At 38.4% G+C, this 72089-nt stretch overlaps 1 pseudogene; it reads left to right on the top strand.

Annotated features, from left to right (window-relative positions):
* Positions 1-7069: 7069 nt before the first annotated feature.
* Positions 7070-36686, top strand: LOC106144916 (sodium-dependent phosphate transporter 1 pseudogene; annotated as a pseudogene).
* The last annotated feature ends 35403 nt before the right edge of the window (positions 36687-72089 follow it).

Consider the following 72089-nt stretch of genomic DNA (forward strand, 5'->3'; position numbering starts at 1 on the left):
TTTTTAGTGTCACTTTCTGCTGTCACCACTACCAGGCTTGATCCCCTGCACCCAGGCCTTACTTATGTTTCCACACCTTAGCTCACTCGGGTCTCTTTTCTTAAATGTACCTCTCCTCTTCTATCATCCCAAACTGCTTTGAATTCTTACTCATCTGTAGTAGGAAGTTCAATATGCACCCACCCCCATCCCTACCTCCTGGTGTTTGTGACTTTGTATAACGCCCTGCCCTCAAATGCAGGCTAGAGTCTGGCTTCTAGTGAGCAGACTATGGCAAGAGTGACGGAGGAATGTCACTTTGGAGATGAGACTGTGACTTCAGTCTTACCTTCTCTCTTTACCTCCTATTGCTGGCTCACTCTGAGGAAGTAAGTCGCCATATTATGAGCTGCCCGAAGCAGAAGTCCAAGCAGCTGGAAACTGAGAGGAGCCTCCAGCCAACAGAAACAAGTAACTTAGGTCTCAAGTCCAACAGCCTGTGAGGAACTGAACCACAACCACCACGTGAGCGAGTCACAGCAGGTTCTACTCTAGTCAAGTAGTAAAGCTGAGGGTGTCCCCATGGGGACAGCAGTTTCCTGAAAAATTCTGAGCAAGAACCACCCAGCCATCCTACACCTGGACTCCTGACCTATAGAAACTATAATAAATGTTGTTCAAATGTTTTAAGGGTTATTTGTCTCCCATCAATTGAAAATTAACGTTATCATTTCTTGACATTCAAATCCTAGTATCTACCCTTCTAGAAAGAATTAACTCCTCTGTCCTTTACAACTAGCTGTGCCCTGTACCCTGCCTCTATCATAGAATTGTCATGCATTTGCATATTGTGATCTATCTGAAGCTCTTTAAAATTGGGAATATAATATTCATTTTATCCTGAGATCTTAGCACAAAGCTTGACATGGAAGGACTTGATAAATGTTTATGAACTGACAGATGGAAACAGAATCTAATTTCAGAACTGATTTTTAAAAGAAAAAAAAACAAGTAATTTTTGCTAGAAAATGTTCTAGGAATTATCAGAGTAGCACACAATGCTGTTAAAGGTCTCATATTCAAAGAGGACCTTTACAGATCATGTCATTATCCTGTGCAAGGGATGGTCAAGGTGACCCTTCCTGCAGATTCAGTTAAAAGCATCTAAACATTCTCAGAGATATAAATCACTTTGATCACTTAGATCACTTTGATCACTTTGATCTGCTTTGTCCCTTTGTATCTGCTCCAACTCCTTCTACAAGGAGGACATTGGGAGGATAGGGACTTTGCTGAGCCTTCCCCAGTACAACAGCATAGGTTAGGAGTCTAACAGAGCTTCTGGTTACTTTTCAAAAGGAAAAATATTTCACAAAACCTTTATTAGTGATTGTGTTTATTAAATACACTACCTTCTATTTTGGTTTCATATTTTAATTAAGGTTAAAATACATAAAATCAAAAAACCCTGGATTTATCTTCTATAAAACAAATACGGTAAGGATTGTGGGCCACTCTACTGTTTAAGGGTCTCCTAACTATAGACAGATTAAAAAGTTGGAAAGCAAGTTAATTTTCTAAAGCCAGTAGAAAGTAAATATAATCCACTTTATTTAACGACCTAGCTTATATCCCCTTTGTTACCACATCCATCCTATGCTCCAAAATTAATAATTATTTTTCATGTCATGGTTTTAGAATCTACAATCCAGGGGAGTTAGGAAATTTGTCCTAGGTATGCAGCTAGTAAGCCATGGGATATGAACTTAGGTCCAGTTCTCAAAGGCTTCGATCCCATATTCTTTCCTCTTAGACTGTGTAAAAGATGTCAGCCTAAACTTTAATTCACTCTTCCTTTATGTTAATAAGCACTTATTGAGCATCTTCTTTGTGCCAGGATGTTTGCCAAGGAAGGCACCAGAAGACCCGACACTGGGGTACCACAGTGGAAGATCCAGCACCCAGAATGAAATCCCTGCCAGTGGCAGCCCTTATATTTAAGAATTTTTTCTTTTGAGAATTTTTCTGATACAATCTAAATTTTTTTTCAGCTGTGTCCCTGTTACAGGAGCACAAATATTCTAGCACAAACAGGATTGATTTTTGTCAAGTATAGGAAAGGCAAGCTAATGGAGTGCTTCAGTTAATGATGTTTCCAACAATGAGGTCTATTTAGTGACTTACTTTATGGTACAAACTGTGCCCAAAGTAATAAAAATTTACTTCCCTCACATCTCTCTACTTAGAGCACAACACTTGGTAGCTTGGGATTTTAAAATATAAATAATTTCCATATGAAAATCTGAAAATTCAGTTAAACATAAAGTGGCTCCCAATTATATAGATGTTGAGTAGACACATGTCAGCCCCTCTCCAGACCCATTATACAACACAATGCTAAGCATTCAGAAATGGTGCTATATTTCATAACCTATCCCAATTAATTGCTTCCTCAACTCTGTGAAATAGATGTTACTATATCCAATCTGTAATTATCTAACATATATTTGGCAGTTATTTGGGCCAGGCACCGTGTTAAGCTAAATTTATTTTATATGTTAAGCTAAATATATTGTTTTCATTTGTTGTTTTTTTTTCCTTCAATAAGAAAGTCCTTCAATTTTTTAATCCCCTTTGGTGGCACACACCTGAATCCCAGCTACTCAGGAGGCTGAGGCAGGAAGGAGCCCAAGTTCAAGGACAGCTTGGGCAACTTGGTGAGAGCCTGTGTCAAAATAAAATTTAAAAGGGGGCTGGGGATGTACCTCAGTGGTAGAGAATCTTGGATTCAATCCTCAGTAACACAATGAAAAAAAAAAGGGAAAAAACCCCAATATTTTCTGAGAGTCTACTATAATCTAAGGATTAGGTTCACCACTAAGTGTATAGCAACCAACAAACTAATAGATAAAGCACTGTCTTCATGGAACTTGCTTTCCAGGTTACTGAAGACAGCAATAAATAAAAATAAATAACAAGACAATACAGATTATGTTAGTTCCAGGAAGGAGAATAATTAAGTGAAGAGATAAAACTGCCTGGTGGTGATCAGGGAAGTTTCTGTGGTAGAGAGATAATGTCCCACCTGAGATTATGAAAGAGATGGCCATCCCAAGACATGAAGGAAAAGGTCCAGGACAGAATAAGTGCAAAGGCCCTAATGGGGAAAATCATCTGGCTTGCCATTTGAGTAGAAAGGACAGCAGAGGTAGGATGGTAAAGGTGAATCTGAAAAGGTGGGTGAGAGTCAGAAGATCCAGGGCCTTATGGTTCATGAGGAATTTTGATTCCATTTTACTTATTCATGTATTTATTTATCTTTCTATTTATTTATTTTTCAGTACTGTAGATTGAACCTAGAGGTGCTCTACCACTGAGCTACATCCCCAGTCCTTTTTACTTGGTTCGATTTTGATGCAAGGTCTCGTTACATCACCCATACTGACCTGGAACTTGCGTCCCTCCTGCCTTAGCCTCATGAGTCACTGGGATGACAGGTGTACAGCACCACACCAATTTCTACTTTTGTGGTCTGAAATGTTTATTCAATTCCAAATTAACATTAAGTAAATAGTAATTCCTTTATGGTACTTCAGCCTGCTTTTTGGCTGTCGGGGAATTTTTTTTTTTATTTTAATCTCTACTTTTTAAAGTTGATTCTGGTTGCAGTGAAGGGAATGGACCTTAGATAAGCAAGAGTGGAAATGAGGAAACCAGCGGAAGGACGTTATTGCCAACCAGATGAGATGATGGAGAAAAGGAGGTAGCCATAGGTATGGAGAAAAGTGGATACCTATGAGGTATGTTGTAGTGGCCAAATCAGCAAATCCTGCCAACAAATTTCATGTGGGAAGCAACGTCATGGGATCAGCAAGATCACTGCCCGTTTATAAAGAAACTGACACTTAAGCCTGAGACCCTTAACCTCAAGTTTGTCCCACCTTTTACTCCTACTCCTTGGTCTCCTGGTTTGTAACCAGGACTGTTATGTACGACCATGCAAACTGTACCCTGCCCAACTAGAGGAGGGAGGGGACACAGACTACTGTGAAGATTTTAAAAATAGGTTTAAAAATCATTACTGCTTCAAAGTGCTTAATTCCCCTCCTTTTTGAGTATGTGATAGACTGTTCACTTGTGGTGAACAGAGTCCCTTAGAAGTAATAAAGTGTCACTCTTAAGATTAGGCTACATTGGCTTTTGTCCTGGGAGTTTCTTGGAGTTCTCTCTACCTGCCTCCCCACCCACCTACCCACCACTGACTCAACAGAAAGCCCTCCCTCCCACACCCTTTCATCACTGACTCAATAGAAAGCCAGCTGCTATGTCAAGAGAACACTCGGGCAGTCTGAGGCCAGGCCCAGACTGCATGGAACCAAGGCTATCAGTAACCATATTGGAGGCCTGCCCACAGTACCATAAATGTCCTCCAGGTGAACTTCAAAATGACTCCAGCACCAACCAACAACTTGAAGACAGCCACGTGAGAGACTTAGATGTCTCACTCATGGAAACTGTGAGATAATAAGTATGTGTTGTTTGGGTGATTTGTTACACAGCAGCGGAAGACTGATACAACTGGTGTTGGTTCCTGGAGTTATGCAGCATGGCACTCTTTCTTCTGTCGTTTTTACATCCCCATTACTAGAGCTGTTCCTCTACTCCAAAGACTAGTTTGGATATTTTTATTCCAGTTCAACTTTAAACACTCTCTCAGGTAAGATCTCCAGTCCATTTGCTGACTTCACATTCCTCACCCATGGGTAAGAAATGTTCCACATCCAGCCATCTTAGACACAACAGATGATTCTAGATAGACCTGTACCTTTTTTGCATATTTGACTGGATTAAATAAATACAGATAAAAGTTTTTAATTTCAATATTTCTGTTTCTTGCCAGTGTTAAGATACTGATTGTCAAACAGTGTTCCAGGGAATGACTATATCAAAATTTCTGGGGAGCTCAACACATATACAGATTTCTGGGCCTCAGCACTACAGAGACCAATTCAGTAGGTTCTAGGCAAAGCTAGGAGCTGTAGTTTTGTAACTGTCCCTGACTTGCTGTGGAAACAAAGTATATAGCTTGAACCAGAAACTGAATTTCCTGTGTCCTCTTTAATTGATCTCTCTCATATTTGTATGAACAAAATAAAGCTTATATTTTTTCTGTATGCATTTTCTTGAAGGCAACATTGGTTAAAAACTAAATTATTTTGCTGAAAATCTTCCAAGATGATTAGCAATAAGAATATATTGAATTTACACATAAGACCTTTGTATTTTTATGAAACTGGAATTCAGCTCGATGTAAGTCTGTACTCTGAGCATACAAATTCATTTTCTGTGATTTCATTTTTGCAGTGATGACTTTAATTGCCATTTTCTCCATCTCTGTGGATAATGTGAGGAGCACCTCAAAAAATTAATAAATGACAGCTTTAGGTTTATCAGCAATTGAGACTGCAAAACTAATAGCTCAAAAATATATAGCAAAGCAAAAATAGAGCCATTTATTCTGTTAAAAGTTAAATTCAGAAAAACAGGGCAGTCAGCAAAATTGCCAAATGGGAGTCAGATGCTACTGGAGAAGGTTTCTGGAAGGAATAAAGGAAGCTTCAGTTTTCTAATTAACAGTGCAACGAATACCAAAAATGACCTTAAAGTAGGGCTTAAAAGGTATTTTAATGAGTTTTCGGCAGAGACTGCTGATGAGCCCTTTTCATAAGTTAAGGGAAATGTCTTAAAATTAACCAAGGCTTATGATCATCACATTGGAATATTTCAGGGAAATAAAACCCTTTGCCAAAAGTTAAACAAAAAGCCCAGCAGGAATACTAATCAAGCTTATATCTTATTCTAATAACTCTAAGAAGCAGATTCCAAATGTAAAGACTGTGGCAGGGCTGGGGTTGTGGCTCAGTGGTACAGCACTTTCCCTGCACCCATGAGACACTGGGTTCGATTCTCAGCACCATATAAAAATAAATAAATAAGTAAAAGCACTGTGTCCATCGATAACTAAAAATATTAGAAAAAGAAAAAAGACTGTAGCATTGTCTCTTTTCACCTTCCAAGAAATTAATGTCACTAATTTGAAAAATACACACACACACACACACACACACACACACACCTACTTCTTACTCCACACTTACCTAATAATACCTCCCCGTCTACCTTTCTCATCCCTAGTTATTCTTCAGGTGCTTTCCCAATGCCAGTTGCATTAAAATGTAAAAATTTTCTGAAATGCTTTTTAATGCCTTTTCTTGCACTCAACTTCTAGTTTGGTTTGTTGTTGTTATTTTTGCTTTTGGGAGCAGGGGGAGAACCAGAAATTGAACCTGGGGGCACTTTACCCCTGAGCCACTTTCCCAGCCCTTTTTATATATTTTATTTTGAGACAGGGTCTCACTAAGTTGTTGAGGCTGACTTTGAATTTACGATTCTCCTACCTCAGCCTCCCAAGCCACGGGGATTACAGTCTGGGCTCAACTTCTAGTTTAACATAGTATCTGCCACCAACTCTCTACTAAGATACCTCTGAAGATGGAGGAAAGCAGCCTGCATTCTAGCTTGCAGTCCAGTGCCCAGAACAAATTGTTAGGTAGTGAGTCGGCCATTCACAGGTGAGAAGGATGACTAAAAACCACAGGAAACCCTATCAGACAGGCAAACGCCTGGAGGATGGGGCCTGGTATGTCTAAACCATTGCCAACCATCATTAGTTACATCCCTTTAAGAAAAACTGTTGTTTTAAGATCATGTCATACCCTTCCAGGTGGCCAGGACCTTCTCTTATCACCAAAACTATGTCACACGGCACTAACCATTCCTTATGACCAGGACATCCCAGACCCTCGCCAAAAAAGTTTGCTGAGAACTGTTCAAAGGATAATAAACAGATTAAGTTCGTATGGGAAAGTGAGACAAGAGGACCCAGAAATCCTTAAAACCTTCTGACTTGGCGAGAGTCATTGTCACTCTCCTGTCCAAAAGGATCCAATTCTCAGCCTGGAGGATGTCCCTGTCCCTTTCCTTTCTTCCTCTTCCCTTCCCTTATAATAAACTTTGCTGTTGTGTTACCATGTGTCCTGTCTTGCCTGGATCTCCTCAAGCAAGAACACAGGAGTGCAGGGTGCGGACCTCCAGGGATGCCTCGCTGGGTTCTGCAGGTGGGTCTCCTCTACAACACAAATCGTGCCCCAAAACACACCCCCCAATGGCAATTTCTGGTTTCCTGTAAAGAACTGATCTCACCACAGTCACCAGCCAACTGGGTCCACAAAACAAGGTGATAATCCACCTCCCACTCAGGCACCACTGAACGTAAGTGGAAGCACTCAGCCACAGCTGCAGGTTCCTTCCTTTGTGTGTAGCAAAGGATGCTCATATTAAAACTATAATATAGATTTTGGATTCCTCCAGGACCACTTAGTGACTGGTTGGGAAAAATCTGTATTAATGTTCAGTGTTGCCAAGGACAAAAGGAAATTCTTATGTCTCAATTAAGTTGGGGCAAAACTGGCCTTTGATCATCTGTAGTAAGTGCTCTGTCTTCAGGAAAACTTTAATATGGACAGCAAAAATGTGAGGAGGAACTTTTATTTTAGATTTAAAACTAAGTTGCATAAGTTATTTCAAATGAAAACAAGTGGTTTGCCATTAGGAAACTAGAGGTGTTTCTAGACAGTTTATTCACACCTATAAACCTAAGTACCTTGGGGGAAATCCCCTCGGTTCAATAACTTTGCCAAATAAAAGATAAAATATGATCTCTCTTGTAGAATTTCTTGAAGGGTTCCACCATCAGTATGGGGTCTCAATTCATTCCCTAAAGTAAAACAAAGATGTGAGAAAACATATATATGAGTCCCCAGGGTTGTCCCAATGCTACTGTCCAGCCGGAGGTCTTGGTTCATATAACTAGAAGTCCAGGTTTACATCAATTCTGAGCATAGCTGCTGGTCTATAGAATAAAAATTTTTCTATAACAATATTATAGAAAGCTACCCAGCATTTTGAAGATCTGTTTTTCTCATGTCTTAGCATAGGTTCCAGTTCCAGGTCTATCTCTTCTTCTCAGTTCTAAATCCACAGAAGGGAGAAGTCTTCTCTCACAGAATTTTTTTTAATTATGCAACTAAGCTAAATTGGCTCTGTTTGGTCTATTTTGGGTCACATTCTGATTATGAAACAATCTTATTGGACAGGTAGATATGACCCTTAAATTAAACAGACCTGACTTGCAAGCCTACTCTAGAAGCCAGAGTGAGACGGACCCTATTCCAAGTGCATGTATTAAAGTTATGGGAGGGAAAAATGGAGGAGCTGGTGGCAAAAGAAGGGGAGATTGATGATGAGGGGTGAAAACTGCAGCTGTTCCCACAGATACCTTTCTGCTGAAATCCACCACTGCTCTCCCCTGCACAGAGGTGTCCCCAACAGGAGCAACGGCAAGGCCATTCTTCAGAACAGAACCACAGCAGGGCAAGGAATTATAAAGCTTCCACCTCCAAAGTATTTTTGTTGTCATTTGAGGGGTGTCTATTACTCCATTTTGCTACCTACAATATAATAAATTTGAAATATATTTAAAACATGAGGATTCATAGCACTTCTCTTATTTTTTAGCATGACAAGTCTTGACCCAATAATCTGATGTAAGCCAATTTTCCCCATCATCCCAGATATGGAACACATATAAAAATTTAAATTCAACAGTATCATTTGGTTATATGATAATAATAAGAATAAAATTATATTATAGTATTTAAAATATGTTATAGTTAATGTTAATTAATATAACATATAAGCTCTAAATTACAATCTCCAATCTATTATTTATTAGCACATAATAGTTATACATAGTAGTTGTGTTCATTTTGACAAAAACCATGCATCTGTGGAATTTTATTTCAGTCCTGTTCCCCACCTTTTACCTCCCCTCCCCACCCCCCATTCTTCTTTATGTACTCCACTGATCTTCCTTTTGCTCATCTATTTTTGATTGGTACTTTCTAACTTAAAAAAAATGAAGTTCACACTACTGTCATGTATGAAAGAAATTTTTAAAAATGAAACTCCTTATGGTATATTTATATATGAACATAACATCATTTTGTCAAATTCATTCTGTATTTGCTCCCCTTTCTCCTCTTTCCTCCCTCTTTTGATCTCCTTCCTCTACTCCACTGATCTTCCCTATATTTTTATGATACCTGATCCTCCCCTCCTTCTTTCCCTTATTTTGTTCTAGTTTCTGTATATGAGAAATAATATTTGATCCTTGACTTTCTGAGTCTGGCTCATTTCACTTAGCATGATGTTCTCCAATTTCATCCATCTACCAGCAAATGCCATAATTTCATGCTTCTTTACAGCTGAGTACAATCCATTGTGTACAACACACACACACACACACATACCACATTTTCATCTTCTTCTTCTTTTTTTTTATTGGTACTGGGGATTGAACCCAGATGCACTTAACTACTGAGCTACATCCTCATTTTTATTTTTTATTTTGAGACACGGTCTCACTAAGTTGCTCAGGGCCTCACTAAATTGCTGAGGCTGGCTTTGAACTTGTGATCCTCCTGCTTCAACTTCCCTAGTTGCTGAGATTATAGGCATGCACCACCACACCTGGCTTGTACCACATTTTCTTGATCCATGCATCTATTAATGAGCATCTGGGATAATTCTATAATTTGACTATTGTGGATTGGGCTGCTTTAAACATTTAGGTGGCTGTGATTTTAGTTTTTTGGATAAATACCAAGGAGTCGGATAGCTGGGTCATCTGGGGATTCCATTCCTAGTTTTTCTCCAACCTATTTTAATATATCTGTGTCAATTTCATTGAAATGTTTGCAGAATTTAAAATTTTGGACTTAATGGGTTAAGAAATGTGAAAATCATGAGCCAGTGAAAATGCAAGAGAAATCTCTGATGGCAACTGAGCTCTGGGTGAGGCTAAGACATGGGTTGATTCTGTCCTTCTGAGCATCCAGTACAACCTCCTTTGAACTCCTAACATTGAAGGTTTCAGTCCTAGTCAAAGTTCCCAAAGATTTCTTAATGCCTCTGGTTAGGGTGACTCTGCCTCAAGGAAACACTGATCTTATGTCTCAAAAATCTGGATACCGAGCTGTGGGTCACATTTGGAGATGTTCAAGTTTGTTCTTTACTACTCAACTCTCAAGTGAACTATTCTGTACAAATCTACTTTAATTATGTATTAATTTCAATATTATTACATGCAGTACACAACTGCTGCTTATTAAAAATTAATCAGTATCCTATCAGTTTTATTTAGTATTCATTATAAGGCAATGTTCACTTTTTTTAAAAAAGGCCTCCAGATAAATGTGTTGCTCTACATAACCAAGCAGTGATTTGCCAGAAATAGAAATACCCTAATAAGAATTCTGTCTGCCTTTTCCCTTCCCTCCTCTCTTTAATGGCTCCATTCACGACTACCAATAATGAACTGGTGGAAGGGACTGACAGGGGCTGGCTGGGCACAATACATGAGGGCTGCCTGTTGTAGGCTGCTGTTGGATTTGGAAGGCCAAAATCCTATTCTCATTGGCAATTAAAATTATTCAGTGTCCTTGACTTCAACAGCCCCACTCTAGAGATTTTGCTGCAGCAATGTCTTTGTTTAGATGCTGATAAGAAGCCACAGAGTTTCATTTTTTCATTTCCATTACAGCACTTTCCCATGCAGATAAGTGGAGGGTAAAATAATAAGACTTAAACAGTTTGTAGAGAGAGTCACATGGGACTGCGAAAAAAAATAAAATCTTGAGCTATTTTCTCCTAATCTGAAAATAACGGTTAATATTTGTGGAGACTTTACTATGTGCCAAGTACTAAGTACATATCTTATTTAATCCCAATGTGTCTACTAAGTTATTCTCACTTACTGAATTCAGTGTTTTTTTTTCATTCCTTAGAAGACTTTATACACATATTCACAATTACTGAGCAATACCTTAATGCAGAAGAAACAAACCCTTAACCCTGCATTCACAATGCTAAACAATTTATAGTGAAAAGAAAAGGTACAAGTGTGGTCTCTGCTGATTATCAAACCCAAAGCAACATTTCAAACCCAAGTTTAGTAATGCATACTGGCCTGATATTACTTTTTAATATAGGAGGTATTGCAGCACATCAGGCTATTACTTTAACATATTGGCCTCAAACTAGAATTGACTCAAAAAGAAGTTTTAAAAAAGAATATTCATGGCTCCTTCTCAGTGAGCCACAACTCAGTGGGTTCCCACTCTACCTTTTCTTTGACTTTCTCTTTGGTTCTAGTTAACAAGTAAAAGAAGTTTGAAATGTGATCAGCCAATTTATTGTATGGGCTATTGAGTTGACAAAAACCAACCAAGTCAACATAAGTAAGCAGGGAAATAATGGGTATAGGGTGGGGGATATGATTTGGGGGCTCATGAGAAGTCAAAAGCAGGGAAGCACCCAGGCTTTAGGAAGTAATGGCAAGTGAGGAGGATAGTCAGGAATCTCATCTCCTTTTTCATCTGTGGTATTTTCTACTCTCTTCACAGACCAGTTTTTTTTTTGTTTCTTAACCAAATGATAACCACATGTTGGCCAAATAGGAAACACTGTTTTCTCCCTCTCATTCCCTATTTCCAATTCTCAGATGAAATACTTGCAGAAATGAAGTCATGCATTCACCTCTGGACTATTTAACTGTCAGTGACAAGTGACATGGGATCCATTAATACAGGTTGGGAAATAGTTGCCCAAGTAAAAGGCAATGACTAAGAACTGAATAGATGCCCTAAAAGAAATTGTGTTAGAGTTCTCCAGAAAAAATAGAACTAATAAGATACATAGAGAAAGACAGACAGAGACGGAGGAAAACAGAAAGAGAGGAAGAGAGATTGTAAAAAAATTAGATCACGCAATTATGGAAGCCAAGATGTCCCAAGACCTGCTGTCAGCAAGCTGGAGACCCAGAAGGAAAGCCTATTCTGTAGTTTCAAAATTATTTCAAAGGCCTGAGAATCAGAAGAGAGCCCATAGTGTCATTTCCAGGTAAAGACTGATGTTTAGCTCAAGCAGTCCAGCAGATGAAGTTTTCTTATTCTGTTCTTCAACTGACTAGATGAGGCCCACACACATTAGAAAGGATAATTGGCTTTACTCACTCTATTGATCCAAAGAGTAATTGCCTCCAGAAAGAATTTTACAGATTAGAATAGTTTGGTCAACTATCTGGGCACCCTATGTCCCAGTCAAGTTAACATATAAAATTAAACGTCATGGGTATCCTCCACCACAAATAACACAGTTTTTTTCTAGAATTTTAATGAATGGACTGAATTAAAATATTCATTCAGCAATATGTTAATCTCCTATAACAATGTAGATAATCATATAAAATATAAAATTTCGATAATAAAAAATTAACTGCTACATACTTGAAAGGAAAGTGGAATGCCAAACGGAAGCCTTGAGCCAAAAAGCATTTCTATAATCCAATTAATCACAAACTCTTCTTAGAAAAGGCACCAGGAACCCCATCTCACTTTCCTTACTAAAAACAATGAGGTAATAATGAAGTATTTATTTACTTTCAGATTTATTTGAAATTTTTATACTTATTACATCATTATATTCTTCTTTGCTTAAGGATGTATGCATACTCTGATTCATAAACCAAACCATAGGAATTAACACTTACCACAGTGGTGGATGTGATGACTTTTTGCATTATTAAGCAGAAGCAGAAGGTAATTAAAAACTTGATGTTTTAATCCACTAATGAAAGGATAACTGATTAGCCTGTGGTTTACATTATTAAGCAGGTTTGAAAGGTTAAGCATTCATGTTCTGAATTATAGAATAAAGGTTACTCTCATCCATTTCTTGCTGCAGAAAGGAAGTGTGTTAAGAAGACACTTCTTAAAACATAAACAATTTTGCAATATTTACTCTTTTAAGTTATTTATTACCATTTATTCACTGGATACTTGAATACCTACTATGGACCAGAACTGGACCTTTTTTTTCTTTCTTTTTTTTTTTTTTTTGAAGTGCTAGGTATTGAACCCAAGGTCTTGTGCATGCTAGGTAAGCACTCACCATTAAGCTATCCCACTCCTGTTGGCCTTAACTTTAAGGGATTCATATTCAAATGCAAAGAATGCTTTTTTTAATTTTTAAGCTAGTTGGCTCTATTAAATATGTCTGCTATTTAGAGTCCTGATATCAAAGAAAACCAATAGTATTAGTTTCAGTGTATGTCAATCTTTTAAATATTGATCATTTACATACATACCAGGAAGTACTTAGTCCTTTGGGTACTATCATTAGGGATTAGCTACAAACCCCCACACTACTTTTTAATCTTTTTTGATATCCATCATTAACTTCACAATTTGTAGTAAAGCAATAAGAATAAATACATATTTGATCCCAGACCAGGGGTTCCAACATACGAATAAGATTTAATGTCCTATCTGCTCCTTTATGTAAGGGTCAAACCATGTTGTTATGACATAAAAAAATTTTAAAAAAATTGTCATTTCCTGTACTCAAATGTCAAGGAAAAATTTCATTGGTGTTACATAACTGTTGCATGATTTGTCGAATCAGTGGTGGTGTGGTGTTGGAACAAAGGAATAGATCCAGAGTCATAAGACTGTTTGTCATATCTTCATTATCATATGTTTGTGGGATCTCCATTAAGTAACTTCACCTTTCTATGCAGTGGTTTTCTTCATTGAAAAATGGGTAACATGCAACCTGTATTCCCCACCCACAATGAATCCGGCTAACCCATGACTCACTTTAGCCACTAGCATGTGGCAGAAGTTATACAGAGTCAGTTCTAGCCCTAAACTTTAGGAAAACATGTACTTTTGGGGACCCCAAACTACCGTGTATGAAATCTAGCTATCCTGCTAGCCATGATTATATGAAGAGACCTTTGGAGATATAAGTCCAGCTGAGCCCAGTCTTCTAACTGCTCCCCCCAAAGTGCTAACCTAAGAGTCAAGACACCCTGAATAATAGAGTCTCAATCATTTGATTAATTGCAACTCTATGAAAGACCTCAAGCAAGACCATCAGCAAAACTTTCTAGCTAAGCCAGGCAACCCATAGAATATTTGAGAAATCTATTAACTCTTTATTATTATATCAATAGAAACTCACACAGCAGGTTACAGCATCTTAGCCACCATAGAAATTACTCCTCAAAGAGTATCAAAAGTTACATGTGACTGCACAGTGAAACAGAATCATCAGACTGGCTCAGTGGTTCTACCTCAGAATCCATCCCAGGCCCATTTCCTATGATTGGCCACACTTTTCCTTGTATGACTCCAGGAACCACCATTTATTTTTAAATCATCATAGCTTTATTTTATTTATTTATTTATTTTTGCAGTTCTGGTGATTAAATCCAGGGCCTCGCGCATGTGAAGAAAGTATTATACGGCTGAGCTTCATCTCCAGCCACGAATCATTATATATTTATATAATTATTAGGCAATAGCAAAGTTTATTGAGGTAGGGGTACCATATTCTAATTCTCAGAGTTCTCATTTGGATTTGGGAGAGAAAGCAGTGTAATTAATGGTAATATACGCTGAGGTTAGTTAAATAATTGAAAACCACTGATTTTAAGTGCCTCCGAAATTTTGAGACATAGGTCTATTGTGTTCTGTCATTTCTTCTTTTTCTTTCAAATACTTTGCCAACTTAAAAAAAAATCATCTTATGCAAAATGTCAGTGAAATACATTTAGTTCATTTCCAAGTAGTCCCTTCTTGACCTCTGGAATTTTTTCTTAGTTTTACTAGTTCTGGTTCTTTCCCCAACACCAGACTTAAATGCAATAGTGCCACCAGGGAATACATAACAAAAACTATTTAACCTAGTCAAGGAAGACCTCACAAAAGAGGCAACCTTTGATCTCTTTCTTACATAAAATTGGAATTTTGATTTGCTTTCCCACACTCTACAGGATTGATGAGATGGTATAATAAGATACTCACCCTTCCACTACAAAAGCCAAAGAAGACCTACAAAAAAAATTAAGCCTCCTTTTACCACCCTAAAGCCCATGTTCAAAATAAGGATGGAAGGAAGAAGACATATTATTTAAGTGTTGCAGTATGGGAAATTCCTAATATTTATTTAATCAAACATTTACTGAGCACCATGTATGAAATTCAATACTAGACTCTGGGTTATTGATAAACAACATCATCCATGACCTCATTACAATTACAATTTAGTAAACAATTCCAAGAATATGTTCCAGTTGCAAAAAAAAAAAAAGGAATATGTGGAGAGTTAAATCAAAGTACAGTAAAGGGAATGGACATTTCTACATAGAGACCTCAGAAAACATGTCAAGGTGTGTTGTGCACTGAGAAATGAGCAGTATGGGTGAAGGATGTTCCAGGCAGTAAAAGAAGATGTATTAGTCAGCTGTGCATCTCTGTGATGAAAAGACCTGAGAAGAACAACTAAGAAAAGGAAAGTTTATTTTGGCTATATGGTTTAAGAGGTTCAGTCCATGGTCAGCCAACTCCATTTCTCTGGGCCCAAGATGAGGCAGAACATCATGGCAGAAGGGCATGGTGGCAGAAATCTGCTCAGTTTACAACAGTCAGGAATCAGAGAATTCCATTTGCCAATGACAAAATATAAACCCAAAGGCACTACTGAAGTGACCTACTTCCTCAAGCCTTGCCCTACCTACTTATAGTTACTACCCATTAATCCATTCAAATTAGTAATCCATCAAATGGATTAATCCACTGACTAGGTTGCAGCTCTCATAATCTAATCATTTCTCCTCTAAACATTGCCTCACTCATGTGCTTTTAGAGGACACCTTATGTTTTAGTCAGGTTTTTTTTGTTTGTTTGTTTTTTGCCACTATGACCAAAATATCTGAAAAGAACAATTTTGAAGGAGAGAAAGGTTATTTCGGGCTCAAGATTTCAGAGGTATCAGTCCATAGACAGCCAACTCTGTTTTAGGGGCACAAGGTAAGGCAAAAAATTATGGCAGAGAGTGTGATGGAGAAAAGTAGCTCAAGACATGGACAAAAGAACAAAAAGCCCCTCACCAAAGACAACATATACCCCAAAGGCATGACCCAGCGACTCACCTCCTCCCTCCCTGCCTTACCTGCCCACAGTTACTACCCATTTAATCTCTCTAAGGGAATTAATATGCTGATTAGGTTAAAACTCTCATAATCATTTTACCTCTAATCCTTCTTTGTATTATCTCACACTTGAGCTTTTAGGGGACACTTTATATCTAAACCCTAACACCTTATATCCAAACCACAACATTTCTGCTCCTGGCCCCTCAAAAAACTCTTGCCAATCTCACAATGTGAAATACATTTAGTTCATTTCCAAGAGTTCCCATAATCTTAACAGTTCCAGCATCACCCAAAAGTCTAAGTCTAAAATCTTATATGAGACTCACGGAAAATTCTTGACTGTAAGCTCCCTACAGAAATCAAAAGCAAGTTGTATATATCCAACACATAATGGCACAATGTAAACATTTTTATTCCAAAGCGGAAAAATAGGGGCATAGAAAGAAGTGGTGGGACCAAAGCCAGACTAAAATTCAGCTGGACAAACAAGTCCTGTAGCTCCACATCCAGGATCTGGGGCACATTGACATTATGATGTTCTCTCTCCAAAAGGCTTGTGTAGCTCTTCCCCTATAGCCTCCTTGGTTACATCCTATATACCCTCTCTCTTGGCTTGTTTCTGCTTGATTTCTGCAGCTTTTTTTAGGCAGATATTCCAAATTTCTGGCATCTCTCCACCTTGGGGTCTCCCCTGCAGCTTCAGTTCTCTTCTCATGTCTTTACACATTGTCCTCTCAGGGACTGCCTGGAAGGATTCCAACCCTGCTACACTTTGCCTGGCATCCCAGGCCTTTCTTTGAAATCTTGGTGGAAGCCCCCACCAAGCCTCCACAACCTCCAAATTCAGTATCTTGCATTCCTGGAGAACCAGCACCACATGGACAATGCCAAGATCTGACACCAAGATCTGACACCATCTTGAGCAGTAGCCTGGTCTCCTGGGACCATGATTGCAGCCGCCTCTTGAGTGCCTGGGCAACTGAGCATAGGGAAACAACTTCCTTTGGCTCCCCTGTGCAAGCAAAGTGACTTCCTGGTCTCTTCTCAAAGAACTTTTACACCTGGAGCCTGTGATAGGTGTGGGGTCTTCACCAATTTCTGAGATGCCCTCAAGTACTTAGCATTCCTTTAGTGATTATAATCTCTTCAACAACCACACTTTTCCAGCTCCAGTTTCTTGTGCACTTTTCTGGCCAAACCACAAGTTTTTCAAATCTTTCTGCTCTGCTTCTCCTCCTTATCAGGGTAGTAAACTTGGCTAAAAGATGCCAGCAATATTCATGTCACTGCCTGAATACTGTGCAGCCTTCAAATTTCCTCTGTCAGACTAATTAGTTCATCTTTGAATTTAGCATTGCAGAAAGTCTCAGGACATAAGCAAAATGTAGACAACTTCTTTACCAGAAAATAACATGAATAGCCTCTAGTCAAATTTACCAGAGTCCCTCCTTCTACTCTGAAGCCATATGGGCCCAATTCTTACTGTTTGCAGTCCTATTAGAAATCTGGTTTTCTGAGCTCCCACCAAAATCACCCATTAAATGCCACTTACAACATTCTAACTCTTCTCCAGCCTGCATCTCCAACCTTTGACAAGCTCCTTCCGCAAACCAGTTCCAAATAATTTCAAATCATAAATTAGTCCCAAAGATGACCCCACTCATGGCATCAATTTCTGTGTTAGTTAGATTTGTGTCACTGTGACCAATATAGTTGATAAGAATAACTTAGAGGAGGAAAGTTTTATTTGGGGCTCACATTTTCAGAGGTTCAGTTCATGTCAGTCAATTTCATTTTTCTTGCCCAAGGTGATGTATAGTATCATTGCATAAAGGCATGGCAAAGGAAAGCTGCTCAATTCATGACAGCCAGGAATCAGATAAAGTTCCACTTGCCAGAGGCATGCCCCCCAAACCCTAGAGGCTTACTTCCTCTAGCTATGCCCTACATACCTACAATTACCACCTATTAATTCAGTCAAATTACTAATCCATCAAACGGATTAATCTACTAATTTGATTACGTAGTAGATTATAATAATCTCATCGTATCACCTCTGCATTGTTTCACACATGAGGTTTCAGGGAACATCTTATATCCAAATCATAACACAAGATTAACACAATGATGGAAATGTTGAACAGCAAAAGAAATTTTAGGATCTCAAATGACTCATCATGGCTGTAGCATGAGTGGGAAATGAGGACCACAGGAAAATGGTTTTTATCAAGGTCAATGATTTTTGGCAGATTGCTGCATGTTAGGGTACTTCCAATTACTTTTAAGTTCCTTGAAGTTTAAAAATAAAAGACAATCAAGAGATTTAGAATAGATTTTTGTTCCCAAGCTAAGAAGTTTCAACTAAATTGAGAAAACCCTAGGGAGCCCTTTCAATGTGGTAAGCAAGAATTGCATGATCAGATCTGCCCTTCGTAGATTAGAGATTGATTTGGAAGGTAAAACTGGAGTCAAGTAGGCCTAAAGTTGCTACATAGCCAACCCTACTATAATTGAAGAAATTTGCTGATAGCAGAATGTATTGCTTACTCCCTCTGTAGTTTAAACCAGAAAAAGGACATAATAATGACATATTTATTTACTATCCAACCTGTACAAAATGAGAAGACAGACATATAAGGGATAGGATAGAGAGAACCAAGGCCTGGACATTAAAACTAAGATCATCAATAGGGCACAAACTCAGTTTATATGAATATAAGTCAGGCTATCATCAGAGAGATGGAAGGTTTAATTAAATAACAGCAGTCACTTTCATTGAATTCAATTTTAAACTTTCCCTCCAAAGAAAAATGAATAAGAGGAAATGTTTACTAATATATAGCCATCGTCCCCTGGGAAACTCCAATTCATCTACAACTGTAGGCCAGGGGCCCAACTCTGGGTGCCCTGGTGCATCAGGTCTGGCCACTGACCCCAAAAACCAAATGGAAAAAGAATTAAGGAAAACCAGAAAAGGAATGTATTCAATATAGCTGTATTAGAAAGACAAGGGGCATCAAGAATCTCAGTCATGTTCTTTGAGAGATTGGCATGAACTTCAAGTTTAAATATGGAAGAAACAAAAGTGAGAGGCAAGAAGAGTGCCTGGTCAAGCAGTGGCAGTTAAACTGGGGTCTGGTTGATCATTGTCTCATAATTGGTCAGGGAGGGCCTTGTCCATGGTAGGAAAGATGCTTTCTGTTACCTAGGGGATACTTGTCACAAGATGTTTATCCCCCAGACCTATTGTTCCTGAAATCCAAATTGACTGCAGGAGAAAATGACTCTGACCAAAGAAAACAGATGCAAAATGGAGGCAGAGACGCCAGGGTTTTCCTGATTTTAGTTACCCATTGGGTACCAGCAGGTCCAAGTGAAGAATCAGTACTTCTAGCAAAAGCACCCTCTAAGTCCTTGTCATGCAACCTCAGAAAGACAAAGGGTCTCTGAAGCTGTGCATGGTCAGCTAGGTTTGACTTCATCTTTTCTTTGGGAGTGCTACTTCATCTCATGGGCTTAGGGGTAGGGGAAACAGTGAATCTATGACTAAGGAAGACATCAAGTAGAATAAAAAACACATTTAAACTTAATGCTACTTAAATAAAACAAAGTTGATGAACAAAATGGGGGGAAGGGTAATGATTTTTTAACCTTATCATGTAGAGGGTAGGAGGATTAATAGCTTGCTTTTATAAAGTGTTTTAAAGATAAATTTTGCTGTTAACTTGCCAAAATGCATTCTTATTATGATTATTTGCTGTTTCCTGCATAAATATTTAATGGTTACCCTGGGAAAGTAGCTCTTTTTTAATCTGTCATCCTTTTCTTATTAGTAGATAATATGAAACAGCCTAATTTTTTCCCGGAACATATTATTTAAAAAAAAAAAACCCACCTCCAAGACTGTTTCCTATCAACCAAGCAATAATGTACAAATAAATCATGATAGTTGTGGTCTTTCTGATTAATGAGAACCCCATGATATAGTATAAACTGTGTTAGAGATCCTTTAAGGTAAAAAGGAGTTAATTTTTCTCTGTGCCCCTATGGAGGCAACAAAACGTGTCATTGCCAAAGTAAGCTTTTTACTAAAGAAGCTTTTTACAGTTCTGACTTATTCAGCTCTTTCTCAGCATTACTAACCACAAAACATGCCTTATTTATAGAAACACGGGTTTCGCAAATTAAGAGAAAGTACTCCTGGTGTCACCCAAAGTGGTGATTTTTAGCCAGCATGCTTCATATCCCACTAATTAATCTATTTGCAAGAAGAAAGAAAATGAATATCAATGCCTCTTTTATCTGGACTTTTAACCCTTAAGTGAAATCAACACAGGCCCTGGGAACTGGCCAGGGTGCCCAGCCCTGCTGCATAGAGGATCCCTGGCTGACTTTTTTCTTCTTAATCTGCACATCCTGGACCTTTGCCTGTAACCCTGGAAAATGAGCATCTTGGCCTCCCACGGCAGCAAGCATGGTCCCACATGCATACACAACACCTGGCATGGAGGGCAAAAGGGCAGAAAGCCAGTGGACAGTTCCTGGCAAGTAAGATTGTCACAAAAAAATATCAGGAAATGAGCAATAGGATAATCATGAGGAGAAATAGCATGTACATGGTTACCCTTCACAGACCATAGGATTACAGTGTGTTTGTCACACTCACAGGTGAATACAGGTACAGAGAAGAAGCAAAGTCTGAATATGTTTTCAATTGTTGCCAGGAGAACCCTTTGTCCCCAGTACACTAATTCTAGGTCCAATTAGTTCTGAACCATTGACCCACAGAACATGCTATTAATTCTAAAACACTGGCTAATTTCTTTCCCACCTGAAGCCTTAATGAATTGGCTAGCTCTGCCTCCATCAATGGGAAGCCCTTATCTGGAAGATCAGTCCCCAAGAGATGACTTTTTTTTCCCCCACCACGTTTGATATTGCTCTACCTTCCCGTGCTGTGCCTTTCTGCAAAGCTGTGACCTTAGATTTGAGCTCATCCATAGACAAGCAAACTTCTTTGGGTAGAGGAAAGATCCAAGTATGAGTCCTTGAGTCAAATTCCCTCAAAAGAATGAGGTTAAGCCCTGTACCTCACCGAACAAGGGGAATTTGAATCTTCGCCCTTTTCACTTAAGAGCTGTGTGACCTTCAGCAAGTGAGCATTTCTGAGGCTCAGTTTGCTCATTTGCAAAATGAGGAAATGGCATTATAAGGATTAAATGCCAGCTATTACCATATTCTTCATCTAAAAATGCATTCAATCGTATTTCAATGTAGAAACAGTGAATTTAGTGTGAATGAAAAAAAAATTGCTAACCTTTAATAGTAATAATTATTCACAAATTTATACTTCACTCTATCCTTCAGTTGTATGACCAAAATGTAAATGAAATAGTTTTTAATTGAGAATCTAAAGAGTTTTTCACTCATTTGTGTCCATTGTCAGTTATGCATTTATCTTTTTCAAAACCAGCACTCATGATTCTGATTTTGTAGATGACTTTATGTTTGATATTCCTTAGTATTTGGGACTGCTACATATGGTTGTACAGGTTATGTACTCACAGCCTTAAAAAAAAAGTCATTTTCTGAGTATGTAACAGATGTGATTCTGCAATTTGTATTGGGGTAAAAATGGGAGTTCAAAACCCAATTGAGTCAAATGTATGAAAGATGATATATCATGAGCTCTGTAATGTTTTGAACAATCAATAAAAAATGAAAATTTTAAAAAAAGTCATTTTCATAGACCATAAGGATGTATCTAAAAATACCAGATTTCTTTAAATGAATGAGTTATGCAGAAACAAACCTCCTCTTCATAAAGCTCCCAGAACCTAGTGTAAGGCAACATTCAACACCTGCAGGGTCAACATCTGTAATCACGTGCAATTTGGTTATATTTACTCTCTTTGCTTTAAAGTTTTGATTTATAATATATGGCTTTTTAAAAACAAAGGATATAATGCTTACTGATATTTTAATGAAACAATTATTTATAACCAAAAATAAAATAATTTTACATAAGAGACAAAAGAGAAGAATCACGAACTTTACTATGATTTTCAAGAAACATTTTTGCTCTGTCAAACGTTCTATTGTTGACTAACAACAAATAGTCCAAGCAACTTTTAACTCATATCCTTGCTTTCTAAATTATACATATCATTTTCAAAGTTAATTCAGCCTGGAAGAATTATTTTCTACAAATTCATATTAGATCACTGTACTTAGAAAACTATTTTTAAATGTACCCCTTTAAGCAATCATAAAATATTACATACCCAACACAAAGAATTTTGAAGGAAAAAGTAATGTTTTAGTTAGTTTTTTGTTGCTGTGACCAAAACACCTAAAAAGAACAACTTAGAGGAGAAAAGGTTTATTTAGGGTTCCCAGTCTCAGATGTCTCAGTCCCAAGAAAGTCAACTCCATTGCTCTGGGCAGCATATCCTGGGGGGAAGATTCAGCAGAGGAAAGTTGTTCAGTTGATAGTAGGGGTCAGAAATCAGAGAAACAAAGGGGATAGGGGGCTGCCAGGAAGATACACCCTTCTAGGGCATATCCCCCAGTGACCCACCTCCCCCAGCCACCACTGCCAACAGTTACCACCCAGTCGGTCTGCTCAAAGTAGCATGGACTGATGAGATTACAGCTCTCACAATCCAATCATTTTAACTCTGAACACTCTTGCATTAACACAGGAATTCTGGCAGGGAGACCTCATATCCAAACCATAGCAAGTAAGCATAGAAAAAAAAAAAGACTATGAAAATCGCCCATACTATTAACACCCCCAGAGATGACCTCTTTAAATATTTTTCTGTATGTATTCCCAGCTTTTCTTAAATTATATACATGTACATATGTAATTTTTTCTACAAATTCAAAATTATCCAATTATTTACACATAGTAGTCTTCAGTGTCCATGGAGGATTGGTGCAATTTAATCCTGTGTAAATAGTTGCATTATTTACAAAATAGTGACAAGAAGTTCACACAAGTTCAGTTAGAGGCACAGTTTTGGTTTATATTTTTGATCTGCAGTTAGTTGAATCCACATATGTGAAATCCATGGATATGGAAAGCCAACTGTTTTTTTTTTATTTTAACAATATCATCAACATACTTTGAAATACCTTCAAAAATATTATTTTAATGACCCCATATTAGTACATTATTGAATATTTGATTGCTATTAATTTTTAACATTATACATTTTGTGAAAAATGTCTTTTGCTTGAGTTTTTGATCAAGTATCCAATGACTTTGTAGACAAGATCCCTAGAATTTTCAAAGCACATGTTAAGGACTTTCTCACATATTGTCAGTGTCCCTCTATAAAATTCGTTTCACTAGAATAGTAAAAAAAAAAAAAAAAAAAAAAAAAAAGAGGAGAGGGAGTATTTTTCTCATATTCTTATCAAGGCTAGATATTTTTTTTAGACTGCCATAATTCTTCTGATATTTACCATATGCCTAAAATGATCAGGTCCTGGAGTATGGCAACAATAAATGCAGCCTAGCAGAAGACACAAAATTATAAATGAGTGAAAGGATTCATAAGTATGTTAGAGTCTGTAAACAAGTCTGAATGGCACCTGGCATTTTGTCAGAGGGAGTGGTTTGAGAAGTAACACCAGCAAGCCATTAAGTGTGGAGATTCCTTATTGGTTGACTGCTGTATCTAGTTTATGTTAATTAGATAAGCTGTATGGAATGTATAAATACCCGTCCTGTCCTACAATAAACGGCTCCCACTCCTGCTGTATCAACGTACACAAGTTGCTTGTCACCCCCGGGTTATTTTGCTGCAGCCGGACTGCCGCATAAGTAAAGGAATAAACGCAATTTATGCTGTCAAAGATGGAAAGAGCTCTGCTTAACAAAAGGTGAGACAACTTCCTGAGTAAGAAAAAATATGAGCAGGTAGTTCCATTTGTGTGACTGGCTGGGAAGATCTTCTTCTTTAAAAATACCTTCTAGATTTTAAAATGCTTTTCTGCTAGACAGTATTTTAAATGTCATCTCACAGATGAAGAGCAGGCATACCACTTCCAAAAGTTGGCCAACCACTGAGAGGAAGCCAAAGAGAAGTTGAATCAACACTTTGGGGTCGCCAAGGAGGTGCAAACCCTGTGATGAGTGTGGGATGGCAAGTTCAAATATGACCCCAGTGAAGCTCCTTTTTGCAGAGACAGCCTTTAAAATAAATTTAGCAGTACAGAGTGTTACTGTTTTTGCAGGCCTTCTAAAATCAGGGAACACTTATTTAATGTAGAAATCATGCAGACATATTAATACTTAAAATTCCAAGACAGCATAGAAATTTAACAACAAAATTTTGGTGCTAGTCAAGAAAAGGCATGAAGCTAAAATCAACAAGCTTCTCAAGTCTAGAGTAGTGAATGTGGCCAAAAACATTCAAATAAAACAGAGAACAAAACTGAATTGAGTTAAAAGGAATCTAAAACACTGCCAACATGCAGAATTAAGCTCTCTTGTTCTCTAATTTTGCAGTTAATTTGCCCCATTATAACCCTTTGATCTGTTATTTGCCATCAGTTTTACCACCAGGATTTTAGTTGTTCTTTTAATATACTCTTGGTATGCACGTATGCATCTGCATGCATGTATGTATGAACTTCAGAGCACAAATGACACCTTGAGGGGACAGAAAAGAGCAAGGAAAGAAAAGAAATATTAAACCCCAAGTAATACAGGCCTGGCATACTCTGCAATTTCTTCTATAAAGAAATATTTCTTTATGAATAATCCTGCCTTGGGCTATTATTCAAGTATCAAAAGGCAAAATCTAGATGTTAAGGCATATTTAATGAGACTCTAAGAATAATTCTGTTTTAAGTTACAACACAAGTAGCTATACCAAGAAAGCAATAGAATGTATTTAAGGGCATGGAGATCTGTATTCAAATTCTGACTTGATTAAAATTTGTGTGACAAATCTTTTGCAAATCACTTAATTTTATAAGCCTTTAAAATGTGTATTTTTAAAATAATACTTAACATCTAGAGTTGTGAAAATTAAATGAGACAATGCAAGTAAAATATCTTAGCATGTAGTACAATGTTATTAGGAATAGTAGAAATTGTTTTTATAATTAAGGACTATACTTACAAAAAAATTTCTTTTCTTCTTGCATTTCACAATTTCCTGTTGAAATACAGGGAATCATAGTCACTCAGATCCTCCTTCACCCAAATCCAAAATCTGAAAAATATAGTTATCTCTTCAGATACAGTTGATGTCTATTATTCATGATATCCAAATTCTACCTAGTATTTCTCATTCCTATTCTTCAGTGTATTAACTTCAATAAGCTTCATGTAATGCGAGTGAGAATATAGATTCATAGCCTGTCGAATTTATTACTCAGGGTAAATAATTTGCTCTAATGATTTAAAAGGAGGAGGAGGAAGAAGTGCAGGAGGAGGAGGAGGAGGATGAGAGAATGCTCCAAAAAAATGTAGAAAGTGGGACTGGAAGTGTAGCTCAGTGGTAGATTATTTGTCTAGCATGCAAGAGGCCCTGGGTTCAATCCCAACACGGAAAAAATATATTTAAAATACACACACATACACACACACACACACACACACACACACACACACACACACACCAGACTATCTCTGAGAGGCTGTTTGCTCAGTTCATATTGACACAGTCCTTTCTCCAAAACAGTTTATTCTGGAAGGATGAGGACCTTTGGCTACAGATCCTGTCTCAGGTGAAGGCTTTCAGAGGTACCCTGGATTGATAACTGGGGGAGTGACAGAATACTCTCATTTTAATTGTAAGGATAATGTGACACCCTGCCTGGCTCTTTTCTGGAGATTTCTACTGTGTGAAGGCAGCAAAACATCCAAGGTCCTGAATCACTAAAATAAATGAGAAAATGAGGGACCTTTGGATGTAGCACCAAACGGTTTGTTGAATCATAGTATATAGAGGACCTTGTCAGAACCTGACGTGTAAGGAGACATGAGTTTCTCATCCACCATGACAAGAAGAATAATTCCAGAGGAAATCAGATAGAAAAATTTGTCTCCATTCTGTTTTGAGGAAGTCTCCCAAAAATGTATATTAGGGGAATTAAATTTCCAGGCAGGTTGAGGCTCTTTGCATTTCATTCTTTAGTCTGTTTTGCCATCTAGATTTTCATCCTAGAGAGATGGAGAGACCAGAAAAGTTTCACTCTCTTTCACAGAGAGTGAAACTTGGTTTAATTGCAGGATCTGCTGCTCACAGGAAGTTTGAAAGCCTGAGTCCTTATTGGAAGTACAATCTGAATCTCCTTTACAACAGTTCCACTTCAGACAGTTTTATTTCTACCTTGGCGAATGAAATTAATCCAGAAAAATGCATTTGCTTACTATTCTCTTGGACAGACAGATTGTCGGTGTGCCTTGGCATTTTGGAATAGTAACCCTCATTATTTTCTCTGTTGTTATCCGCAAACTTTGACTTCTTCCTGTCAGTAGCATTATCCATGTAATTCATCAAAACTTCAGCTCCAACATAAACTCCTCGAACACACCTCGCTTGTGAAGTCTCCTCACTGGCTTTCTTCTGTTATATCCCTTCGAGTTAACTTCCAGCTGACAGACCAAGTTTTTTTCTTTTCCTTTTCTGGAATCATTAATCTTCACTGAAAAGCTATTCAAGTGCCTTCCAACAGCTTCAGGGGCAGAGTCTCCTGCTGGCACTCGTAACTCTCATAAATATTATTGGAATTGTGCATGTACATCAGGGAGAGATTTTTAACCTCAGAGAACATGAAAGGAACTCCAGCAGTCTCATTCTGAATGAGTATAAGTTGTGCAACTTAACGCAGGAGAGAGTGCATGCAGGTAATTAAGTAGGGATTGAAAGAGCAAACAGGTGTTCCATGCAATCTCTGCTTCTAAGGAGCAATAAGAATGTCATATGTCATTGTGTATTATTGTTACTTCTCATTACTTTTTATTTCCTCTAGTAAATTACAAACTCCCTGTGAGCAGAATCTTTGTATTATTTACAACGTATTTGGTGACAGGCCTTCAAAAGATGTTTGTTCAACAAGTGAGCAAATGCCCAAATAAATGGATAGATGGGTGGAAAGTGAAAATCTTGTGAAATAAAGCTTATCTTATTAATAAGTCAAAAAACAGTCGCTAGTAAGAACATACTCTCCATTATTAACATGAGCAAGATTTTGCAGGTCTTTTTTTTTTAAATGACCACAAATAGATTTTCTATTTTTAAAAAATATTTATTCTTTAGTTTTCTGCAAACACAACATCTTTGTTTGTATGTGGTGCTGAGGATCGAACCTGGGCGGCACACATGCCAGGCAAGCACGCTACCGCTTAAGCCACCTCCCCAGCCCAGATTTTCTATTTTTTAATACTGTTTTTTTTAGTTGTAGATGAACACAATACCTTTATTTTATTTATTTGCTTATTTATTTTTATATGGTGCTAAGAATCGAACCCTGTGCCTCACATGTGCTAGGCAAGTGCTCTACCACTGAGCCACAACCCCAGCACCCCCAGGTCTTTTTGAGAAGAACTATCATCAGTTAAATTGCAGTAGTACATGCCTGTAGTCCCAGCTACTCAAGAGACTGAATTAGGAGGATCACTTGAGCCCAGGAGTTCAAAGACAGCCTGGGCAAAATAGCAATGGGCAACCATAGCAAAACCCTCTCAAAAGAAGAAGGAAAGGAAAAAGGAGGCAAAACAACTGTCAACGTGTGAATGTGCATGCTCACAAATACTTATCCTGAAAAGCCACCCACGTAATTTTTGAGGCATGACTACTTCAGAGATTTAAAACATCAGTGTATTTTTAAATACATCTTGATGCTAATTGGGCATGCATTGGAGCCTTAGAGGTATTTTCTAAATAAATACTGCCTGTAGAAATGAGCAAGGTAAAGTTATGACAGGGAAAAAGAAACATTTTAATAAATGGAGTTAGAAAAAAAAGCTATGGTACACTTTTGTAAAAGTGTACTTACATTAAGGCTCAGTATATTTATATAAAAGCTGGACAAGAGATAAAGCTCTTGTGATAGATTATGAATTTAGAGATGAAATTAGGCTCATCACATTTGAATATTATAATGAGAATCATTTTCTAACAGAGAGAGTGTCAAAGTAATTCTCCCATTTAATTATTTCAGTTTTACTCCTGGAAAGCTGGCCAAGTCAGCTTGCTGGTCTGTGATGGTTCTCAATAAGCCTCCACAGTGATAAGCTGCACAGAGCACTTAAAACCCTATGCAAATCCCGGATTCTTCCCAACACTGAAATTATTTGACAGAGAATTTAAAACAACTTTGATTAATATGTTTAAGGTTTTAATTAAAAGATAGAACACATCCAAGATCAGAGATATAATTTCATTAGAGAGATTATATACATAAATAAAACAGTAGTCGAGATAAAGAACGCCTTCTATCTGGGAGACTAAAGCAGATGGATTGCAAGTTCAAGGCCACCTTTGGCAACTTAGACTCTCTCAAAAAATAGAAGGGACAGAGATGTTGCTCATGATAGAATGCCCCTGGATTCCATCCCAGTACCAATCATCATCATCATAATCATCATCATCATCAAGGATGCCATCAACAGCTCATCAGTAGTATAGACACAGCTCAAGAAAGAATAAATAGACTTGAAAAAAAGTCAACAGCTATGACTCAAACTGAAATCCAACAAGACAAAAAGAATAAAAAGTTTTTTAAACAACAGAACATCCAAAGGCTGGGATACAGTATTCAAGAGGATAAGGAAGGGGGCCAAAGGCAGAAGAATACGTTTAAAGAAATAATGGCCAAAAGTTTTCCAAAATAAATTACAGCATGCATCATCACATCCATGCTAAGAAAACACCAAGGATAATAAATAAATTTTTAAAAACAAGAAATACTCAGCCAAACACTTGCCCCCAAGTGTCCATTCTGAGAAGGGGGCAACTCTCAATCATGCATTTCTGAGAGGCATAGCTTCTGGTCCTCCCTGTCCCAAGCAACACCTTCACCTCACCTTGGAGTCCAACCTGAAGACTTGCCTAGCAACATATCACGATGAGCAGGACTTTCTATCCAGGGAATATACCTTGTGACCAGTCTGACCTGAAACCACCATACTATCCAAGTAGCAACTCTCCCTAATAGCATAGACCAACCAGTGTCTCCTAAGACAGCAGAATACAGATAGTAGCCCAACCCAATATCAGAGCAAAGGCAGTGGCTCAACTAGAGAACTGACAACAAGTTCTGACTGCCTGGATTACTTACCAACTGACTCTTCCAGAATCACCTACTAGACTAAATAGTAAAAGTCTAACCTTGAACTCTCCCCCCAACCAAAAAAAATTATTAAAGCCAAAATAGGGGGCTATCTTCTCAGATAATAACTCAAGACACAAGAATCATAAAAAATTATGAAATCTTTAAAAGAAACTAATAATATTTCAATAATAGACTCTAAAAAATGAAGATCTATAAATTGACTTATAATGAATTCAGAATATTCCTCTTGAAGAAGATCAGTGAACTACAAGAATATGCAGATAGAAAATTAAGTCAAATTTGGAAAACAATACACAAACAGAGCTAGCAGTTTGACAACAAAAGTAGAAACAATGAAAAACAACCTAACAGATATCCTTAAGATAAAAATATATATATAAAGCCTGAACTGAAAAATAATTTGGTAAAAAGCTTCAGTAGAAGACTTGATCTAGTAGAAGAAACGGTATGAAAGCTATAAGGTAGGACATTTTAAATTATCCAAAGGAGAAAACAAAAGAAGAAGAAAGAAAGACTATGGAACTCCACTCAGAGACCAAACTTGTGCATAATAGGAATTTCATTTAAAAAATAGAGACAAAAGGACCAGAAAGCATATTTAAAGAAATAGTGTCTGAAAACTTCTGTAATCTGGAGATCAATGCCAATATTTAGAAAGTACAGAGGTCCACAATAAAATTCATCCCAAAGAAGAGTTCACCAAGACATATAATGATCAAATTATCAAAAATCAAAGACAATATAATGAGAGCAACTATGAACAGAGCAGGGAGGAAGAGCAGGAAGAAAAGATTAACATTAAACAGAGACATGAGATGGGAGGGAAAGGGAGAGAAAAGGGAAATTGCATGGAAATGAAGGGAGACCCTCATTGCTATACAAAATTACATATAAAAGGTTGTGAGGGGAATGGGAAAATAAACAAGGAGAGAAATGAATTACAGTAGATGGGGTAGAGAGAGAAGATGTGAAGGAAGGGGAGGGGGGATAGTAGGGGATAGGAAAGGTAGCAGAATACAACAATTACTAATAGGGCATTATGTAAAATTGTGGATGTGTAACCAACGTGATTCTGCAATCTGCATTTGGGGTAAAATTGGGAGTTCATAACCCACTTCAATCTAATGTATGAAATATGATATGTCAAGAGCTATGTAATGTTGTGAACAACCAATAAAAAATTTAAAAAAACAAAAAAAAATCAAAGACAAAAGATAAACGATTTTGAGAGCAACAAGAGATAAGAAACACATCACATACAAAGGAGTGTTAATACAACTATCATCATATTTCTCAGCAGAAACCCTGCAGATGGATAAAGAGGAGAATGGTATAATCAAAATACTGAAAGAAAAATACTTTCAAGAATACTTTACACAACAGAGCTCTGTAATGACTTACCTTTGCCATTTTATTAATTGTTTTGGGGGGTGTTTTATACATTCTTTGTTCCTTTCTTCTGCTCTTGCTGTCTTCCATCATAGTTTGATGGGTCTATAGTGTTGTTCTTTGAACCCTTTCTATTTTTTGCTTTGAGCTTCTAATAAATACTTTTTTTGCTTTGTGGTTATCAAGAGGCTTGCATAAGCTAGGCGTGGTGTCACATGCCTGTAAGCCCAACGACTGGGGAGGCTGAGGCAGGAGGGTCACAAGTTCAAAGCCAGCCTCAGCAAAAGTGATATGCTAAGCAACTCAGTAAGACCCTGTCTCTAAATAAAATACAAAATAGGGCTGGGGATGTGTCTCAGTGGTCGAGTGAGTGCACCTGAGTTCAATCCCCAGTACTTCACAAAAAGAGGCTTGCATAGAACTTCGTATGCTTTGAACAGTCAATTTCAAGATGGTAACAACTTTGTGTATAATGCTATACTTTTATTACCACCACATTTTACATTTTTGATGTGAGAATTCATATAATTTTATGTGTATTTCATTACAACTTATTTTAGTTGCAATTGCTATGAATAGTTTTGTCTTTTAACCTGCACACCAAGACTAAATTTCTTTGTACACATCATTACAAATCCTAAGCTATTATGAATATGACTGTTGTATTGTTACCATTGTTTTTTGTGCTTTCATGTGTTTCGTTTTATTAATTAATGACCTTTTGTCTCAGCTTAAAAAACTCCCTTTAGCAATTCCTGTAGGGTAGGATTAGTGATGAAAAATTCTCTTAGCTTTTGTTTGCCTTGGAAATTTTTATCTCTTTCTCATTTCTGAGAGGCAGCTTTGCAGTGAATTATGATAGAGAATAACAAATGGATTTTTAAAAAAAGAAACTCAACTATAGGCTATATACAAGAGACTTCATTTTCAAGGACACACATAGGCTGAAAATGAAGGGATGGAAAAAGATATTACATGCAAATTAAAACCAAAAGAAAGTAGGTGTAGCTATATTTATATCAAAGAAAATAGATTTTAGTGCAGAAACTATAAAAAAGAGATTTAAAAAGAGACTCTGTCATTATATAATGATAAAGGGATTAATTCATTAGGAGAATGTAACAATTGTAAATATATATGCATTAGACATTGGAACAACTAAAATACATAAAACAAATATTCAATGATATGAAGCAAGACATAGTTTGTATAATAGTATAATAGTAGAGGGCTTTAATATCTCACTTACAACTTAAGGCTCTTTATCACAACCATTTCTCAGGTTTGTGTTTGCAGCAAGCATCCTTGATGGATAAGGTAATGTCTACACCCAGACAAAAAGTGGATTCTCTTACTGCTTAGTATGAAAAATTAAATTCTTCTCCTGTAACACAGCTCACTGCAGGTGCAGATTCTATGGAGGCCCATCTGTGTCACCCCACAGGACTGGAGGGCATGGAGGAATGGAAGCAACAGGATGCTCATGCTGTTGCTATGCTGCTGTGTCTCTGATCTAGAAATTTCATGTCACCTGCCAAGATCTAGAAAGCAGTAACAAGCTAGTTTGTTACCTCATGAGTAGAGTAAAATTTCAGAACCTTCTTAATTCATGATAAAATCTTAATTTTCTCATTTACCATAGAAAAGTAGAACCTGTCCTATTTTCCTCATAGAATTACTGGAATAACTGAGTAAAATAATAATTGTGCAGACACCACTGTCAATTTGTATATAAGATGAGATGTTATTTTAACCCAAATGACTATAGACCATAAGTAGAGCCCTGTGTCATAGCAATGAGACTTTCAAAATAGAATAACACTCTATTGTTGATTACAAGTCAGCAAGTGTCTACATTTTTAGGCTCTATCTTAAAAACCTTTCATGTGGTTTTGGCATCAAGACACAGAGAATAATGGTATGTGAGTGATACACTCCTGTGTATGCATGCAAATGAACCTTCTGGCAACTCAGGAAGTGAAGCAAAGACAAAAATCTCCAAAACATCAAATTTTTTTCTGCTCTGATTACATCATCCCTTTTTATTGTAGCCTGGGTGTAATCACTTACATATTCATTTTCCACTTACTTAAAGCAGCTTTACACTGAGGAAATTCTACACTGTCTTCCAAAAAGACTTGTCTTTTCATTTGGACTAAAGACCAGGAAGATTCACATGGAAAGACAGATTTCTGCTCCTCCTACCTCAAATGCATCAAGGCTAAAGGAAGGGGGGCGGGATCTGCTCTGAGACTTAAGGCCAACTACATAGAATCAATGAAAAACCAGGGCCTTTGAGTGATGTGAATGCTAGTTGCACTTTGAAGCTATCAAGTAATTACTGGATATGCAATAGCCCATATGCTGAAATCTTCAAATAGCCAGATGGGTTCTGCCCAGAATCAGAGAACCACTGAGGGTCATTCAAAATCACAACTAGTACTCTTGACATTTATCAAACCTGACCTACATGAAAAGTGATTAAGTGAAAAGTCATTAAAATAGCTTTAATATTTCCATAAAAAGCCTTTGATTTAAGGGTGGTCCTTTTTTTCCCAGTGGGTAAACCAAAATCATCAGAAATCCATATCACATGAGCATGATGAATGTTTTATTAATAACAAATGGACTCTAAACATGGATCCAAACATGTCTATCTGCAAATGTCTGGTGAAAGAGCAGGAGGCCAAAAGGAAGCAATTTGCATGAATCAATTTTCAAATGAAGTTTTTTTGGTTTTGACTGATGAAAGAAGGAGCAGTTTTTGTATGGCACCTTTAAAAAGAACATAATGCATGCCCCTTCCCCTTGCCACTGGATTCGGGAGTACAGGCAGAAGCTGCCTATAAGGCTATGAGAAATATCAGAGCAGAACTACTATAGTTTTGATTCTAAGTGACAGAATGAAGCTTCCAAACATAGTCTCCCTGGCAAGAAGAAATGCCATTCAAGAGCTTTCACTGCTGTTACACCAACACTTTAACAATGTGCCTGAGTGTCAATGGGTCTATTCATTTACACTCTAGTTCAGTGATTCTAGACAATAGATTTTAATGTGACACACAGGTAAACTGCTCAGCATTACTAACTGGACATTACAATCACTTCTCCATGGATGGAGAGGATCGTTTGTGATCTGTATGTTCTCATAATAAAGCCAATCAAGAAAATAGATTTAGAAAATATGAATTTACTAAAAGTTTCTAAGACACATATCACATTTCAATTTAAGGGGAAAGTAGGAAAAGAGAATAGAGAAAATGAAGGAAGAAAGGAGACAACAATGAAGAAGTTTAATTTTTAATGTGCTATTTTTTAGGGAGTCTCTGTGAAAGCCTTATTTTTTTTTAATTTCTGCTATTTAGCTTTAATTTTTTAAACACTGATTCTGTCCTACAAAATTTTCTCTTTACTAGGCCAATGTTTTCATAACTCTAACAGACATGGGGCACTTCTAGTATGACTTAGTATTTCTCAGATAAAACTGTCCCTTCCTTATCCTGAATTTTATAAGCCTCTGGAACTGGATCTGGGACCCTCCCCTGTTCACGAGATTCTTAGAATAGATAAACACAGGAACCAACAACTCTTCTTTTGGGGACAAAGAATCAGGTGACAAAGGTACCATAGGAAGCTGAATGTGGTGATCTTGCACTCCTTGCTTCCAAGTAGTTAGATAATTCCTGTCTAACACAGGAATCAAAAACTTCTCAAGGTAATTCCTGATTTACAGGAGGCAAGTTTGGAGTTTTAAAAAAGGTCAAAGACTTATAGCAACAAACTACAGAGAAGAGGGAGATGATTTGACATCATTAAGGCAGATACTGTTCCCCATCAGAGCTTTGGGTACAGTGCAAGTATATTACATTTATGTCTGTCACAAACCCTGCAGTATGGCTGCATTATTGAAGGAGCAGAATTCTGTAGTTACAAACTTGTTTCTTTAATTATATTTTGTCATTTTTTTAATCACTGGTATATTATGTGTCAACATATCTCCAGGTTGTGTTGTAAAGCTTTATTCCCAGATCACATCAACCCAGACATTCAAATTAGAATATTCAATAAGATCTGATAATAAATACAGTCTGAGTTCCTACCAGTCAGTGCTCCATTTGGTTCCACTGTGTGACAACCAGTGATTCATTTTTTGAAGCTCACCATTTCTGGGACCCATAATGCCTATATTTATTGTCAGTGAAACCACTGTTTCTCCCTCATAGCAAAGGGCAGGAGGCTGTCAAGTGGTTTGAACTGATAAAGATTGTAATGTCTTAGTTCATCTCTCCACTGTTTTCTGTTATTATGTTTGGAATTTTATTCTTCCTTGTTTGTACATTCATCCTCCACAAAGAAGTCCAATTCCTAATGGTTTGGGTGTTTTCCAGCTTTCTATACCTGTACAGTTAGAACAAACCACTTTTCCACCATTTATACTGGAATGGGACACCATTGCTGGACTTTGACAAACTTCCTCTGTAGGTTCTTATTCTCATCTCAGTGGGATGTATATTTTCTGTGCTTTCATTACTTTGTTCTTTGTCTTGGGATGAAGAGAAAAATCAAACAAGAAATGCAGTCTAGTTCTTCTGAAAGCCCCTTAATGGGGAAAAAAAGAATAGCTTGAAAAAAGATCTTGAAGAAACAAAGCTGTTTCTCACTATTCTGAATAGGAATCCTGCTTCTGAGGTAGAGTCTGCCACTGTGCCCCTCTGGGCTGTGGTGAAGGACAGAATAGTCTTACTCAAGCTCAGAGACCTGTTGGAAACTCCAGAGGATGAAAGGCTCTCCCCTGCCTTGGACCAGAGGAGAGAGATCAACAGAGACAGCAACATGAAGAATGCAGCGCAACTACTATCTAATGGGTACCCCGTTCAGTTCAATCAAGCCATCAGCAACCAAGTAAACTCCCGTTGCCACCATAAGCATCACACCATGCATAAAGATCCTGGTTTGTACAAATACCTGCTCCATAAATTACACCTGCATAAGGTAGGAGACTGCATGAGAGATTCTGCTGGCAATCCCTTGAGGGGCAAAAATAACTATAATTCCTACATCATAGAAATTTGTGACTTGCACCTAGATTCATTCTGTACCAAAGAAAATTAACATAAGGGTGAAGAAATGGAGGAGCTGGCATGGCCTGAAGCAGACACCAAGGAGTAAAGTTGAATTCAATGTCATGTCTGACCATCACTTTGCATCTGAGACGAATATGAGTTTCAGAGCAGAGATGGGTATAGATGGCAGAAAAGGAAGTAGTAGCTCTCTGTAAGAATGGTATGATCAGAAAAAAAATCTGAAGTTTGTCTCCTCTTTAGGTCCCTGCAGACCCTTACAGCCTGCTTCAGGTCATTCACCTACAGAGCCATTGATGTTAGCAATGACATTTGTCCTCTAATTGTTTTGTATCTGGTTTATGATCAGGAGATATTTCTTTATAGGTGGTGACACTGATATAGCTTCTACTCTATGGTCTTGATGAAATCTGTATTGGTCTGTGGGTGTAGGGAAAAAGAGTTACCCAGATCATGGAGAAGGATTTGACACCAATTGCATCCTCTAGTGGCTTCAGTATTGAACTGGCATCTATTCTCACTGTGGAAATTGCATTAAATATTGGCCACTCCATCAATACAGCACATTGTAAAGTGGGTTCTTATGTACCCGCTCACTGGCTCCAATCAAGATGGCTATTGACTGGCCAATCTCTCCCAACATATTTATGGCCTGGTTCATCACAGTCCTCATTTCTGACATTACTAGTGTTGCTACCATGGCAGTCTTCAAATGTGTCATCCTCAGAGTGTGAAGCTGGTTGAGATTAAAATTCATGTCAATGTTTGGGACCACCTTACACATTCCTGCTGTCTTGGAGAATGATTACAGTGTTACTGAAGACTGACAAGAGTCTTTTTAAAGTTTGGGAGCTGTGGGAGGGAAGTGTTACTTATGCTATAATTGCTTTTGTGCTAAATATGACTTGTCTCAAAATTAGCTATGTAAAATAACCAGGTTTCCACTGGTTCCTACTGAGGTCTCCTTTCCTTCTGGGCTGTGAATTCCTATGCATATTTTTCTACTTTTTGTGTCAGACTTCAATTCCACAGTGTGTTAATGTTGCCTCTGAAGGTGTGTGTGTGTGTGTGTGTGTGTGTGTGTGTGTGTGTGTGTGTGTTAATCATGCAGAGTCATTTGGCAGAGCACAATCTGCTTTGTTGGTTCCAACAGTTTCTGTCCTAACATCCACCAGGACTTAACAACAAAAAATATAACTGTTGTCCCTTACAGTCATTGGGAATCTTACCTCCCATCAGTTGTGGCAGATCCTATTGACAAATATAGAAATTTCTTAGGGGATGAAGTTCTTTAGACACAGTGAAAATTTCAGTAATAACTTCTTTGCAAGTAATCATTGCTATTAGTGTTAAGCAGAAGTAGGAAGAAAGAGTGTTTTGGCAATCTTGGTTATTTCTTTAAGATTCTGGCAGTGTGGCAAGGATGAGAATGAAGTGGAATATGAACTTTAGAAAATTTGCAACAGACAGTCTTCCATGCTCATCTATCTCTTCATAAAATAAAACGGTCTACAATTTTCAGGGGGAAAAGAAGATAAAGAAGCAACATCTACAGAGTTTCAAAGAGAGAGTATTATGATCCAGCATTAGTTTGTGTGAAAGGAAAAAAATAAAGCATTAAAGAAATGCTGGTGAACCACATATCAAGAAGGAGGGGGCTGGGGATGTGGCTCAAGCGGTAGCGCGCTCGCCTGGCATGCGTGCGGCCCAGGTTCGATCCTCAGCACCACATACAAACAATGATGTTGTGTCTGCCAAAAACTAAAAAATAAATATTAAAATTCTCTCTCTCTCTCTCTCTCTCTCTCTCTCTCTCTCTCTCTCTCTCTCTCTTAAAAAAAAAGGAGGAGGAAGAGGAGGGCTGGGGTTGTGGCTCAGCTGTAGAGCGCTCACCTAGCATGTGCAAGGCCCTGGGTTCAATTAAGAGCATCATGTGAAAATAAATAAAATAAAGGTATTGTGTCCAACTACAACTAAAAATAAATAAATAAATATTTTTTAAAAGAGAAGGAGGAAGAGGAACATGGGGAAGGAAGAGAGAAAAAGGAAGTGGAGAAAAAGAAAAAAGAAGGGAAGAAGGAAAAGAAACATACTAGTTTGAATATATTCGATGAAACAAGGCATATATCAAAAATAATCCCTGAAAAAGGCAATGTGACACAAAATATTAAGTAGTAATAATCTGGAACTAAAATACTAAATCATGTTTTAATATCTTAAGATGAACTATTGAGGTGAGAGAAAATAAAAATACACTAAATTTCTCAGCTTTTGCCCTCTACCATAAATGATATGTTTTACATTTTCAAAAATCAAGGACTTTCATACTACTAAATACTATATAATCATTTTAAAACATGTACTTCTTGAGCTGGGGATGTGACTCAAGTGGTAGTGTGCTCACCTGGCATGCGCAGGGTGCTGGGTTCGATCCTCAGCACCACATAAAAATAAAGTAAAGATGTTGTGTCCACCGAAAACTAAAAATAAATATTAACTCTCTCTCTCTCTCTCAAAAATAAATAAATAAAACATGTACTTCCAGTTATAGATAACAAAATCAATCTATTTCTCCTGAGGTCACATTGACCAGACTTGGTTCTCATGTGCACATTTACAAAAACCAATCTCCAGTCATCCTGGGCTGGGAGTGAAGCCAACCTTCCTAAAGACCAAGAGAGTTTAGCCACAGAATTATGGTTATGTTTGCAGGAAAGACAGGCTGGGAGGTCTAGCTGTTGAGAAACCAGTGAATAAAGTCAATATTCTCCTGCCAAAGACCACCAGGAAAAACCTACAGATGAGCCAGGTGTGTTCAGTGCTTACGGCAATGAGGAGAATACAGGCCATGGGAAACCATGGACATCTCAGTAAGAAAGAGTAAGAAAAGATCAATTATAGGGTTTGAACATGGGCTAGGGAAGAGTTAAAGGAAGTGAGACTTTTCCATGGAAGGAGGCTTTCAGGAAATGGGGGCAATTCTAGACTGGTTATCTCTCTACCTCTTAACTGTAAGTAAAGAGGAATGGACGGAGGCCAAAGCTGTGATAGCCACTTATATTAGCCAAGCAGGGAGATGTTTGTTATCTTTGTGGTTTATTTTTGTGTGTGCTTAGAGGAAATTATTAAGTCATCTCGCTTGTTTTCTTCTCTCCCTTCACCACCATCACAGAATGGCCTTGTCCTGTCAATGTTCTGTGAGCTCATTCGTGTCCAACAGAACACCATGAACACGTTGCGAATGTCAGGCCAAATCCCTCATGTCAAGAGCTGCTTTTCTCTTTTTCAGTGATTATATCCACCTAGTGAGATTGAGGTGAGAACTCATCCTAACAGTAATTACTTGTGCTGAAAATTTTTGAGGCTTGTTAGACCTAGTAAGAGGGACAGGCTTAGCAAGATTTCAGTAGCAACGATTTTTAAAGAAAAATATGTTTATATCTGAACAATGAAACAGTTAATTTTCTCTAAGCAGGAAATGATGACCTCTTTCACTGTTCTTCCCCTAGAGAATCTCAAGGGCATTTCTGTTTGCAATAAATATGTAGGGATTTGTTGATTTACTTGGTCTTTCCTAATACTCACAAACTTTGATTTATACCAGTGGGTTATTTAAGTAGCAAACAAAAAAAAAAAAAAGCTTCCCCAAATGAGCATTTCTAAGCCAACTTTCTCGCCAGAGGGAATTTGTTTCCCTTTCAGTTATAATTCTCTCCAAACAAGGTTCTATCAGGGGAAGGCTAAGAAACAGCATGTGTAGCTCAGATCAGTGTGGTTTTATTTCAAGTTTCAGCTCCAACCAGGACTGAACCACACAACGCAGAAACCAATAGAAACAGAAGATTTTAGTCCCACCAGAAATAGTAGCTTCCAGGTCTCCGTAGGCAACAAAAAGAAGATAGTACGTCTCAGAAACAGAAGATAAGCCTTTTTGTAGTCCAGTTCACCTTTAGAGTGCCGCCATCCTGCACTTTCATAACATTTTAGCTCCCTGAGTGCAAGGAATCCACAATAAGAAGAAAAAGTCCAAAGTCGCCTGTTTGGTAACTAATCCTCTACAATCTCATGACTGAGTTAGAGACAGAAGACAAGAGGGGACACAGACAGAATTCTGTGCCTCTGAGGAACTGAAGCAGAGCAGGGTGTTGGCTGTGTTGGCCAATGGGCAACACCTGCCTGTATGAGGACCTGTCCCTGGAGCATGAGTGTAGCTGAGAACTCATTCTGCAGCTTTCCACTGTTTTCCCATCCCCTACTGCCTGGACCATCATAGGCATATTTTCCAATCCATGATCAGTTATTCAGAACAGGCCTTCTTCTGGTTTCTAAACCATGATGCCATGACAGACTTCCAAGAGTAACATAAGCAGGAAGCTCCTGCCTGGTTTCCCTGATCTTCCCCAGATCCTCCCAGCTAGAATACTTGATGACACGGTTACAGCCCCAGGCTCATTGTGGCAAAGGCAGAAAGTATAGCAGCAGCTTCAGATTCCAAGAGGCTGTACCTCAACTGGACCAACTGGTAAACCCACAGTTCCAGCTCTCCTTTCTACCCTCACCCATCCCCACCCTGAGTGTTGATCCAGACTCTGGGACACGACTTCTGCCTTGGTTTTCCTGCCTTACAACCCCCATTGGGAACTCCTTGAGCCCACGGATACCTAATTATGGTGCAGAGATTATGCCATCCTCTTCTGGGAATCTGAGTCCTCTTTCCTCTCCCAGCCCTTGGTTGGGGACCTCGTTTAAACTGAACTTTCTCTATCCTCTCCAAAGTCAGACTTTTCCCATTTCTTCTGATCTGAACTAGAGGTCTCCAACCCTCTATTCTTCTTCAGAATATTCCGTACTAATTGGGAAACAAAGTCAAATCCACAGCCTCCACCTACAAACCATAAATGAATAATATGATGAAAGCATGTTGCCATTAAAGAAGGGTACAGAGGATATGAAATAAAGGGATTTGGCTCTGACTGGCAATATGAGACCAATTTCCTCTCAACACTGGTCCTATAGATGGCCCTCCATCAGCAGGCAGTGAAATCAAATGCCCGTCTGAAAAAAAAATCAATTATGTGATTAATCAACTCTCTACAAGGGTCAGATGATAAATATCATTACCTATATTAAAGGTCTCTTCTACTATGGAGACTCTTCCATCCTCCACTTAGAGCTAAATCACCATTCCAAGGAGCTTGTACTTCTCCTTGCCTTCTCTGTTCCTGGCATCATTTTGAGGGTTATGAATTTGCCCTTCAGCAGTGATGAATGGAGTGTTGTGCTAATGCCGGGCTGCCCCATTATTCATGTCCCCATCCTCTGTCCAGGCCTTTAATTGCAGCATCCTGGAAGTAGAAGCAAAAACTGTATTCCAGAGGAAACTTTCATCTTCCTGATTATAATACCTGACAAAGGCAGGCTTTTCTATTAATCTCAGGTACCTTCCACTGGGAGGGCATCCATTCACTCCTCATATATGCACAGGGACCACATCCAGGCAGCATCACACAGAAACAGAATATGTGGCTCATGGGATCTATAACTTCAGCCTGAAGAAGCCGAGCTGATAATCATATCACTCCTCTGCCACATCCTTAATCGGCCTATTACGGGCATAAATTAAGAGTTTTACTGAAGAAAATCCATGTCCCAGAATTCTTGACTGCCAGGACCCAGATGAGCTCTGCTGAATATAAAGTATCTCGCCATATCCTAGCAGTCTCACCGCAGTCCATTATAATCCAATTCATGCTTATTCAGAAATGCCCTGGATTTGTCAGTCATCTCTTTCCTTCCTTTTTAGTTCTTAAAGTGATACTCAGAACAGTGTATTCAGTCATACAAATTATATCCAAAGGATATTGACCAAAGATTTATTGTTCAGAATGTATAATTATAGTGATTTTTGTCACAATTAACAAAGAGGCAGAACAAGTGACAAGCCCATTCACAGCACAATGAAAGCATCAATTTGGGTTACAAGACAGTCCATTACTGTAGTTGATCATGGCTTCTATTAAGTCTTGGAGCTACAAAGGTTGTAACTTTGCCATCTGCTACTTCATCAAATGGTTTATAGGAGAGCTTCTGGCCTGGAGAAAAACTGTACTGCAGCTGCAGGCTTTTTGCTTCTATCTTTTAAAATTAAGACTTTTCAAGAAAGTCTAGGGTCTAATCCAAACTACAGGAGAAAGGTAAATTATTTTTTGTAGTATAATGCCCATAAATCCTAGAATTTACAGCTAAAAAAGTTCAAACACAATTTACCTAGAATTTATTGCATACTGGGCATTGTTCTAGCCACCCAATAAAGGAAATACAATGGGACCTGGCCCATGAACCAATTGAGAAATGTTTATGGTTGCCCCTTTTCAGATGGACAGAAAACCTCCTTTTTGGTTGCCCACCATGGAGGCCGCTATCCAATCTCTTTATATCTATAGAGAAGACCTTTTTGGAGAAAGGTGAATGCAGGGTCTTTTCTCCCACATTTGCTCTGGCTTTCCTTGGACCCTCCTTTTCTGGGTCTATAACAGAGACCCCTTTAATCTAAGCCTGAGTCCTAAGCACAATCAGATAGAAGAAAGTCAGGATCTGTCCCGGTTCTATGAGGACAATTGCCCCTTGACGGGCAACTTCAAGGCTTCTTGAAGTGGCTTAAGGTTTTTTTGAAGAGCCATCGTAGCTCTCAAACAGAAGAGAAAGGGCAATGAACCACAGCTTCAATTGATCCATTTATAAAAGAAACCCAGGGCCATAGATTAAATGGGGAATTATGTAGCTATAGCACCCAGGACTGACTGCTTTCCGACAATAGGTTCCCTTTTCTTTCGAGCTGAAGATGATTGTGTTCCTTTGACATCTAGGGCAAAATTGGCAACACCACTTTGTGGTGGGAGACGGATGTGGCAGCCAGAAAGAGAGCCTGTTGGTGGAAGAGGCCCATATACTTTGAATAGTGGTTTTCTTTTCTATTCTGTGTGCTCCTTTGTGAAAGAGATGTGTATGTGCATGTGCGTAGAGACAGACGGGCAGGGGAGGAAATAAACAGCCTTTTAGAGAGTCTCCATCCCCCCAAGAATCTCACGGCCTTATCAGGAAGATAGACCCGTAAATTAAAATAATTTTTAAAAACAGCACATTACAGTTCTCAACAGAAATAGAAGTAAGAGTAGTAAACTGTCGACTGAAGACAGACACGTCTTTATGGGGAAGAGGTGATGATTGAATTGATGGTCTAAGGATAAGTAGGAAATTCCAGATGGATTAGAGGTTAAGGACATTCCAGACAGCATACAGTGCACTTGCTTTGCTTAGGTGAGTGGCCCTCAAATTTTAGGTTGCCTCAGAGTCACCTAGAGATTTGTTAAAGCACAGATTGCTGGACCACATCCCCAGAGTTTCTGACTGAATAGATCTGAAGTAGGCCACAAATTTGTATTTCTAACAAGTTCCCAGGAGGGGCTGATGCTGAGAACTGCTGCCTTAGATGCAATGTGAGAAGCAGACGTAGAGAAAGATGTGCTGGAAAATATGCAGGGCCTGAATCAAGGGGCTCTGGATCCATGTAGAGACCACTCACCATCTGGACAGTGAGACCCATTGACAGACGTCAAGCTGTAGAGTGCAGCAATCACATCTATGTTTTAGGAAAGCAACTCTGATGGAAAGGAGGGGAGAGGGAAAGGGCAGTTACAACACAGTTCCAGTCAGCCACTGGGGAAATAACGAAGTCAAAACAAAGGCCCAGGGGAGCACAGGAATGTAGAGCATGAATCTGAGGTTACTTACTTGAAAACAAAAGCCTGGCCTCTTGAGCTATGCTCTCAAAGGAGGAAAATAAATCATCTGTTTCCTTTGCCTCTGGAAGCTGTTGTTTGTTCTCTTCCCTTATTAAAATATGCATGTTATATCTTCTGGGAAAGGGCACATAGATTTTAGTAACATTTACTTAACAGTAGTAATTTGTTAATTCTTTTTTCCAAGAAAAAGGGAAACATCCTTATCTGGTAAAATCAGAGTATCCCCTGGGTTATCCACATGCCTGTGTGTTACCCACAAAGTCCTAGGTTAAGGTGCTAGATTAAGAGGGGGCTGGGGATGAGGTACCTGTGTCTGGGCAGAGGCAGAGTAGACAGAGGCTGGAGTAGCAGAGCAGTGATAGGGCAAGAGGAGGGGTGGAAATAACAAAAGCTCAGACACCTGCAGAGAACAGAATGAGGACTTCCAGAAAGCCCCAGAAATATCTGGTAGGTGACTAAATTTTCTGCAGAAATATTCTAGATAGGAGAAATTTTAAATATTGCCAGTAATGTTAGTAAAAGCTAAAAATTATTGATGCTTCCTATTTTCACTTAAACTCCCTCAGAAACAGCATCTGAAACAGAGGCTCACAGCTGGTAGCTTATTTGGTAATGGGACCTAAGAGCAGGAAAAATGGTGGGTCAGGGAATGGCTCTAGGAAGCAGGGAAAGCCAATACGAGGCAGTCAGAAAGCGCTGGCCACTGCTATGGGTCACTGTTCACTTGATCCCTGAAACACTTTATGAAATGCTTCTCAGAACTATCCAGGGAAGAAAGCAGGCAGGATTCATCCACTGGCTGCCTTCCCCCACTGGTCAAGGGCTGTCCCAAAGGATATTAATCTCTCACACTCCTGAGCTACATATATGGAAGTGCCCATTGCCAGTATCAGAGAAGCCCTGAAGAAAGTGAGAATGGTAAGGAGCTGTCAGGTTGCTCCTGAAACAAGTGGGTCAGGCCTTTGTGGAACTGGTCACCCCATATTGGCATAAGAGGTGAGGCTGCCTCTCAGATGTGCACTTGCTATGAGACAAGTTTATGGGCTAAGGGCTGTCCATGCATTCTTCTCTTTAATCCATACCCTACTCCAGTAAGGCAGAAGTTATTATCCCCACCCTACAGATGAGGATTAAAGACCCAAGATAAGACAGGTAGGTAGTGGTAGGGTTAGAACTCAAATTCACTTCTTTCTGGTATCAAAGCCCATGCTTAACCACAATATTGAACTGTACCTAACACAGTAAACTGTATGGTCATTCAAGAAGTTCTGTTAAGGAGCCATATCAACAGGCTTTAAAATACTTAATAATTTTATTTCTGTCCTAGAAATCTAAGTTAAGGAAATGATCAGAAATGTGAACAAACATTGATATTTATCCTAGTCTTATTTATGCTGGATTATATAGGTAAGTAGACAATTAGAGTCCGTTGTGTAATATACATGCAATTATTTTAAATGACAGTTTAAAACATAATAACAGAGAAATACTTTTCTTAACTTGATGTTAAGAAAAATATAACCTACATAATTTACAGTATGATTTTAACATAAAAAATATAAATACATAGGGGAAGTGACTGAAAGAAAAAGTTGACAATGTCAAAGTAGATGGCAAGATAGTAGAAATTTTTTTCTCCATCCTTCCCAAAATGTTTAAATTTTTTTCACAAAATCATGTATGACTCTTATGATCAGTGACTTTTTTTTATTTTGAGTTAGTTGACAGTGGGGTGAAGTGTTTGATATCAACCAGGGGATCCTCACTGATGCCCTGGGGCACCTTCCAGCACCAACTGGGTTGGGGGAGGGGGGAGTCTGTCCTGCTCTGCACCTATCATGCGGACACGGAGGTAAGGTCCTCTAGGGCTAGGAGAAGGTCTTGTGGTCCTTCACAAAAACGAATCTTTTGAAGCATTTTGCTTGGAACCTGGAGCTTTGTTTCTACTTCTGGCCCCCAAAGACATCTCTGCCATTCCAACCAGGGATCACCCTACCCTGGTCACTATTCTCTATTCCCACTAGAGGGTAATTGTTCTAGAATGCTTCTGCTTGAGAAGATCTTAAGTGGGAGACAGCCCTGCTGCAGGTCTGGCTTATCGGGATGAGCTCTCTGGCAAGCAAAATTATTTCTTCTGCATTCCTTGAAGTCCCAGGAGTCTGCTAGGTTCCCAGAGAAGATGACAAGGTAGGAGAGAGCAAAGTGCATGGGACCTACAGCCTCTCGATGTTCTTTAATAGCTCTAGATGCAATTCTACTTTCACACTGCCCAATTTCCTTCATTCCCAGAGGAGAGATTCTCATATCAAAATGATTTTCCACCTCTGATTCTACTGACTTATTCCCTCCATCTTTTAATGTTTTTCTGTTTTATTGTTTTGTTTTTTCTCTCTCTTTTTAAAATCTTTTTAAAGAAAAAGCCATATCACTTGATACAATTCTCTTATAATTGTCTCTCATAATTGCTGTCTGACCATTTCCACCATCGGTTTATCTTTGAAATCTATTCTCTCTACTTCCCTTCTGGGATTAATTCCTGGGAACCCAATACTAGACGACTGCTATGCTCAGTCAGAATGGTCATGGACCAGTACCTCAGTGATGTTTCAAAAGGCCACATGGTTCCCTTTTGTCCTTTACTAAACAATCTGAGTTATTTCATTGAAAACTGAACTACTTGGAAGGATGCCCAATGGAGGGGAGACAGGGCTGTAATTCTGACAATAACCTGAAGCATATTTGCAATTTATCACTGTGCATTAGTGGACATTAAATGATGTTTTGACAAGGGACCAGGGTAGAAGAAATGTTGCAATAAATGACTTTCCTACATTAGTGTTACACGGCATATTTTAAACATCATTCCTGTGCTCAGAGTATTTCCCACATTTTAAGGTCACCTTCCCAAAAGAGATGTGAGGCCTAACTATTCAGCATCCTTTGCAGTGACATCTGGTAAATGGTTCACAGTTGGTTTTCCAGGGAGGAAGATATTGGGGGGAATCCCTGATTTGGAAATTGCATTTACCTATTTCTGTTGTGTAAATATTCCTCATGTGGCCTATTTCAAGTTAGCAGTTTTAAAACTGGTTTTAAATATCCTTGAAATTACAACTATTTCTCATGAGCAGTTTGAGCCAACTTCCACATTCCACTGAAAGATTCCACAATCAGGGGGCTGGGGCTGTGGTTCAGTGGTAGAGCACTCACCTAGCATGTGCAAGGTGCTAGGTTTGATCCTCAGCACCACATAAAAACAAATAAATAAATGTATTGTGTCCAACTGGAATATAAAAAAAAAATGGTTCCAGATACACCTATATTAAACTTAAGTTTTGTAGACAGAAGAAAGAATTACAAGGCAGCAGGCTCCCCCACGGACTCTACATTCTTGCAATGTGGCAGAGGAAGCATCCTGTTGGGGAGTTTGTTTAGTCTCAGGACCAAGAGTTTCAGCTGCCATGTCTGTTCCACAGCAGTGCAGTGGCTCTCCCTGAAGCCTGGTGTGTCTGAGCATTGTACCTGACCTCTGAGTCCTCTGGCTTTCCTGGAGGTCCTGTAAACATCTTTATTTTCTCTAATAAATCTCTTTTGTGCTTTGACAAAATAACGTGAATTCTCTCAATTGTGATTAAGAACCCAAGCTTATTGTAGTGAGGATCCTTGTTTCAGGCAGAAATAGATGCTCACAAGCAAAATTAAATATGCTCTCCATTAAATCTGCCTTTAGAGTTTAAGCTTTTCCCCATGTGAATAAACTTGGGTTTCATTTAATACCATGTACTTCTCACCTATAGTGGTGGTGGGCAGAAACAACCATACTCATATTATTTTGCAGCCTATGATGTAGGAATGCTACAGCTTTGTATGTGCATTGAAGCATATAAATAAGAGTCCCAAGAAGCCACAGGGAGATTGAGAAGCAATTCCCTCCTCCTCAGCAGGGCCTGCTCTCGCCTCCCCAAAGAGACTGCGCAAAAGTTCTCCGAAGAGCAACACAGGAACAATGCAAGACATTCCTTGAGGACCTCTTTTTTACTTTCCCCAAATAATCAGTTCCATGAACTCGACCTTGGATTTATTCTAGCATTTTGGGGACCACCTCCCTCCAAAATCCCTGAAATTCTTCTTAAAAATTATTTCTGCATGCTAGACCTCCTGAATCAGAATCTCTGGGGTAAGGATCAGGAATATAAATACTTTTCAACTTGTGCTTAAATTTTAAGAACCAAATTCTTTTTATCAATATCACACAAACGGACTGTCCTCCTCTTCAATATATACATAACAATTTAACAGACACTCCTAGATAAATAACACAAATTACATGTATAGACATTGCAGACATAACATTGTCATGAGATATTTAATAAAAAAAAATAACCTACAGTTTTGAGTCAATAAAATCTTCGAAATGCCTATGAAATGTGAAGAATTGAGAGAAATCTATTTCACACTGCTGGAACTCACCATCTGACTCCTTCTTTCCATCCATGGTCAGAAATCTGCTGTCCCCGCAGATATACCCAGGTAGATCTCTAAGGCACATTCCACCCAAAAAGGTAGTTTCAAAATGCTGTTGCTTCTTTTCTTTCTTGGGAGATATAGTGGAGTTAAACATAATGATAGATAATTTTTAACGAATTCTACTGAGTGGGGGGAGTACTGGGGATTGAACTTAGGGGCATTCAACCACTGAGCCACATCCCCAGCCCTATTTTGAATTTTGTTTAGAGACAGGATCTCTCTGAGTTGCTTAGCACCTCACCATTGCTGAGGCTGGCTTTAAATTCGTGTTCCTCCTGCTTCAGCCTTCTGAGCCACTGGGATTACAGGCGTGCACCACTGCACCCTGCTAAGAAATTCTATTTTTAAGACACCCTTTATAATTTGAATCTGGAATGTTCCACTAAGGCTCGTGTGTTCAAGGTTTTTTCCCTAATGGTGATGCTATTGGGAGGTGGTAGAAGCTCTTGGAGTTGGGGTTAGTTGGAGGAACTAAATCACTAGGAGCATGTCCCTAAAGGGTATGTTTTGTCCCAGTCCCTTCTTCTCTCTCACTCTTTGCTTCCTGGCTGCCATGAGGTGAGCAGCCTCCTCTGCCACACACTCCTGCAGCCATCGTATTCTGCCTCCCCTCGGGCCCAAAGCAATGGAGCCCATCAACCTTGGGCTGAAACTTCTGAAGCCATCAGCCAAAATAAAACTTTCTTCAAGATGATTTTCTCAGGTATTTGATCACAATGATAGAAAGCTAATTAGCAACACCATACGAAGTATTTTGAACGGACTTTTATCTTGAAGCTTGAAGATTTAGAAACAAACATTTTTTTTTCTACAATTTTGAAAGTAGACATAAGCAAATTATCCAATTTCATTGTGAGTTAGTGATAAACAAGATCCAGACAGTATAAGCTTGACTCCTGTCTATACGCTGAAGCTCTTCAGCACACTGATGGCGCCTGGCAGTGGTCAGATCAAAGACAAAGGATGGAAATGAAGGGTGCTTCAAGGAAGCTACCTGACTTATGCACAGACACCCCGAGGCTGACAGAAAATCTAGGAGGGTCTTACAGAGGGCTAAGTTTTCTTACTAGCTGGTGGAAACTAGTCTATGACACACGCATGGTAGCAGTGGGAATTACACAGTCTGTGGCCTGAAGAGCCACAAACCATACATTTATAGAGAAGTAGCTACAGTTCTTATTACAGAGGATGGATTCTGTCATTGCTATTTGATCCCATTGATGATAACTTCCCCATTTCTTTTTTCTTTTTTTAAATTTATTTATTCTAATTTGTTATACATGACAGCAGAATGCACTTCAATTCATAGTACACAGAACACAATTTTTCATGTCTTCGGTTGTACACAAAGTAGAGTCACACCATTTGTGTCTCTATAAGTGTACTTAAGGTAATGATGTCTTCCCCATTTCTAGACATTCTTAGCCACCCTGTTTTTTCAGGACATGAGCACAGAACCCTAGGGCCTGACCTATAATGACCTTGAGAACCAACCAGAACCAGAAGAAGAACAGGGCCTTGAAGATCTAGATTAGAAGCAAGGGGTGCTGTCAACAGCTGTAGGATGGACCAGAATAACAGAGAGACTGGAAACTCCCCCATCAACCACCAGGCGGATGCAATCTCCCTTTACCCCAGGCTCCTTCACTACCAGTCAATTGGGGAGACAGACTTGAGTGTGCCTCCTGCCTCTGCATGAGCTGACCCTAAATGAAGGTCTTTGTTTTACAAAATCCAACGCCATGGTGTTTGTTTTACAAAAACCGACACTTCTATGTGTGTCAGGTACAGAGCCCTTGCTAGGTATCACTATTGTCTTCATTAAAATCAGTAAAAGAACACCTAATAGGGCTTTTGCTGAACAGAGTGGACTCTGGATACTTATCAAAGCAGCCCCTGACTGAACTCCACCTCCTCCACTGTCTTGCTTTTTGTAGGTTTCACAGGACAAAAGCCTTTCCCTGGAAGCAGTGCCTTTTGGTCCTGGGTTCAAGTCCTAACTACCACACAAACTCCACAACCACAAGTTGGCCAACTCTGAAACTCAGTTTTTCATCAGTAAAAGAAGGGTGGACATTCCTAACTCACAGGAATCATGATATGTGAATTAAGTAAAAACCGCATTTAGCAAAGGTTCTGGAAAAAAGCAAACGCTCAGTAACTCTTTGGATTGTTATGAAAGCTCTCATCTCTTCTTCAACCATTCTTTCCTTAATTCATGGATGCCTACATTCCTTTGACAAACGTTTCTGGGTGTTGTGCTTTTGTCCTGTGCACCCAAATCTCCACAGGGTCTCTGTTGTTGGGGGTTTGGTGTGTGTTGTCAGGCCTGTGCTCTCCTCCCCTGAAAGAACAGTAACTGGAAGATGCAGCACGCCACCTGGGGGTAGTTGGCTGTACCCAGAGCCAGCCAAGGTGTAGTGAGCCTCCAGGTCTGAGGAGTCAAGCTGTCTCTTCCTCCATGCTCTTTACCTTTTCTCTTTAACCAGCAAGAGGTGATTTCTTTTCATGGGGGACTAAAGAGGAGCAGAAACTTTCTCCTTTATTTATATTTTGCCTGCCATCCCTCTTCCATCTCTTGTCTCTCCAGATGTGTTATCTTGAGACTTTACCCATCCCAGAGAAAGGCAAATCAAGTCTACATCCCAAAGTCACACTGGAGCATGAAACAAACTCTTCTGATGCCTGTTCTGATGAATGAGGAATGTCAGCCCCATAAAATTGGGGAAGATTGAGGGATACCTTTCTGGAGAGATGTCATATAGGTTTCATTTCCTAGCTTGCCCCTAGTGCCTATCAGCCTAGTTTTTATCATGTATTTTTTACATTTATTCATTTGAATAAATGGATTGTTTTATCTTTCTCAGATTTCCCTCTTGGTGGCCACCCAAGAAAAGAAAAATTTAAAGGTGTCATTTTAAGCCCTCAAACCACTGCTTGCAACTGCAAGAACTGATAAGAAACAGACTTTTCATTCTGCTCTTTAACTGATGTGTTTACCATTTATTGTACCTTAAGTATGTAGCTACAAGCTTCCTGCCCTCAAATCTCATGGACTAGAGCAGTTTCTCAATCTCAGCACTACTGACATCTTTGTTGTGGAGAGCCATCCCGCACATGGTGGGGGAGTTTAGAACATATATAGCCTCTACGCCCAAGTGCCAGCATCACATCACACTAAGCACCCCAACCAAAATTGCCAAATGTCCACGCGTATAAAACTGCCCCTAGCTGAGAGCCACTGGACAAGATAGACATGCAATGAATATTTAAAATGCAATAAGAAACCTATTGAGTGCAATGCAAGGACACACCTGCTCCACCAAGGAAGATGAGAAGACTGTCACTGAGGAGATGACAACTGAGCTAAATCTAGAGCTGTTGTTGTCGACAATAACTCCTTATTGGACTCAAACTAGCCTTCTTACACAGCAATGGTCCATTGGTATAAACTTTCTCATTTGATCCTTTGAAGTTAATAAATGCAAAACCCAGTGCTCCATACAAGTATTTCCCAATTCATATGGTAACATCTGAATTCACTGCTGTGGACCCTGTTCTTGCAAGAGAGCATCAAGGGAAAGAATCCTGTCAATGAAGGGGAAATCCAAAAATGGAAGCATGAGTGTTATCTCCTATCTCTAAGCATAAGCCCCCAAGTTTGCATTAAAAACAAGAATCTAGACAAGCATTTTAACAGTCTGATATATTTTTCTACTGTGAAATGAAACAAAAATGAGCCACAGCAACTGTTGTTTAAAAAAAAAAATCCATGAGTTTAAGATAGTGCATTCACCATTACCCAGAAAATTCTATGCATATAACCGCTGCTGTTGAATAGTGGTGTTTGCTTTGTTCTTTAGGCTTTTAACTGTTTGTTCCTCTCCAGGTTAAGAAAGTTTCCTGCTAGAACATCAAGCACCAGATACTTAGTGTGCAAACATTCATGTTGGGCAGCCAGAGTAGTGTTATTGTCTAGTGCCTGTGGAGAAGTGTGGGCATACAGGAGCCCATTTATTTTTCACTGACTTTTTTTTTATTGCACACAGGAAAAATGAAGGGACTGGAGAGAAGTACCTCCAGAGTAGTAGACTAAAAATCTCCAAAACCCCATTCCTCCATAAGAGCAATGAGGACACTGGCAAAAGATGAAAGTTGAAATTAACTTTTCCAGAACTCCACAAAAAAACTAAAGGCTTGCTTAAATACAAGAAGTATTTATCCAAGAGAAACAGCTGAATCTCAGTTGACATGAGTGAGCTTTGTGGTGTTAAAAATTTGTCCTATCCATCCCATTCTCCCTGTTTCTTTGGTAGCCTTGAAAATGGACAGCCTCAATAACTATGAGGAATGTCAGCCCCATAAGCTTGGGGAAGACTGAAGGATACCTTTCTAGAGGGATGTCATATGAGTTTCATTTCCTAGCTTGCCCCTAGTGCCTATCAGCCTAGTTTTTATTATGTATTTTTTACATTTATTCATTTGAATAAATGGATTGTTTTATCTTTCTCAGATTTCCCTCTCGGTGGCCACTGCAGCTTTGCAGCCAGTGGAGACAGCAGAAAGCCTTGGCTGGAGTTTCCTAAAAGGCCACAAAGAGTTGCCACTACGTGACCAGCCCAGAAGCTCTCTGGAAAAGCCCTCGTCCCTAGAGCTTCTCTTTATTTGACCTGAAGCAGAGCTCACCAGTGAGGAAAAACCCTATGCCCAAGGCATTTATCAAAACCAGTCAGTAGCAATTGTTTAACATCATAACTGCCAGAAGCTGTGAAACCAACTGAATCAAAGAAGAAAATGGCCGAAAACTTTAAAACAAAAGTCTAAAAATAAAATACCTATAAGAAGCTTTCAAAAGCTACAAGATAATCCTGGGTCAAGAAGGCCACATACATATGCAAGGCTATGTGCATGCCCAGAAAATACCTCAGTCTCCCACTTCTGGCTCACACTGTGAGGCTCTGAGCAAGCAGTCAGTGAAAGCTAAGACAGAGCTATAGACAGCACCATTGGGAAAAGACCAGAAGGTGAGATTTAGGCATCCAACAGGTCCCAACACATACACAGAACACCCTGGCAAAGGGCAGCCGCTCTATTGGTCAAGGAATTTAAGGAAATCACTGTCTAATCATACAACTGTCCACTAAGCTAACCAAGTACAAACTTCAGTGTCAACTAAAATAAAGTATGTAGAATATATATAATTAATCCATGAACGTTTTCTTAAAATAATGTTTTCAATGAATATTACAGGGACAACTAAAAGGCTAAGTGGAAAAGAGTGAAGTTGGGCCCTACTTCACTTTATGTTCAAAACTTTAATCTATGATCTAAGCATAAGAGCAAAAACTATGAAACTCTTAGAAGGTTGTGATGATTACTTTTATATCAATTTGGCTAGATTAAGGAATACCTAGATAGCTGATAGAATATCATTTTTTGATGTGTCTGTGAGGATGTTTCCAAAGGAGATTGGCCTCTGAGCAGGCAGACTGAGCAGAGACCTACCTTCAATTGGCTGGGGCCCTGGATAGAACAAGCAGAGGGAAGGTAAAATCTCAATCTCAATCTCTCTCACTCTCTATCTATCTATCTCTCTCTCTCTCTCCTCCCCCCCCCATCTTTCTCTCTCCCTCCCCCCATCCCTCTCTCCTGTCCCCCTAGATCTGGGAGGCTCTGCTTCTCCTACCCTAGAACATTGGAACTCCAGGCTCTTCAGCCTTTAGACTCTGTAACTTGCACCAGCAGCTTTCTGAGTTTTCAGACTGTGGCTTCAGACTGAGAGTTACACATTCCACATCCATGATTTTGAGATCTTAGGACTTGGACTGGGCTAGGTCCTGGCATCCCAAGTTCTCCAGCCTGCAGACAGGCCAAGTAAAAGGAACCAAAGAAGAGCAAATTCTGGATGACCCCAATCATAGAAACCTCTAGAATATGCAAACTAATCTATAGGAAACAGTTTAGATGTTTCTTTAAAAGGTAAAACATGCCTCTACCTTATCACCTGTCACTCCTCTCCTAAAATATAAACATATACAAAGGCTTGTATGTAATTATTTGTAGAAGCTTTATCTATAATGACCAAAAAACAAAAAACAAAAAACCAGCCCAAATGCCTTACCAATAGGTGAACAGATGAACCAGTGGGGTCTATCCCTGCAATGCAAAATGACTAGGCAATGAAAAGGGGTGAACAATTGATACACAGAGCAATATGGATAAATGTCACAATAATAATGCTAGTGAAATAATAATAATAGTGAAAGGAGCCAGACAAAAAGGAGTGCTTACTGTATGATTCCATTTTATATTAAATTCTAGGAAAAATACAAACTAATCTATAGTGACAGTAAATTAGTATTTACATGAGTTGCAATCATTCCTCATGAACTACTTAACCCGCAGATCCATGAACAAAATAACTGTTGTCACTGTTGAAGCCAATAAATGTGGGGATCATTTTTACTCAGCTAGATAAACTGGAACCACTCCTTTCCTTTCTCTGCACCAAAGTGGGGCCTAGAAATGAACTGCTGTGGTAAAGTTAATCCTCCATAAAACCATGACAACTAAGACCTTAATCCCCTATACACCATCACAGGACTCCCACACTACCTAGGACCTCCCTTGGTGCTGCCCATCCAGGATGCCCGGGCCTCACATTCCAGTCAATTCTCAATCTGTTTCCCCACCACAATTACTGGATCGTGTCACGTTGCCTCTGCGTTCTTCTTTCTAAGAAATTGGCCTGGGCCCATCCTTATCCAAAAATAGAGGCCCAGACTTTGGGTGGTTCATAGTTTGAAGTATTAGTTTACTTCCACTGAAGAATTTGGCTACCTTTCAATGAGGCCTTTTGGAGACACATATCTTGTTCCAGAATTGAATTAAAGCTGAGAAATTCCAGGTAAGAAGGAGACAGATTGGCCCTTTCCCCTTGTCTTTGATTGGACCACCCTGGCCTGTCTCCACAGCAATAACCAGACAGTGCACAACTAATTTCATAGTGTATATCTCATTCCCCTAGCTGTTTTGAATCAGAAAGTTTGCACCAATATTTGTTGAATGATAAGATGCAGGTTGGCTGGTTGAATAAGCACCCTCAGGTTTATAATACAACTGAACACAACCACCAATTTCACCAACCACACACTCAGCTCTAGCAGCTAACATTGTTTGGCAAATAAGTGAAGTGACACAGTGATTTTTCTCATGTTCTAATGGCATGCATGTAGATCCCAAAAGATGACTGTTACAGGGGGAGAATCTGGCTTAAGATATACAGCATACATGGAGTTCTTTGTAGACTTCTAATACACTATCATTATTACGACCTCCACTTTAAAATGCATCCCTGAAAACAAAAAAAATAAAATGCATCCTTGGTCTTTCAACAGACCTTACCACTAACTTTAGGACTCTAAAATAAAGGTTTCAGTGAAAACAATAAATACTCCTCCACCAGCATGAAAAAGGAAAAGTTAAATTGCTTATAACTGTTGGTGAGTGTTTTAGGACTTTTTTTTTTTTTTTTTCAATTCATTTTGCCAAGAGTTTAAGCCACTTTCTCATCTCTCCAACTGCATTGGTTACCATGGTTTTCCAGCTTGCGCTACTTCTGGAAATAAACAACCCTTTAGATTTATGTCATTGTTAATTCATCTCTTTGCACAACACAGATATGTGATTTGTAACCTGAAAACTCAGCACTAGCTATCCTAAGCTTCCCATAGTGAAAAGTTAGCACTAGAATGTTTTTGCAGTATATATAACAGGAATTCTATTAAGAGACCTGACCTCAACATGAAAAGGTAAGTATTATTTCTAATTATAATGCCAGTTTTATATGCTTCTAGATAATGAAAAATATAAATCATCTTAAACTGTTCCCCCCCAAAAACACAAATTCTGAAGTGATAGATTCCAAATGACTGAGGGTTTTTTTTTTTTAATTCACTTAAAAATGGCATTCTAAAATTGTCTGGCTGCTCTTTTGGGAGGTGTTTGATTGGACCACCATGGCCTGCTGTCCAAAAGCAACACCCAGACAGGAAGAGAGACAACGAAGTTCATTCTCTACAGTCAATTCCTACAGCTGTTTTGAATCAAATAGTTTGCACCATTCTGTGTTGAACAAATGGATGCAGGCTGCTCTGGTTGGTGATATGAGAGGATAGGATTCTTTCAAAATCAAGAAAACTGGGCTCAGGCTGTAGCTCAGTGGCAAAGCGCTTGCCTAGCATGAGTGAGGCACTGGGTTCAATCCTCAGCACCACATAAAAATTAACAAATAAAATAAAGGCATTCTATCCATCTACAACTATAAAAAATTTATTAAAAAATCAAGAGAACTAGTCTAAAATCTGGGTGGTATAAAACTTCCTCACCCCTTCCCATTGAACTTTTATAACATTACCTCCATTCAGTATAAAATTCAAAGAGAATCCAGTCTGAAAGAACACAAATAGCTTCATAACCACCAGTAAGGAAAGAAGTGCAGAAACAGTCCATAACCCCCCCACACACACACACACACACAAAAGGCCAGATCCTATTTTCTGACTAAATTAACTTAGAAGCTCCTGAATTGAGACCATACTCTCTCCCTATTGGTGTCATAGAGAACTGCTGCCCAAAATCTTCATGCTGGGACCTTCCCATCCACCCCCACCCCCACCACCATTTCTTACTTGAACCCCTCACATATAATATTTGCCAGTAACTTGAGGGTAGATGTTCTGCTTAATTGTCTTCTGTACTATTATGTCACCACCTGCTATAAGGTAGGAAGATAAGTATTCTTTCTATATATTACACATCTGGGGCATATGAAGTTTTCAAATGTATTGAAATAAATTGAACTAAAATGTTTGTTTAATAAATAATGATGATATCATCCTCATTTTGCCTGTGTCTAGTAATCAGAAAGAGAAGTTCTAAAGGTCTGAAAAAGCAAGACACAAGATATTTTAAATTTTTTTAGCTCGATTCAATTTTAAATGAGGAAGAATATGTGGAGGGATTTGTTAATAACCATCTTCCAAATTATACTTATAAGATACTTAGATACATTCTCACATCTTTCCAAATATGAATACACAGTAAACAGAAATTATCAAGTGTTGTTCAGGCTGGTCCTCTGCTTAGAACTCTAGCGTCTTCCACCTCTTTCTCCTTGTTACCTCCACTCATCTTCATCTTGATTTAGAAGTCAATTACCCCGTAATGTCTTCTTCATTCTTCTCAAGGACCCAGCTACCCATTTCAAGGCACACAAGACTTCCTTTATCAGAGTGCTTACTACACTGTTTCTTTTTTATTGGGAGATGGGGTGCTACAGATTAAACTCAAAGACTTGCACTCTACTAACTGAGCTATATCTCCAGCCCCATTCTTCACTGAATCTTAAATGTTTGCTTACTTTTCTGTCCATGTAATTATATTAAATACCATGAAGGCGGAGTTGCACTTGGCTGAGTTGCCTGAATCTCTGCTCCAGGTTTGGTGTACGGCAGGTACTCCATGAGTGTTTTATAGGGACTTCTCAATCTTTGCAGAGCACATTTAAAGAGCCTCAGCAAAAGTGAAGATGCAATAATATTTAGTGGCCAAACTACTCATCAGTCTAATTAGACATGAAAATGGATTAATGCAATTTTTTTGCACCAAATGTATAACTCAAGGCAGCAGGCCCTGTCCCTTATGTATGAAAGAGGTTCATTGTTATTTAGCAATCAATCATAGAGAAAACAAGAGTAGAAAAATAATTTCAAGCACAAAATTATCCAACATTTTTATTCCTATCATTAATTACCCATCCCCACAATGGCTTTTAATAGTCCCTAATAAAGAAAAAAAGGAAAACATGTCCCACAATTTTCTCTCCTCCCTCTTCTGCCTTTTGCCTTCTAGAATCCTCAAGAGGAGCTGACAATAGTCAGAAGAAGAATGAGGAATAAACAGCATGAATAATCCCTGCCCTTCAGCTTTCAGTTCAGTTTCTGACAAAGGATCAGAGTGATGCCCAAGGCTTAAACAACTGGAGAGCCAACACTCAGGCTCGGGAATATTCATAGTTCTGTATCCACAGTCCTGGCCCCCCTGCTTGGAAGCTTCCTCTCAGAATCTACCTGAGACATTAGGTTCAACATCCATCAACATCGCTGGGTGTCTACACACCTGGACAGCTGCTAAGCATGACTCTGAGTCACCACATTACCACTGGGATGGAGGACAACCAGCGCTACCCTTTTCGATGGAAATGCTCCCATTTGATCTTTATCAGTAAAGATTGCTTTTCTACAAGCTTGTCACTGCATGTGATGCCTCTATTACATACAGGGCCTGGCAACACGGACAAGGCTGAATCCCTTCCCAAAATCAAAACGTGCCAAAGCAGATCAAAGTAGGAAGCAGTGCTTCAGTTGATGTGGAGAGCAATTTGCAGACCAAATTTCTAACTCTAAACTCTTTCTTTCCTTCTATCACTAATTTCCAGATGGACTGTGGAAACCTAAATGGATACCACATCACCTCTTTTTGAAATCTCACCCTGATCCTCAAAACCATTATAACCACCAAAACCACCCAGTTCCCACTGTGTCATACAATACTAATCATTGGATGCTGGCAGGCAGGCAATGGAAACTTGACATGATATCTTCCATTTCCAAATAGAACCCAGGCAAAGCATTGCTCCATTGACAAATGCTTGCTTTGGGCACTCTCAACTACCCCCAGGTGGTTCATACGCACGCCCAGTTGGAGAGTGACACTTTCCAGTCTCGAGCAGCTGCTCCACTGAACCGCCCTCAGAAGGTTGCCTCAGCTAAAAGCCAGATTTTTATGGTGATACCCACAGATTAATAAAACATGTGCAAAGAGATAGCCCTCCAAATAATTAGGCTTCCAATTGCAGATCTTGGAAAATCCTGAGGGTTCCTAGCCTGCCTACAATTCTGGCTCCTTTAAACAGTGTAGTTGTGAGAAAATAAAATCTTTGTTGTTATAAACTTCAGGTGCTTTTCTTAAAGCACAGGTGAAACACTTAGGATAGAGTAATTCTGACTTTCACCCAAAATGCAAGTGTGCTTCTCTCTCTGGGCAGAAAGGCACCAGTGGGGTGGTTATCCAAGCTCTCAACTGGAATAAATCTACATTGGGACAAGATGAGAACAAGAACTGATGTTGGATGATGTTCAATGTATACATGGGGAGGTGTGAAAAAGACTGATAATGCATCAGTACTATGTAAAGAATAATGTGTTTCTTATTATGAAATAATTCATGTTTATTGTAGAAATATAGACAAACATAAGAAGAAAAAATAGAATAGCAATAATCCACTCTTCAAAAGTAATCATTGTTAAGGATTCCTCCTTTTCGTGTGTGTGTGTGTGTGTGTGTGTGTGTGTGTGTGTGTGTGTGCCTCCACTCAAGTGTGGTAAGCTATAAATACTGTTTTGGTTTTAAATAATGTTTTTACTTAATAAAACTTCTTTGTTAATATCTTGTGCATTTTTTAAAAGACTACATGTATGGACCCTACAAATAGCATTTATTGAGCAGAAACCTTACTATATTATCTCCCTTGATGTTCACAAGGACTAAGTTAGATGCTATTAGATTTAACCATTTTATAAATGAAGGAACAGAGATGTACAGATGGGCCAAATGATGCCCTTCTTCTGCTTCTCGTTTCCTTCCCCCTTCTGCCCTATACCATGCTCCTACCAAAAAGATAGAACACAGTTTTAGTAGCCTTCTCAGATCACCACAAATTAGCCTCAATGAGGCCCCATGAAAGCAATTCCCAGGCAGCAATCCCAGGACCATCTCTGCTAGGGCAGAGCAGATGTGCCTGTCCACAGCCTTCAGGTTCCAGTGACAGCCTCCTGATGTTTGCTGCCCTGCCTGCACCAGTGTTGGGACTGGGCCAGTTTTATTTGAATGTAGGAGAGACAGCATCATTCTCTGTGGAGTGTTCTCTGTGCTTTATTTTAAATAAGAAGTCAAGGCCTGTACCTCAGTTTTGCTAGACCAGAGTTCCATTAACTACATTTTCTCTTTACTTAGAGGTATTTAATCTTATTCTTTCCTGCCTTTTGTGTCTTGTTTTGAACTATTTTTTCCATTTCTTTCCCCCCCCCCACTCCATTTTTCATTTCTGCTCATCTCTGTGGATACCACTTCTTCTTTCTTTCTTGGTTCCCTTTGTTCATTCCACTTCCTTTCACCTGAAAATGATTTCTCAGCTTCATTTTTGGAAAATATCATTTGGTCCTCTTCTTTTTTCCCTTGGTTTAACATGCTCATTAAAAGTTGTTCCTATATCTAGCAGAGCCAATGACTCAAATGGAGAACTCCTCATTTCAATTAATGAAGGGATGTTACAAAATCATTCCATCCAGAAGAATCTGCTAGCTGCTGCCACACACAAGCACACATTCATCCAACCATTTAAAGCCACCTTCCTGACTTCCAATCTGCATTCTTCCTCCCTGACTCCCAGCTCCCATTTATTCCCAAAGCAACTGAAACCAATGTGTCGTTGTTGTGTTAAAAGGTCTTTCCTATGCTTCACCACGTGGATTATACTTCACAAATGCAAATACAAGTAATGTGTGCAAAAAGATTTCAGGTGCCATCTGGAGTTCACTCTCCTTAACTTCCTGACAAGGTGAAGGTATTCCTGAGATACTTCACTGCAGTCCAACCTGCTATATAGAAACCAGGCTGCCTCATTTTACCTGTTACCAATAACTGAAGCTTAAGAGTCAGGATATTGAAAGTAGTTTAGAAAGCAAGTGAAATGCAGTTCTTTTTGTTTTATGGGCTGACGTTCCAGCAAGGCTTTAGGGAGGACTTGATTTTGCTTTTTTAGTTTGATAGTATCCCCCAATATCTCCATCTATGTCTCATCTCTGTGCCCCCTGCTGTCCACCGACTTTTATGTACACACATATACACATAATATGTGTGTGTGTGTGTGTGTGTCCAAGATCCAAGATTCCGGGCATTGTATAACTCCATGATTCCAAGAATTTTCAAGATGTACTCACAAATTGTGATACCGAATTTTAGGAGTCAACTTGACTAGGTTAAAGAATACCTTGAAACTCAGAAAAGCATTATTTTCGGAGGGTCTATGAGGGATGTCCAGAGAACAGGAGCATGAGAGTCTAAGACGATGAGGTGGAAAAGAACCCTTCTCAATGTGGGCAGGCGCCATCCAATATGTTGGGGCCCCAGAGAAGACGAATACAGAAAATCAACTGGTATCTCCCCACTCCTGTGAGCTGGGACATGTCCCAGCCTTGGACATCAGAACTAGAGACTTGTTAGCCTTTGGACTCCAGGATTTATATCGGTGGCCCCGATATATTTATATGGGTGGCCCCGAGTATTCAGGCTTTCAGCCTTGAACTCAGTTACATCAGCAGTTTCCCTGGTTCTAAAGCCTTTGGAGTTGGACTGAGCCATGCTACTGCTTCCCAGGGTCTTCAGCCTGCATATGACCCACTGTAAGACTTCTCAGCTGCCATAATTATGTGAGCCGTTTCCCCTAATAAATCACCTCGCCTATATCTATATGCATATATCCTAGCGGCTCTTTCTGGAGAAGCTAATATGCTAATAAAAACAAAGCACTGTTTATAGTGAGCCTTTTATTATTATTATTCTCTGGAAACAAGTGAGCCCAAGACTTCATGTGTGACTACCCACAGGGTTTGCTCTGTAGAAGTATATCAGATCCTGAACTGTCCTCTGAAGGCAACTCTGGGGAGCAATTTCACAGGCAACAGTCTTACTGTGGAGAGCACAAGTCCCATTTGAATAATGTATGATCAAAATTGTGTTGTTGCTTTGCCTTCACACACAGTATCTCACTCAAGGCTAAATGATAGTGGCACAAAACTGGCTTTACACTCAGCTAGGAAAGAATTTTCCTTGATATTCTCAAGAATGACAGAAACATGTAAACTTTATCAGATATACAAATATCTCACTTAAGACCAAGTACATAGGGTAAAGACAAAGTCTATAGAGAGGTCAGAAGAATAATTGATTAGGGAAGATCTCAAGCAGGTAAGAATGAGAGGCAAGGTTTTAAATAGCTACTTTCAGCTATAAAAATAGGTGAACTATAAATTCTTCTGAATGTAGGTTTCCTAAAAACAGCAGAGAAATATTCCTAAAATCTTCATACATGAGAAGTCACTCAAATAACCTGAGGGAATTGATGCATTGAGAGGAAGCATTTGCAGACTAAAAGCTACATAATACACAGGGGTTGCTTCCTGACAGGATACTCGTTGAAAGAAACCATTTGCAGCTCTAATATTCAGGGTCAGTAATTTCTCAGAAAAAGGTTAATGGAAACAAAACAGAATTCAGGACACATTCTCTCAACCAGTGTGCCAGAAATATAGGCAAAAATATACTCTTACTTACCCTCAGGCTATAGAATACAAAATCATTGCAATATTCTTTTTGATAGAGTTTGCAATCAATACTGTAGTAAAGACAGGTAGGTAAACTGGAGTGTGGGGTCTTCATTGGTGTAATTGGGAAGTGAGTTTGATGGCCTCTGATCACTTCCTGGGTTGCAGTGACTCCATGTTTGAAGGCAGAGAGTATGGAAATGAACAGATGAAGTGATGGCTGGATGAAGTTGAGAAAACTTTCTTAAATCAGCTTCCAGTCCCAGAAGCTGCTCTGAAAAATGTATGTGTCACAGAAATTGGGGAAACGTTGATCAAGAATGAAGCCAAAGGGCTGGAGTTGTAGCTCGGTGGTAGAGTGGTTGCCTTGCATGTGTGAGACACTGGGTGGGTTCGATTCTCAGTGCCACATATAAATAAATAAAATAAAGGTCCATTAAGCACTACAAAAAAAAAATTTAAAGAATGAAGCCATAAAACATGATATTTGTGGTCTGATCTTACTTCCTGGAGAGGAAGGGAGACCTGATTTGGTCCTCAGTATTCTAGAAAGGTCAGAACAGTGGGAACTTGGCTTAGGTTTCAGGGTCCAGAGCAGTCATGTTCTCTGTAACATCAGACATAAAGAAGGTCCCAACAAGCAAATAAAGGAGCAAGCAAGAAAAGATCTCAAGAGAAACTCCAAAAGCACCACAGGGACATAGAAACTTTGGAGGTTTGAAGCAGGATGAAGGCATGAACGTGAGGCTGAAGGGAAATCCTTCCAGGAGGTGGCAGGGGATCCCCAAGTTCAAATGATTAGAAAAACACACCACGGCACTTAACAGGCCACACACAGCTGTCCACGCGGGTCATCCACCCCAGGTATGACTGTCATTTGGCTGAAGGTGGTGCCTAGTAAGAGATGACTCTTATTGAGGCCTCACTACCTGCCAGGCTCAGGGCTAATTGTTCCGCATGTAATGTGTTAATCTTCATAGCAACCTTCCTTATTTATTAATCGCTCTGATAAAGAAATAATGCTCATGGAAAAATGATGGATTATAAATTTTTCTTTCAATTAAACTGGAGAATCAGAAATCTACACTCCAGGAAAGTGTTTGCGATGCATGACCTTCACCCTGCACCCTCCACCTTGATCTCCTTTGATGAAATAATACTCTAGTCTAACCACCCACTGACACTGTAAGAAGCAGCCATGTGAAAAGCATCGTGGTACTTAATACAAAGATATTACTTATTACATTATACAGTCTCCTCAAAGGAAATAATTCCTGGTTCTTTGTATTATAAATCGCTGCATGCCTCCTAGCCCAACTTGTTTTTGTGTTGTGGACACTGGATCATGCAGCTGATCCTATTTCCCAATTTCCATTGACTGCTAGGAAACTCCAGGCCAGCTTTGTAGCCCAACTTCATTTCATTCTTCCTTACTCTACTTTGTTTATGTCCTTATGCTTTATCACTCTTATCCTACAAAATTTTGTTTATTATTTAAAGCCCTTTTTGTACAAGGCCAAGCATAAGTACATACTTACATACATATCTGAAAGTACTATGGCCAAATTTCAAAAACAGTACAAGCAATAAGGGTTTGATGTTCACTTAATTGAAATTAGTAAAATTCTTGTCCCCTATTAACATTATTTCTTTTTAAAATTCATAACTAACCCAATTTTCCTGCTTCTCATTTTTATTAAGGAAATCCATCTTGAACTTACCAGAAGCCTGAATTTCTTTATTCCTCATAAGAGGAACCAAGCCTTCTGATTTATATGGAACAACTTCTCCATCTATTGGCACAATTTAATATTGCAAATAACATTTTGAATCAATATTCCCTGATTACTCTATGGAGTTGTTTTCCCAATATATCTCTTTTAAAAATTCCACTCTTGGGCTGGGGTTGTTGTGCAGTGGTGGAGTGCTTGGAACTGGATTTAATTCTCAGCACTGCATAAATATAAATAAATAACAGGTCCATTGACAACTAAGAAAATAATTTTTTTAAAAAATCCTACTCTTAAGATTTACATATATCTCCCTTGCCTTAAGCTTTTTGCCTTCAGGAGTTTATAAGCTTACAGATATTAAGTTCATGATTATCACAAAACTGAGTCCTGGATCACATCTCTACTTCAAAAGAAGCCAAGCCAAATTTTCAAAAATAAGATAAAAACACATGAAGCGGTATTGTGAACAGATTTAATCAGAAACAACTTAAGATGTGATTGTCATTTTAAACCATATTTAAGGGCTGAGTAAAATATTGGAAATGCAACATGTTAATCCTTAGTTGAAATAGCTTATGAATAAAAAAATATGAATATCTAAAAGGACCAATCCATTTCATAATATATCCTAGACAAACACCAAATATTGGACTTCTAGCAGTCTCACCAATTCTCACCCAACAACAAATCTCTATTTTTGAAGAATTCATTCCCTTCCTTTGACTAGGTAATCCTAAGTTCTCTTAAACAAAATACATCACCCTTAAAATTTTTTGAACAGTAAAATGTTCTCCAACTCCTTGTGATGTTCCAATCTCTGTGACTCTGTATGTCTATGTGTAAAATGTCCTGTATTTTTCCCTGAAGACCAAAGACAAAAATCCAACTCTTCCACTTGTACAAAGTGTGACATGATGAGCAAGTCAATTTTCTCTTTATGAGTTTCTTTCTTCATGTGTAAATGAAAATAGTAGGAATTACTTTGCAGAGTTTTTTTTTTTGATTGGTGCATTATAATTATGCATAATAATGGGGTTCATTATGCCATATCTATGTGCCCATAGCATAATTTGATCAATCTCATTCCCTAGTATGGTCTCTTTCCTTTCCCTCCTCCCTTCCTCTGATTTGATTGCTACATTGTACTGATATCCCTTCTATTTATTATTATTATTGTCAGTAGTAGTAGTAGTAGTAGTAGTAGAAGTAAGAGTAGTATAGTAGTATTGTAACTCATGCATTATAATTATGTATAAATGGAATTCATTGTGGTATATTCATACACGCACATGGACATAAGATAATTTGGTAGATTTCATTCCCCAGTTCTTACTTCCAGGTGCCCTTCCTTTCTCCTTTCCTCTGGATCCCCTTCCTCTGCTCTATCAGAGTCCCTTCTATTTTTTGTGAATCCTTCCCCTTTTCAAAAAAAAATTCTCTCTCTCTCTGTCTTCCTTTCTCTTTCTCTCTCCAGTTTTTACATATGAGAGAAAACATTTGACCCTTGACTTCTGAGTCTGGTTTATTTCACTTAACATCATGTTATCCAGTTTCATCCATTTACCAGCAAATGACATAATTTCATTCTTCTTTTCAGCTAGTAGAACTCAATTGTTTATATACACCATATTTTATTTACCTATTCAGCTGTTAACGAGCATATAGGCTGGTTCCATAACTTGGCCATCATGAATTGCACTGCTATGAACATTGGTATACATGTACCACTACAGTAAGCTGATCTTAGTTCTTTTGGATGAATACCAAGGTGTGGCATAGGGTTTTATGAGGGTTTCATTCCTTGTTTTGTTTTTTTGTTTTGTTTTGTTTTTTTTTTTTGGTACCAAGGATTGAACCCGGGACACTTAACCACTGAGCCACATCACCAGCCTATTTTATTTTTTAATTTTTCATCTTGTGACAGGACCTTACTAAGTTGCTGAGGCCAACTTTGAACTTGTGATCCTTCTGTCTCAGCCTCCTGAGCCACTGGGATTACAGGCATGTGCCACCATGCCCAGCCCCATTCCTAGTCTTTTTGAGAAAACTCCATACTGCTTTCTGAAGTGGTTGTTCTAATTTTTATTCCCACCAAAAATGTATAAATATACCATTTCCTCCACATCCTTGCCTGCATTTATCATTCCTTATATTCTTGATGATTGCCATTCTACCCAGAGTGAGATGAAATCTCCATGTAGTTTGAATCGTACTTCCCTAACTACTAAGGATATTTAACATTTTTTTCATATGTTTGTTGGTCATCTGTATATCTTCTTTTTTTGAGAAATATCTTTTTAGATCATTTGCCCATTTGTTGATTCGGTTATTTGGTTTTTTTGGTTTGTTGGTTGGTTGGTTGGTTGGTTGGTTGGCTGATGTTATTTTTTTTTCTTTTCTTTCTTTTTTTTTTCATGTTCCTATTATTTCTTTTTTTTTATTGGTTGTTCAAAACCTTACAAAGCTCTTGACATGTCATATTTCAAACATTAGTTTCAAGTGATTTTTTTGAGTTCTTTATATATTCTAGATATTAATCCCCTACTGAAGAGTAGCTGAGATTTCTCCCATTCTGCAGGCTCTCTCTTCTTACTTACAGGTAAGAATTATTTCCTTTGCTGTGCAGAAGCTTTTTAATTCAATACTTTCCCACTTATTGATTCTTGGCTCTATTTCTGGAGTTGTAGGAGTCTTATACTTTGCAGGATTTTGTGAGTATTAAATAAGATAATATTTTCAAAAATACTTAGCACCCAGTAAACAGTCAATAAATGGAAGATTTTAGTAGTATTGTAGTTGTTATAAGAAGAAAAGGGGTTTTTCACATTTCCCTATAATTCCCTTGACCTCTATATCCTTCTTTTATTGAATCTCTGACCCAAAAATACAACCTGAAAGCAGGCTGATTTACAACCAGCAAAAATGCCAAGAATCTGTTAACAACAATGAAGTTTAGGGCAGCAATAAGAACAGATGGAATTTCCCAAACATGAAGAATAAATTGGAAAATCAAATACAAGAGGCTTACAGGACACCAAATGTAAAAATTTCAACTATTCTATACCCAGGCACATTATAATGAAAAGGCCTAGTATACAGAATAAGGATAGAACTTTAAAGGCCACAAGAGGGAGGAATCAGATCACATATAGAGGGAGATCAATTCATATCTCAGCAGATTTTTCAACCCAGACCCTCAAAGTCAGGAGGTCCTGGAACAACTATACCAAGCTCTGAAAGAACATGGATGCTAATCAAGAATTTTATATCCAGCAAAATTAAGTTTCAGATTTGATGATGAAATAAAAGCCTTTCCTGATAAACAAAAGTTAAAAGAATTTCAGTGAGAAAGCCTACACTACAGAGCATCCTCAGCAAAATATTCTAGGAGGAGGAAATGAAAAACAACAATGAAAATCAGCAAATGGAAGAACTACACTAAAGGAAAGGTCAATCAAAAGAGAAACCAAGTTAGTTTAAAATCAAAAATAAACCAAAATGTTCAGAAATATAAATCATATTTCAATAATAACCCTGAATGTGAATGGCCTATACTCATCAACTAAAAGATATAGACTGACAGATTGGATTTTTTTTAAAAAAGACCCAATAGTGTTGCTATTTTTTATATTTTTTAAGAGGCTCATGTCACAGGAAAAGACATCCATAGATGGAAGGTGAAAGAGTGAGGAAAAACGTACCACTCACATGGACCATGTAAACAAGCAGGGTTTCCATCCTTATATCAGATAAAGTGAACTTCAAACCAAAGCTAGTGAAAAGGGATAAAGAAAGACATTACATACTGCTTAAGGGATTTATACATCAACAAGACATAACAATCATAAATATCTATGCCCCAAACAATGGGGCATCTATGTATATCAAACAAACTCTTCTCAACTACAAGAACCAAATAGACCACAACACAATAATACTGGATGAATTTAATATACCTCTCTCACCATTGAATAGATCTTCCAAACAAAAACTAAAAGAAACTATAGAACTCAATAATACGATCAATAATTTGGACTAACAGACATATATAGAATATGCCATCCATCACCTAATGAATACACTTTTTTCTCAGTAGCCCATGGATCCTTCTCCAAAATAGAGCATATGTTATGCCACAAAGCAAGTCTTAGCAAATACAAAAAAGTAGAGATACTACACTGCATTCTATCTGACCATAATGGAATGAAATTAGAAACCAATGATAAACTTAAAAAGAGAAGCTACTCCAACACCTAGAAACTAAACAATACACTATTGAATGACACATGGATAACAGAAGACTCCAGGGAGAAGATTTAAAAAATCTTAGAGGTAAATGAGAACTCTGATACAACTTATCAAAATCTCTGGGACACTATGAAGGCAGTGCTAAAAGGAAAGTTCATTACATGGAGTTAATTCATTAAATGAAGAAAAAGGTCAACAAATAAATGACATTACAACTCAAAGTCCTAGAAAAAGAAGAACAAACCAACATCAAAAGTAGTAGACTACAGGAAATAATTAAAATTGGGCCAGAAGTCAATTAAATTGAAACTAAAGAAACGATTCAAAACATTGACAAAACAAAAAGCTGGTTCTTTCAAAAAAAATAAAATTGACAAATCCTTAGCCACTCTAATGAAAAGAAGGAGGGAGACAACTCAAATTACTAAAATTTGTGAAGAAAAAGGAAAAATCATGACAGACACTATTGAAATACAGATGATAATTAGAAACTATGTTGAAAATTTATACTTTAGTAAAATATAAAACCTTGAAGACACTGAAAAATTTCTAGAGGCATATGATCAACCCAAACTGAGTCAAGAGGACACACAACAGATCAATTTCAAGCAAGGAAATAGAAGATGCCATCAAAATTCTAACAACCAAGAAAAGCACAGGACCAGATGGATTCACAGCTGAGTTCTACAAAACCCACAAAGAAGAATCAATACCAATACACCTCAAATTATTCTATGAAATAGAAAAGGAAGGAATCCTTTCAAACTCATTCTACAAAGTTAGTATCATCCTAATACCAAAACCAGGCAGAGACATCATCAAAGAAAGAAAATTTCAGACCAACATCTCTAATCAACATGGCTGTAAAAATTCTCAATAAAATTCTGGCAATGGCATACAAAAACAAATTTTAAAATAGTGCACTATGATCAAGTGGGGTTAATTCCAGGGATGCAAAGTCATTCAACATGCAGAAATCAATAAATATATTTCATCACAGCAATAATTTAAAGATAAGAATCATATAATTGTATCAATTGATGCAGAGAAAGCATTTGACAAAATATAGCACCCTTTCATGTTCAAAACACTAGAAAAACTAGGGATAGCAAGAACATACTTCAACATTGTAAAAGCTATCTAGGCTAAACCCAAGGCCAACATCATTCTAAATGAAAAAAAAATTAGAAGCATTCCCTCTAAAAACTGGAACAAGACAGGGATGCCTTCTTTCACCACTTGTATTCAACACAGTCCTTGAAATTCTAGCCAGAGCAATTAGACAGAAAGAAATTAAAGGGATACAAAAAGGAATAGAAGAACTCAAATTATTATTAATTGCTGATGACATGATTCCATACTTAGAGGATCCAAAAACTCCAACAGAAAACTTCTAGAATTAATTAATTAATTTAGCAATGTAGCAGGATATAAAAGCAATACTCATAAATCAAATAAATTTCTATACATCAGTAATGAATCCTCTGAAAGAGAAATTAGGAAAACTACCCCATTCATAATAGCCTCAAAAAATAAATAAATAAATAAATACTTGGGAATCAACAAAATAGGTGAAAGACTCTGTAATGAATACTACAGAACACTAAAAAAAGAAATTGAAGAAGACTTTAGAAGATAGAAAGATCTCCCATGCTCTTGGATAGGCAAAATTAATATTGTCAAAATGGCCATATTACCCAAAGCACTATGCAGATTCAATGTGATTCCAATTAAAATCCCAACATCATTCCTTATAGAAATAGAAAAAAGCAATCATGAAATTCATTTGTAAAAATAAGAGACCCTGAATAGATAAAGTAATCCTTAGCAGGAAGAGTGAAACAGGAGGCATCATAATACCAGACCTTAAACTATACTACAAAGCTATAGTATCAAAATGGCATGATATTGGCACCAAAATAGACATGTAGACCAATGGTACAGAATAGAAGAGACAGACACAAACCCACATAAATACAGTTATCTCTTACTAGACAAATGTGCCATAAACATACAGTGGAGAAAAGATAGCCTCCTCAACAAATGGTGCTGGGAAAACTGGAAAACTAGGGTGATGCAAAATGAAAATAAACCCCTATCTCATCATGCACAGAACTCAACTCAAAGTGGATCAAGGACCTAAGAATTAGTCCAGAGATCCTGCACCTAATAGAGGAAAAAGTAGGCCCAAAGCTTCATCATGTCGATATAGGCCCTGACTTTCTTAACAAGACTCCTAGAACACAAGAAATAAAATCAAGAATTAATAAATGGGATGGACTCAAACTAAAAAGCTTCTTATCAGCAAAAGAAATAATCAATGGGGTGAAGAGAGAGCCTGCATTTGGGGGCCAAATTTTTGCCACACACACATCAGATAGAACACTAATCTCCAGGACATATAGAAAATTCAAAAAAAACTTAATACCAAAAAAAAAACCCAATAAATAAATGGACTAAGGAGCTGAACAGACACTTCTCAGAAGATACACACTCAATCAACAAATATATGAAAAAATGTCAACATCAAAACTATTCTAAGATTTCATCACATGCCAGTCAGAATGGCAGTTACCAATAATACAGACAACAATAAGTGTTGGCAAGGATGTGGGGAAAAAGACACACTCATACATTGCTGGTGGGACTGCAAATTGGTGCAACCAATCTGGAAAGCAGTATGGAGATTCCTTAGAAAACTTGGACTGGAACCACCACTTGACCCAGCTATCCTACTCCTCGGTCTGTACCCAAAGGACTTAAAATCAGCATACTACAGTAACACAGCCACATCAATGTTCATAGCAGCTCAAGTCACAATAGCTAAACTGTGGAAACAACCTAGATAAACTTCAATAGATGAATAGATAAAGAAACTGTGGTATATGTACACAATGGAATAATACTCAGCATTAAAAAAGAATCAAATTATGACATTTGCAGGTAAATGAATGGAGTTGGACAATATCATGCTAAGTGAAGTAAGCCAATCCCAAAAAATCAAAGGCTGAATGTTCTCTCTGATAAGTGCATGCTGATTCATAATGGGGAATGGGGAGACATGGGGAAAATGGAGGAACTTTGATTGGGCAAAGGAGAGACAGAGAAGATAGGGAGGGTGCATGGGGGCAGGAAAGATAGAGAAATGAGATGAACATCATCACCCTAGGAATATGTATGACTGTACAGATGGTGTGATGCTACATGATGTACATCAGAGAAATTCAAAATTGTGCTGCAATTGTGTACAATGAATCAAAATTCCTTCTGCTGTCATATATACCTAATTAAAATTAATTAATTATTAATAAGTTTTTAAAAAAACAGATGGAATAGTGAATATTTTCAACTTCCTCAGTTTCCTCAGCCTTACAGTCTCCCTC

Source organism: Ictidomys tridecemlineatus, chromosome 4 (assembly GCF_052094955.1).
Source record: "Ictidomys tridecemlineatus isolate mIctTri1 chromosome 4, mIctTri1.hap1, whole genome shotgun sequence".
In the NCBI taxonomy this organism is placed as follows: domain Eukaryota; kingdom Metazoa; phylum Chordata; class Mammalia; order Rodentia; family Sciuridae; genus Ictidomys; species Ictidomys tridecemlineatus.